The 60,948-nt window shown below is 43.2% G+C and overlaps 1 protein-coding gene across 2 annotated transcripts; it reads right to left on the reverse strand.

The window, feature by feature from the left end:
* Positions 1 to 34,141: 34,141 nt before the first annotated feature.
* Positions 34,142 to 49,652, reverse strand: thbs1a (thrombospondin 1a). Of its 2 annotated transcripts, none has more exons than XM_083792619.1 (23): positions 49,451 to 49,652; positions 49,216 to 49,299; positions 48,255 to 48,541; positions 46,930 to 47,205; positions 46,636 to 46,714; positions 46,270 to 46,359; positions 45,732 to 45,841; positions 45,001 to 45,126; positions 43,918 to 44,014; positions 43,525 to 43,698; positions 43,213 to 43,389; positions 42,628 to 42,801; positions 42,000 to 42,280; positions 41,412 to 41,630; positions 41,167 to 41,274; positions 40,112 to 40,271; positions 39,431 to 39,549; positions 38,416 to 38,650; positions 38,046 to 38,273; positions 37,505 to 37,776; positions 36,888 to 36,985; positions 36,340 to 36,479; positions 34,142 to 36,213 (listed from the first exon to the last, which is right to left on the reverse strand). In XM_083792619.1, exons 2-23 carry the CDS (start codon positions 49,280 to 49,282, stop codon positions 36,206 to 36,208), a joined length of 3,525 nt encoding a protein of 1,174 aa, XP_083648745.1. In that variant the 5' UTR covers positions 49,283 to 49,299; positions 49,451 to 49,652; the 3' UTR covers positions 34,142 to 36,205. The 2 variants fall into 2 exon arrangements, with proteins under 2 accessions (XP_083648745.1, XP_083648744.1); XM_083792618.1 differs by having other exon boundaries at positions 49,216 to 49,302.
* Between the last annotated feature and the right edge of the window lie 11,296 nt (positions 49,653 to 60,948).

The raw sequence follows: 60,948 nt of genomic DNA on the forward strand, positions 1-60,948 counted from the left end.
TCTAAAAAGATTAGTGTTTTATTGTTGCCTTTGTTGGTGAGAAGGGCAGCTGAAAAGTGCAAATTGTGTGTGTAAAGCAGCAACAATGCGCTAGATTGGCTGTCACTCTGGGGGGGGGGGGGGGGGGTAGGCGACCGGAAATAGGCCAATATAACGGCATAAAACCGCCCCAAAACGGCTCCAAAAAACAGCAAAAATGCTGCACGTGGGTGAAGGGGGGGGGGCCTTCGAGCTTCAGTGCCCAGGGGCCCTCAGAGGTGTTAATCCGGCCCTGCACATTTTGCATTGCATAATGGAACCCTTTCCCATTGTTATTGTTACAGACCCGAAAGGGTCCATTGGGTCCAATGTGACTGTCTTGTTACACTCTCAGAGTTAAATGAATGTGCGTTCACACTCTTAAAACAGGCCTGTGTTATGATGATCTCAAGTAGGCTACAGTGTCACAGATGGTACAGATAGCACCTTCACTTTAAAGTTTTACTTTGACTAATGATCTTTTCCCCAGATGTAGTGTGTCTTGGCCCAGAATTAAGAGCCTAGTGTAATTTTCAGTAGAACAATATGTTCTTGCTTTATTGCCAAGCTGATCGACGTGAACGATAAAAGGAAATGAAGCATTTTATTCTCAGCGTTAAGTGTCCCCAAATTAAATATAAGAAGCTGTATTAAAAACACACTATCCCATATCCAAAAAGAAACGTGGATATGTTTTAATCTTTGGAGTGAGCTGACAGAAATAGGGACTTCTATTAACGACCAATAGTGAGGACCAGTTATACTTGGTTGAGTATCCTACTTGGTCCATCCATCACTGTGTAGTCAGACATGACTTTTTTTGTGGTGTAGCAGTTGGTGAGCAGTGACATAATATTACTACTGGCTGTTTTCTGTGCTTGCTCTTTGGCGTACAAACAGACTCATTAATTTAATTGGCTGCAGCTGTCTTTGCGCTGCTTTGACACGTCAAGTCCATCAGGAGCTGTTTTCCACTTGAACAGGGGTAACCGTGGATCATTTTGCTATAACTAATGCAATTTGATATGCATTGTAGGGCCATGGAGCTAGGGTTTAAAAGACCACTTCACCACTTTTCAACCTATCTTCAACTAATGTTCATGATAAAATACCACAATCTTTTTCTATCTTTTTGTCTATGTCTCAGAGGAGGGCTGTAGGAAGTTCATAAACCCGTCCACCAGTGACATCATCATTTGGCAGATTTTTTTGAGTGGTGCTAGCCACTCCTATAGACAGCAATGTGTGTCCCTATGTGTACGTGTCCTTCCAAGCACGGAAAAAGCGTTTGTTGACCACCAAGTGCCACTGTTGTGCAGCCTAGCACGCACACACGCACGCGCGCACACACACAGAGGGCAGGGAGGAGAGCCAGTACAGTACCATGCACTCAGTACAGACGGGTCTGATTCTTTCTTTTTTTAAACAAGATTTAAAAAAATATATATATTTAGCTTTTTATTATGAGAACGATGGCTTCCATTATCACATTGCAACTTTTCAGGAATAGAAAGCCTGCAGTTTGTCACTGGTGGACGGGTTTCTGAATTTCCCACACAGCCATCCTATGAGACACAGACAGAGTAGACCATTGAGATTTAGCCTCTCAGACCCAAAATGTAGAAGATTTTGTCCACAATTTCATGCTGTATTGATGTTGGTACCATAGGAGAGATAACAGGCAAACCCGGACCACTGTTTGAGAACCACTGATTTAATCAATTATAAATAGATAGTCCTACTGTAGGCGCAGACCTAGATGGGGTGCGGGTGTGTTGGCTTCTGAAACTACTGAGCTCGCTCTCTCTTGCTCTCTCATGTCAAGGCTTGGCATCTCGCCTGGCTCCACGTGGCATAGCCAGAGCCCTTTACTACTACAACTCCTTCACACTTGGAGCGAGAAGCGTGTAATGCATATAATGCATTGCTGTATTGACCCCAGCCCCCCTAGAGAGAGACACACAGACACAGAGAGGAGAGACAGACAGACATAGAGGAGCATGCTGTTCCCATGCAACAACGGCAGTGACTCAGTGTTGGCTAGCTTCTCCTTTTCAGTGAGCTCAGATCCAGGCTCCACAGTGTACACCCACGGTTCTCATAACGTTTTCATATCAAGGACCCCCAAATTCATATGTATTTGGCAGCGGACCCCCGATCTGACAATATTTTGTGCCCGGTAGTCGGGAACCCCAGAAGAGATGATTAGATTTAATCGTTTTAAGTGGATAGCAGAGTTCACACCAACTCTAAAAGAATATAATAAATCTCTCCACTGTCAGCACCACTGGCCTAAACACAAAAGAGGAGGTGGTGCACCAGAGGCAAAAACCTACAATTTATTTTTTATTTTTAACCAAATGGGTTCCCAGAATATGCTTTAGCAAAATTGCTTGCCAATAAAGTATTAAATCTATCCATCTACTTTCTCACAGCACAATAAAAGAACATGGGCCTGCTCTACAGTATGAACTTATCGTCTCTGTTGGGTGGAAAACCCATATGTCCAAAACTGTTACTTTTCAGTATTCAAAAACGGCAAAAGTCGCAGATCCACAAGCCCAAAACGCGTCGCTTCGCACCGCGTTTCGAGCCTGTGGCTCTGCTACTCGAGGCTTTTGTGTGTACTAGCAAAAACATTCAAATGACATTTCCGTTCCACAGAGACCACAGGGAGCTCTGTGAACTGACATCTCTTTGTGCCGTGCGTCCAAGATCCATAGGAATAAACTGAAAATGAAGTGTTTGGCTTGAAAAACGTGCTACTATATTTCTCCTCTGTTGTTGTTGCTCTGGGTATAACGCTGATCAGCCACTGCAGCTGTTCCACATGCTGCGCGGCAGCCATTCAGTGACAGCATTCTAATGGAATGTAGCCTATTGATACTCGTGAAATGCTTGCTACGGCTACGGCACGCACGCGTTTTTGTTTTTAATCAGTCGGACATATGAGGCCTATGATTAATGTCTATGTATCAAGGACTCTGACCTCTAAAGGTCACTTTTAGGCTATAGTTATTGTACTGATTGCACTGTGAAGTCTGTCTGTCTATAACTCTTTGACAGGTCATTCAGCTGTATTTTGTTTTTTGAAGGATGGCGATAAAAATCTAGGTATGTTTTGGAGCTTTCCCCACATTCATCCCAAGCTGACTCCGCACGCAACTTTAGGTGCATATCGTTGCTGTTGGGGCAGAAACCTCTTATCTCCGTATTTTAACGTTTTAATGTTTTTCTTTCATACATTTACGCCCTACTTGATCATACTACAGCGTCACGTAAAAAACTTCAAAAGTAGCTTAAAAAACGCGTAACGCATTTTGAGCTTGTAGATCTGCTACTTTTGCAATTGTGTTAATTTGAATCCTGAAAAGGGACATATGAGGTTTCCGCCCGACACTATGGAATCCAGTGCAATTTGACTTTTATTGCATGCAGTTAATCATTATTGCCAGGCATAATGTCAACACCACAACCCAAGAAGGTATTCTTCCAGTGAAACGTTGCGACAGCAACTTCATATTCCATCCAAACATAATCTTTGCTGTCAGGCGGAAACCTTGTGTCTCCATATCTCAACTTTGTCATACTAGTTTACACAAGAGACACTTTCTCTTATTTCTCACGTCACGAATTAGGCCATTTAAATTAGGCCTTTTAATGGCCTAATTTGCGACGTGCATATCTGCGATTAGAAAAAATCTGTCTTTTTGTGGAGTTTATGAATATTGAACCAATAAAAGGTAAGAAGAGCTTGTAAACAGTGTCTTTTATTTTCCATTCTCTGAAAAGCAACTGTTTTGGACATGCAGTACAAGGTTTCCACGCGACATGCGATATATATGCACAGGCCGTAAAGCTGTAATGGCGTTTGACATGTTTTTCATAGCTAAAGCCAACAAAGAGCAGATGCTCCGTGGCCTCCTGAAGATCTGGTGACCCAGATAGGAGATGTGATCATTTGGTAGATCTTCAGCAGCCTAGTCTCAGTGGCGGCGCTCAGAAGTGAAGCCAATTATCCTTAACTGATGTAGCAGATAACACAGAGCCCTATTAGCTTCTCCCCAGTCACTCACTCTGAGCCTCAACCAGACCTGCTTTTAGAAATACTGAAGTCATCAACAGATACAAATTACAAAGTACACTTTCTCTTTTTCTATAGGCCTACTGTATGCACTATATACTACAACGAATCCATTGCATGTTCCAAGAGAATTAAAGTAAGTGATTTGATTTGGTTTGGTAAAGTAAGGGTTAAATATGTTATTGTGCTCAATGCTACTGGGTGTTTGTTCAGTAACCGGAGTCTCCATATCTCCAGCTCTTTATTGACCAGGAAATGCATTTTCAGGTCGGGACAGAGAACTCATACATGATACAGGATAAACAAGTGACATCGGAAGTGATTTCACAAAGCAATGAGCAAACTGAATTGAAACTGATAAATGGGTAGCCTATATCTCTCCTGAAAATGTATTTTCTGTTTATTAAAGAGCTGGGGAGACAGGGAGACCCCTGTTGCTGAACAAACACTCTATAGCAATTACAATATCACAATATAGAGCTTTAACTTAAAAACAAAAAATATCACTCACCCTATTAATGTCAGAGTACGCCTAAACGGACACGCTCAATGGTGCAAGATCAGTGGTGGCATTCTTTTCCTGGTTACAATACTATACCCTCACCCGAGACAGAGGTGTGACATGGGTATACCCTCACCCGAGACAGAGTGACATGGGTTTTAAGTGGTTACAAGGTTTCTACTGCTGGCACAAAGGAATGAATCACCACAATTTCATTTGACTGGCAGGAGATGAGTTCAAACAATGCCAGTTCCTATACGAAGGCAATGGCAAGTCTTCACTGTCTTCCTTTCCTATTTTATTTAATGTAGATCCAGTCACCTTTTAACCCACATCCCAAACCCAATAATTTACATCCTTGTTGCAGAGAAAAATTCCCAAAAGACTTGTAGTAAATCTCAAGTATTAAGCCTTTTTATTTGTATAACAGGGTATATCTTCATTGAGGTATTGATACTTACTTACTTTCACTACACTCCTCATTGGGGTGAATATTAACGACATATTGATGGCTGTCCAGGTTCAGCAGCTCCACAGCAGCGTCGAGTGGTGTTCCAAAACAAACAGAGAAACTGGGTCAGAAGGAAAGGGATGAGTCATGCCTGGACGCCCATTGCATGGACTGTAAAAAAATATATGGACGACAGGAACGGTGACATCAGCCATTGGTTTCTACAGACCAAGCCACGTTTTCAGTGAATTCAAATCTGCACATCTTGGAAATAACTTCCGGCCCTGAACATCAACCGAAAACCAATAATGTTATTGGCTGGAAGGGCAGCGAGGGTGGCAAGGGTGGGTCTTCACTAAGTTGGTAGACCAAGGGTGCGTTCGGAAACCGGGAGCGCTTGTAGATCGGCTATATGCATTGCACAGTGCGCTAAGTGCGCTATTTCCGAACGCGCCCCCAAGTGAAGACCCTACTTTATCTTCCATTTTAAAATGAATGGGACCACAATTTATTAAACGCATATGATAATTTAAAAACTAAAATAAATAAACAAACATTAAACTAGCGATTGAAAAGTATTTATGAAGTCCGGCCAAAACCGTAAAATGTAAATGCTTCTGCAGCCAGCAGGAGGAGAAATGGCAACATCTGCTGGGTAATCACGTCCAATCCTAGGCTTCAAATGCAGTTGCCATTCCTTGCCACAAGGGTCCATCCATTCAGCCATGGGGTGTACTTGTACATCATGTCCAGGGGGTTTACCTGTACATCATGTCCAGGGGGTGTACTTTCTAGATGGAGCTTAGAATAGAAATAGGGCGGTAGTTGCCAGGGTCTAATTTACTCCCTTTCTTGTGCAAGGGGGTTACTTTGGCCAGTGGGAGATGATTGGAGCTGTAGAGATGGCTGAGTCTCTGAGAAATTTGGAGGGAATATTGTCATGGCCAGTGGCCTTGTGGGGTTGGAGGGCACTCAATTTCTTAAATACCTCATCAGTTGTTACCATAACTAGTTTAAAATCGTCTTTACAAACACCTAGGTTTCTGTAGAAGGTTTTAATGCACTCTACACCAAAGAGCCCAGAGTGGGAGGGCAGTTTGTTAACCAGCGTTGTTGCTATGTTTGTAAAGAAGATATTCAAGTAGTTGGCCACATCACTGACCAGTGAATGACCTGTGGTTAAGTCAAAATTGTGACCTGTAAAAAACACTGAGCGGCTCTATAAAAGTGCAGCTAGGTCACGACAACATGGCTGGGACTGGGAGGTTGCTGCCAACCGCAGGCTTGTTTTTGAGCAGCCATCCTGTGCCATGTGGTTGAAGTCTCCATCTCTCTTGGTCAGCCTGCATGCCAGGCAGGCCTGCATGCTGTGTGATCTAATAACGTTGTAATTGATGGATATTTCATGAAATGCAGACAAGTCAATAGAGACTTTCTTTGCCGGGTATAAATGGTGGGTTTCTTTAGACAGTTGGATCCAGTGAAAATTATGAACTTAAACACCAAGTTAACAAAATCCACTCTGACACATTTATGGCTGGATGTAATCTTAGTTTAGCTTTCGGGGTGGGAGAGAAGCTAGTTAAATTGTCCAGCGTGGTCTATGGAAGATATACTTATCTCCCTTTGTCTTGTCTGTGTAAGCATTATATTAGGCTACATAATGAATCATAATTGTTCAAAAACCCGACCTCCCGTTCGTACAGATTTTTTCTCGTTTTTCCCTACTCCCTCCAAAGTGCGTGTGGCCTCACCTAGTAATGCCCCGGCTCTCTGGAGGGAAGCTAATGACAGCTTCTATCTGAAGCCTGTTTGAAGTGGGGGTTATTAGAGAGCCTCTCTCTTCAGACACACGCACAGTCGCACACACAGACTACAAAAGCCTGGACCACTAGCGGCATGAAACTATACTGTGATGATCCAGGGTGAGAGACTACAGCATACCGAGCAGGGAAAATACAACATTAAAGTCTAGTTTTACCCACCCGCCTCCTCACACCACTAAATGCACGTTTCTAAAAAAAAGTCTGAATCTTTGGGAAAGACGGTTTATTTCGTTTGGAAAAAACATTGGTGACTTCTACCCTACTTCATTTCTTTAGAGAATTACAGATGGTAAACTGTACAAAATTGAGCATGTTTTTCATGTATGCCGTTGACTCTTACACTTAAATAGTTCAAGCACTGATCGATATGTCATCGATGTTGCTATGACGCAACTGGATCTGTTCCAGGGACGATATTGCACGTGCCCCCCCCCCCCAAGAAAAAAATTGCCAAAACACTAACTAAAAACAACACATAAATACAGTGTGCACACGCGCACACACACACACACACACACACACACACACACACACACACACACACACACAGTGTGAGACTGGCACAGTGTGTGTGTGCTGTCCACGTATGGTTATTTTAAGACACAACATACTTGGTGATAACAAAGGGAGTACATGGTTGAATATTTAACACCTACATGTAGTGTATGGATAAATTGTTTTGTTTTGATGAAAATGTCCATTCATTCTCTGGTTTCATTTCATAGAGGGAGCTGTAGGGGGAAAGCAGCAGATAAAAGTAAAAGTTCCAGGAAGTGATCACTGCTATAAAAAAAATCACACCCGTGTGAAGTGAGGGGCGATAATATATTAAAGTCTAAATCATGTTGCTATGATTAGGTGATGTAATGGGGATGTAAAACAAACGTTTAATGTTTGTGTTAGGGACAAGATGACGTAAAGTTTCGCTTCATTGTCAATTGCGTTTTTAAAACGCAAAACAAACTAAAAACTAAAAACAAACATTAAACCTGTATATAGGAGGGGCTATAGCGCACCTCAAAACTAAGGAGCAGATAAAAGTTCCAGGAAGTGAGGCTATGGGGGTTCTGTGTGTGAACGAGTGTTTGCATGGTGTGGGTGTGGTTTGACAAAGAGACATTATTGATATAATGTTGGGTGAGAGGAATATAATTTATTTTTTAATTATAATTTGGACTGGAGCATTTACTTGATTTTTGGACAAATTTTCAGCTTTTGTTGGATATTACTGAATTACTTTGGAATAATTCTCATTGGAATCATTCAGGGAACTTTCAAAGAACATTACGTTAAGGGTCAAAAGTTCAGGGTTTGGCATGTTTTCTGTCTCCATGACGGCATAATGCATTAATGCAGGTGAAGGACCTGCATATACATGCATACTGTACATGCATACAGACAGACATTGAGGGTCCTTGGCACGAAAAAGTTTGAGAATGAGAACCACTGATACAAATAGGTATTTGTAGAATTGGCCTCAGGTCTTCATGGGTTAACACAAAGGAAGTGATTGTTCTCAGGTGGACCATGGGGTTGCTTCCAATATTACTGTTGCTGAGTGAAGCTGTTGACTGAATGCCCCCCGCACACACGCACGCACGCACGCACGCACACAAGCTTGTAGATCGGCTATTTTTGAATAGCCAAAAAATAGGGCTTCAATGGTAATTGCATGTTGTGTAGTAATCTAAATCTGCAAAGTAACTAAAGCTGTCAAATAATTGTAGAAGAGTAAAAAGTACAATATTTGCCTTCGACAGTAGAAGTATAAATGAATGAAAAATGGAAATACTACTAATACTAATATAAAGTAAAAGTACCTCAGAATTGTACGACCCTCCTTTACGTATGGTTCTCGAGTAAATGTACTTAGTTACTTTCTACCATTGCAGGAAAGAGACCTCCAGCCCATCCAATATCCAACATCCAACCACAGCTGGAGATGCTGGAGAAGCGCCAACACCCGATCGTGAGTTCAAAGCAGCTATGCACGCACGCACGCACTCACGCACATATGCGCGCGCACGCACACACACACACACACACACACACACACACACACACACACACACACACACACACACACACACGAATGCTCAATGTAGTCAAGAATGTAGACATTCATGCAGTAGGCACATGGTATGAACGAACACACACACACACAGATAATGGGTGATGACAATACATCGGGTGTGGAGCAGTTGGTGAAATGATAGATTCAGGGCAGTAGACTTGGACAGTTCATTGCAGTAAGGACACTTATCTTAGATGGTTATAGAGCGGCGCAGTCCCTCCCCCTTTCAGAACAACGAACGGCCCAGGAAATGAAATGCAATGCATTCTGACCATAGGATTTTCTTTAAGTATTTATTTAAAGACGGTTATGCCGCGGACAAAGCCAACTCGGATCGTGACAAATGACAATGAACACAATATTTTGGGCCAATCAAATCATTAGAAAGAAGAAAATATAGGCAGGAGACAACACTATTTGTTTTGTTTTTCTTCTTATAAATTATTTGATCGGCCCAAAACATTGTGTTCATTGTCATGATTTGTCACGATCCGAGTTGGCTTTGTCCGCGGCGTAACCGTCTTTAAATAAATACTTTAAGAAAATCCTATGGTCAGAATGCATTGCATTTCATTTCCTGGGCCGTTCGTTGTTCTGAAAGGGGGAGGGACTGCGCCGCTCTATACTGTGTTCTGCTCTCATGACTCCTTTTTAGTCCGGCACATTATGCAAGCAACACTGTTGAGGGTCATATACCTACGTGTTGTTGTTCATTGTTGACGGTGTGTGAGGTATTTTATCCTGCTGCATCTACATTGGTGTTTCTCAAACTTTCAAGTCATAGCTATAGACCCCCGAATTGACATATTATTTGGTCCGCAGACAATTACCCTATAGCTTTCAAAAATAGCATGATGTACAAGCTCATAGCTGTAACCCCCCCCCCCCCCCCCAAAGAGCCCCACTTTAAGAACCCCTGTTCTACTGTACTCGTCTTGCCCTGTAACTGTATCTTAACTTATCTTTTGGTTGAATATTCCCTCTCAGGACAGTGATGCTGGCGTGGGGTGGTGGTTAATGATTAGTTGTGACCAGTATAAGCCACTGTGTCAGTCGGTCAGTGTGTCAGGACGGTCCGTCTGTCGCCCCCAAAGTTTCAAGCGTAATTCAGCTCATCACGAATTACGCGCTTGTGTATTTATGAGCTCAACCCCCCCAGTGTTCTCAGTGAACGAGAGCTGTTGAACGCACCGCTTTACGTGGCCACTCATTAACCACTTTAACCCACATCATCTCTGTCAGGTGGAAACCTCATATGTCCAAAAGTGTTACTTTTCAGCATTAAAATATATTAAAAAAAAAGTAGCAGATCTACTAGCTAAAAGCGTGACGCTTTGCGCCACGTTTTGAGCTTGCAGATCTGCTACTTTTAATGCTTTGGTGTGACGCTGCTGTAGTAGTATGATCAAATAGGGTGTTAATTCATGAAAAAGAAAAGAATGGAGATAAGAGGTTTCTGCCTGATGGCGACAATATAACTTACATCATCTACAAGTGCACATGATTCTGTAGTGTTGTAGAGCAAGCTCACAAGAGCTTGCTGACAAATGTTTGCCCCAGAATAGGAACACTATAGGGTTCATGTGGGTTAACTGTAGAGGGCCTTTCCTCCATGTAGACTTTAATGACCTCCTTCCATTCTTGTCTTGGACTGATCAACCTCCAACAATATCCCCCTGGAGACTTTTGAGCATAGTCTTGGTAGGGACTCTCTTTTTTTCCACCTCAGAATTACAGCCAACAAAACTGCCACTCTTTTCCCCCAAAGCCCAATGCAGTAGCTAAGGGCACAACACAAGAATGTCTCCGGAACAAAGGCCCGCAGTCATGATTTCTCACGTCTCTTTGACATTCTGTGACTTAAATGTTTTCTGTGCAGCAGAGGAGAACTTAAGAGGTGGATCGGGGTGTGTTCAGTCATGTCATTGTTCAAGGGGGCAGCATGTCTTGACCTTCCACGCCAGGGTGCTTGTTTCATCTGGATTGTGTGTGTGTGTGTGTGTGTGTGTGTGTGTGTGTGTGTGTGTGTCAGGTCACAGTAGTGCTTGTGGTTCCACATGAACGCTAGCCTTGCTATTCTGGGCTGAGCGTTCGGTGAAAATAGCAGATCGTCTATTTTTGGCAAAAGAGATTTCCTGTTTCCCAAACAGTGGGTCGGGTCCATGTTTGGCTCACGGACTAATTTGTATGGGTCGTGGGTAAATATCCCCCTTTTTTTGTTTTGTTTACTACATTAATTTTTTATTTTATTTCAAATGATTTTTCAAAACAATTCCAACCAAAATAATCTAATAAATAAATACATCAAATAAATTCAAAATTTGCGGCAATGACGACTCAATGCACATAAGGATTCTGCACTTCTGGTCAGAAGGAGGAGCCAGGCACAGACACGCCCCACAGCCCCTGGAGCCTCTTAGTGTCACCAACATCTCATCAGCCATCTTGTGAAACATGCTACAGCCCCCACTGTCTCTTGCGAGACTGAGAGACAGTCTATTTACTGTGGAGAGAACACATTCAGTCTCGCAAGAGACAGTGGGGGCTGTAGCATGCCACATGGACACTGGTCTGAACTGCCTTGGTTGGGTTGCCTGGAGGAGGAGGGTGTATGTTGTAAGATCCAGAAACAGGTGCAGGTTTACAACACTGATGATGTGTCCAAGTTTGTGCATCAGTGGATGCTTAATTTACAGGGTCCCGGTCAAACGTCTAAGTTCTCTTTTGGGTCTTCTTGAGCTAGAATGTTTGAGAACCATGCACTGGTACACTGGCACACTTTTGTATGTACAGTATGTATTGCCATGCTTTTTGTTCTTGCTTAATGTAGGCCTAAATCACTCTGGATTAAGAGCGTCTGCTAAATGCATAAATTGTATTATAAATTGTACACTGTAGGAAAACTGCCAAACTGAGTTTATAGACACGACCTTACATTCTTACTACAGTTAATTAAACTAATCAAGTTAAATCGACTAAAACATATTAATAAAATAATTTATTTCAAATCGTTTGCTATTTTTGGCATGAAAAGGTGAAAAGTTTCAAAACTGTTATTTTTAATATTATTGATACTATTATATGCCACTGTTGTCAACATATTGTGTGTAATAATGTGATTAATAGATTTGTTGATACATATATCTTTTTAATATATTAGAAAAAATACCCTTCTTGGTTATTCGATTAATAGAAAAAGCAATAATAATAATGTATTTTATTTATAACGCACTTTACATTCGTTGGAATCTCAAAAGTGCTACAGCAAGTGAAATAAAAGCAGAAGAAACAACACACCATTAAAAAAAATCTAATAAAACAGAAACATTTAAAACATAAGGGCAAGGCTATAAAAATGCTTAGGTAAAAAGGAAAGTTTTTAGTCCTCTCTTAAAAGTGTCAACCGACTGTGGGGCTCTCAGGTGGGTGGGGAGAGCGTTCCACAGTTCGGGGGCGATCGAGCAGAAGGCCCGGTCACCCATGGTGCGTAGGTTAGTCTTTATGGGTTTGAGGAGGTTGGTGTTTGAGGATTATTCTAGCAATGGCTAGAATAAACACTAAGAAGAAAATAATCTAATGTACCCCTGGGGAACACATGTTTGGGTTTAAGTGATTTTTGAGGGGCACTAGCCCCTCCTATATACAGCTTTTCGTCCCGTCACGTGTCACATTTGCCATTGACAATGAAAGGAGAATTGTCTACATGTGTCTGAACAAATCGACACAAACACAAACATTAAATGCCATTGACAGTGAAAGGATAATTTACGTCGTATGTGGATGAGCAAATCGACATTTCTAAACACAATGCAACTGTTTTAATTCAGCTCAGGGCTTATATATATATATTTATGTATATATTTGTGTATAATTCTATATAATTATATTAACATTAAATACATTGAATATTTTCTTAAACATTGCATCATGGTTAAAAGATGACATAAGTTGACAAATAAATTCATGAGGAAGTATATTAATTTTTTATTGGATGATCTACGATGATAAGGGCGCCCCTCACTTCACACAGGTTTGATTTTATTCCTAATATCGATTCCTGCCATTGACCTGATTGAAGAGTTTATTTTAATTGATTCGCTAAATATCTACCGAGTAGTAGCTTACCAGTCACTAGGCAACGCTCACTTCCTCTGTGGTCCGTCAATTAAATGTTTCCCCGCCGTACACTTCCATTATAAGTGCAATCTTTAGCAGGTTGAGGTGATTGAACAGAACGTTGATGTTAGCGGCTCATTACTAAATCGTCGCTACTTCGTGGTTACGATATTAACGATTCTGATGACTTTTAAAGTTACAATGCTCACATTAGCTATACAGTGATTTTGCTTCCTGATTTTCTTTTTGGGGAAGTGAAAGTGAAGGTTTTCATAAAATACCCATGCATGGGCGTCGATAAACGGACTAGCGCCGAAGTCTTGGTGGTGTCTGAGAGGCTAAATCTAATCAAATGGTGGTCCGTGGCTCAAATACCGACAAAATGTGCCTTGATATGAAAAGGGTTGAAAACCACTGATAACTTGTGTTATTCTTTATTTTATTTTTATTTATTTATTTATTTATTTTTATTTATTTTTTTGCGGCTTACGCCTTTTATTGATTTTTGAAGGGACAGACAGTAGGCTGACAGGAAACGGGAGAGAGATGGGGGGATGACATGCAGTAAAGGCCGTGTCGGGTCCAGGAGTCGAACCCGCGGCACACTGCGCCTGGATTACCAGTCCGGTGCCCAGACCGTTACGCTACGGCCTGGGCCTTTATTTTTGTTTTAAGCGGTGCCTAATTGCTCCAATGGCTGGCTGCGTGTGTCTAACTGTCTGAGTACGAACAGCTGCAATACCGCTAGCCAGAGCAGCCCAGTTATCACACAGCTCAGTTCACACAGGTGTGATTTTATTTCCCCCCTCTTCTTTCCTTTTCTTTTGTGGAAACAATCAAATATAGCTACAAGCAGTTGTTATAAGACGGGGTGGGGTCAAGCCCAAAAAGAAACGAGAATATTGTTGCGAACGCAGTGAGCCACTTACTATGAGACCCTGCTGCTCATGTCTGTGTGTCTGTCCCGCTGTGACACCACCCGCCCGCCACCAGAGGGCGCAGCTGTAGCACACACACACACACACAGGGCGCTGCTGTAGCACACACAAACACACACACACACACACACACACACACACACACACACACACACACACACACACACACACACACACAACCACACACACACGAGCTGCGTTCGCTTCCCGCGTTTGCGCGTCTTACTTGTTATAGGAAGCCATAATTTGCCATAATTTCTAATGTCAAATGAAGAGATTATTTCAATGAAACTACAGAGAGGCATGTACAATAACGGAGTGGTAGTGATATCATATTGATGACGTCATTCTTGCCCAAATATGAAGAGACGGCAGCCTGCATGCGCACATCGGTGTAGTCTTGCATGCACGGCAACCGGTTAACTCTTAAGTGAGGTCAGATCAGAACTCTGCTCAGTATTATAATTATACAAAAAAAGATTTTTGAATCCACTTCATTCAACAGAGACCAGGTGTTTTAAGTGGCTTTACCCCTTTACTCAGTGTTGTGCGAGCAGGAGATAGAAAACATATTGGGAGTCAAAGAGAGGATAAATAAACTGTCCATAAGAAGAGAGGATAATAGAGAGACGGAGAGAGGAAGATTTGTACATTCTCCAACAGAACCTACAACGCCATCCAATTCAGGAAGGAGTCTCAATCTTCCCAGGCTAAGGTCCACCGTTCTGGTTCTACATACAAATCCAGCCACGACGACCTCTACTGCTAAATGCCCAGAAAGGGATCCTCAGAATCCTGTCAGCAAATCGCCAGCATTGTCACCAGCCAGGAACAAGGAGACAAAGACAAACCGAAATTGCACAGTCATCAATGGTTTACCAAGACGTTGACTCCACCAGGAGAAGTACAGATACGTCAGCTGACTTATACAGGAATGAAGACTCACATCTGTAAACAGTGTGACAAGAGCTTCAGTCAGTCAGGTAACCTGAGGATACACCAGCGTATCCACACAGGAGAGAAACCTTTCCATTGTAAACAATGTGACAAGAGTTTTACTGTGTTAAATAACCTGAGGATACACCAGCGTATCCACACTGGAGAGAAACCTTTCCATTGTAAACAATGTGACAAGAGTTTTACTGTGTTAAATAACCTGAGGATACACCAGCGTATCCACACTGGAGAGAAACCTTTTCACTGTAAACAGTGTGACAAGAGTTTTACTGTGTTAAATAACCTGAGGATACACCAGCGTATCCACACTGGAGAGAAACCTTTCCATTGTAAACAATGTGACAAGAGTTTTACTGTGTTAAATAGCCAAGACACACCAGCGTATCCACACAGGAGAGAAACCTTTCCATTGTAAACAATGTGACAAGAGTTTTACTGTGTTAAATGACCTGATGACACACCAGCGTATCCACACTGGAGAAAAACCTTTTCACTGTAAACAGTGTGACAAGAGTTTCAATCAGAAAGGTTACCTGAAGACACACCAGCGTATCCACACTGGAGAGAAACCTTTCCATTGTAAACAATGTGACAAGAGTTTTACTGTGTTAAATAACCTGATGACACACCAGCGTATCCACACTGGAGAAAAACCTTTTCACTGTAAAGAGTGTGGTGAGAGTTTCCGACAGTCTGGGGTCCTGAAGACGCACCAACGTCTCCACACGGGAGAAAAACCCTTCGACTGTAAGGAGTGTGGTGAGAGTTTCAGACAGTCTGGGGTCCTGAAGAAACACCAGCGTATCCACACTGGAGAAAAACCTTTTCACTGTAAAGAGTGTGGTGAGAGTTTCCGACAGTCTGGGGTCCTGAAGACGCACCAACGTCTCCACACGGGAGAAAAACCTTCCAACTGTTAAGAGTAATAAGAGTTTCAGTCAGATGGGTGACCTGAAGACACACCAACGTTAACATATGTATCCACACCGGAGAAAAACCTTTCCATTGTAAACTGTTTTAATGTGTTAATGACTGCCAATGCCGTGATTTTTCCTAATGTCAATTCCTGCCATTGACGTGATTGATGTGATTTTTTAAATTGATGCAGAATGGTCTCGCTAATATCTACAGAGTAGTAGATTACCAGTCGCTAGGCAACGCTCGCTTCCTCTGTGGTCCGTCAAATGATTCCCCGCCGTCCACTTCCATTATAAGTGCAGTCTTTTTCTGCGTTTTTCTCAGAATTGAGGCTCAGATTGAGGCGATTGAACTGAACGTCTTATTTTAGCGGCTCATTACTAAATCATCACTACGGTTAACGATTCTGATGACTTTTAAAGTTATGATGCTCACTTTAGCTATAAGGTGATTTTGAAGTGAAAGTGAAAGTGAGTAGTAGCTTACCAGTCGCTAGGCAACTAGCACTAGGCAACTAGCGCTGGAGTCTTTGGTGGTGTCTGAGAGGCTTAATCTAATCAAATGGTTCGTGGCTCAAATACAGACTAAATGTAATGCGAATTTATATGAAAAGGGTTCAAAACCACTGATATCTTGTGTCTGTTTTTTTTTTCTTGTTTAGTGGTGCCTAACTGCTCCAATGGCTGGCCGCGCATATGTCTATCTGTTTAGAGTACGAACAGCTGCAATACCGCTAGCCAGAGGTGTTGTTGAGCAGCCTGCACCGCTCAGTTAACACAGGTGTGATTTTTAAGATACAGATCACTGAGATCAGTATTCGTTCGTCACTTCACCAGCAGAGCTCTCCATGTTGAACTGAGGCACATTGCACTGTACAGTCTACTATGTCTAAATTAAACATGAAAAGATGCCCTTCATACAGTGAGGTGATAAAACCTACAGCTGGCAGTGACAGCCACTCCCTTTACTTCAAAGCAGGCCCTGTATGCCATGCAATCGGGAACTATAATTCTCTGCCTAATTACGAAAGGGAATGGAAATTCTTTACTAATTGAGCCGACCGTTTTATCGCTGAATCGCGAAACTTCAAAAGCACCCAGGCCTCTTAAAAGGTTGGTTTTGTCTGACATGTTGCTAGACATGTATAATGCGCAGCTAGACTATGTGTCACAGCGGTTTATTATGTCATTCCCGACTCGACACTGACTGAAATGTAATTGTCACACGCATTCTGCATAACTTCTTTTCTTTCAACACAGTCACTCAATATAACAGAGATTAAGTTCCATTCCTTTGTAGAGAGCAAATGGGTAGGTAGGTACAACTTAAAAAGAGTCCAAGGCATAGCCTACTATTCCATTGAAAACATTTAAAAGCCTTTATTACAGACAGTAACTATTAAGATAAAAAATAGCTACAGCTGACCTGGGCCGTGGCTCAGCGGGCCAGGCACCTTGGCTGGTAATCCAGTCTGGCAGTGTGCCGTGGGTTCGACTCCCGATCCCGACAGCCTTTACTACATGTCACCCACCCATATCTCTCCCCATTTCCTGTCAGCCTACTTACTGTCTATCCCTCCATAAAAAATATAAAATAAAGGCGAAAGCCACAAAAAAAAACATACAAAATAAATAAATAAATAGCTACAGCTGACAAACGCGTTTCGCCGACAGAGCCGTCGTCATCAGGGCCCATAATATAGTTGGCTTGCAGCAGTATAAACAATATTGCATGGCTTTATACAAACTTCCTAAAACTAAAATGAAACGTGCAATACTGAACAGATTATGTCCAAATGAACTGAAGCTTGAAATCAATGCAGAAAACGTGTGCATGCATAACGTCTGCTCACAAAGACTCATATTGTTTTGTAAGAGATGATATCACTCAGTTATTCAGTATTTAATATACCTCATCCAAAATGAATGATGATTATGCTTGAATAATCACCTGGAGTGCATTAGTTTTCTGGGTCCTGCTGTGTCATACCTTTTCAAGAAGTCATCTTTAGTTTACTTTACTGTTTACGCTTATCAATAACAGCTAAATGCCTGAGAATGATTTGTGGGTTCGCTCGGGAGTCAGACAATGATGTCAGAAGCCTTTGTGTTTTCAAGTTGAATTGACAATTGTTTTAGTCCTATTTTAGTCATCTGAAATTGTCTATTCTTAGACGACTAAATATCAAAACACTTTAGTCTTAGTCTAGTCTTAGTCTTTAGTCAAATAAGTGTTTGGTTTGACACACACAGATGTAATAGTAATGTAATGTCTCATTTACATTTTAGTATCAAATGACACGAATAAGTATAGATGTTGATGTTGACACCCAGTAGTTAATTTTGACAGCAAATTCTGATTTAGTCTTAGTCTTCTTAAGGCCTATTCAATTCATACTCCAGTTTTAGGTGATAAGGTGGTTGGGATTGTGAAAACTACAACATGATGTCACACACATCTAACTACTGTTTCAGTGGTCATCCTATCACCTGAAACTGGAGTATGAATAGGACTTTAGTATTTTGAATAACATAACCTTTTGTTTGAGTACTTATTTAGTCATCTGAAATGGTTTAAATTTCAAATAGTCTTTTAGTCTTGGGGCCCTATTTTCACCATGAACTATTCAATTTTAGTACTATTCAAATAGTAAAAAAGGCAAAGAAGTTTAGGTATACAGGGTTTAGCACTGATGGAAATAGGGCCATTAGTCTTAGTCAACAAAATGTCACATAGTGAAAATGTATTTAGTCTGGCTTGCTGGAGAGCATTGGAAAAATGGTGGAACATACTAAAAAGGTCAGTCTCTCAAAATTGTTTGACACAAAAGTCAAGGTTGGATGAGCAGAGATCCTTCCCCATGCTTGATCATTGATTCCATTGCAGCGTTGGAGCCAAATGTATGGCCAGAATTCGCAGACCTATATGAGCTCACTTGACTTTGTGAGCCTGTGGCGCGCAACACCGCCCTGCGATGAAGTGTAAATGAGGCATGAAGGTCGCACATTAGGGGCCAGCTATTGGTGGAGAGAGATCTGCGTGATTTACTTCTTCACAGAGATTTATGTATACAATAGACGTATTGGAAACAGATCTGAGACAGCAATGTGCGTCATCATCGCAGCTTCTCCTTGTTCCAAGACCTGACATGTCCACACACACACACACACACACACACACACACACACACACACACACACACACACACACACACACACACACACACACACACACACACACACACACACACACACACACACACACACACACACACACACACACACACCAGCTACCAGGGAAATTTGTCTCCTTGCCAAGGAATCCCCTCTCTCTCACCTCTGATTTCCAGCCGTTCTCTGTTGCTAATATGTTCCTGTGTGGGAGCTGAGCCACGTGGACACCATCCAAGTTATTCCGAGCCCTAGACACAACTATTTGCAATTTACGTTTTAGGTTTTTAGAGCAGACGCTCTTATCCAGAGTGACTTAGGCCTACAAGGTAAATAATTAATCACATGGAATGCAGAGAGAACAGTGTAGTGTATAAAATACTAGGACGCCAGGCAATAAACCAAGAACCAGCATCTGTTTAATCAATTAGTCAGGTTCACTATGTGTTTTTGTTCAAAATTTGTGGAGATTAGCAAAACAATACATTTTCTTAATGTTCAGAACATGGGGAATCCAAAAATTGATGTTTGCATTTGCACAGACACCTGCATGGCCGCCATATTGGACGTTCAAAATGGCCACCATAAAATATATAATTTATGCTATCTTGGCTTCTAGACAACATAGAAAGTGAATTAAATGTGCTAATCCTATGTTTTCTGGGTCAAGGACACCTAAAGGATTGTGCACAGGAATTTGCAGTAGCGCCCCCTAGAGGATGGCCAGAGAAATTCAGGTTTACTATGTTAAACAATATACTTTCGTTTACATTTTTAGATTAGCAAAAACTATACATTTTTGGTATCTTCAGAGCATGGGGAATCCAAAAATCCTCGTTTGCATTTGCACATACATGCATGGCCGCCATATTGGTTGTTTTATGAACACCATAAAATATATAGCCTAATTTGTGCTGTCTTGGATTCTAGACAACCTAGAACCTTAATTAGATAGCTTTTCCAGGTCAAGGAGATCAAAACAGACCTCAATTTATATCTCAGGGTTATAGAAAAGCAAGAAAGCAAATGTAAATTGAAAACATAGTCTTTATATTTCTACATTAGCAGCAGGCATGTACATGATATTACACATTAAAGTGCAAAGAGATTATCGACAAGTTATAAGATTAAACTATATACAATATCTACATCTATCATTCAGGAATATTATTTTACAGCTCTTCATCACTGTCCGGAGTGTCATTTTCCACATTGCAGTCTGTGTCGTTTTCGCATTCACCACACAAACAAAGTTCTGTGCAAGCCAAGTTGTGTCTCCTGCATGAACATCTCTGGGTTGTGCAATGGGTTTTGCACTGACATCTGACCAACTCTACAATGGCCTGTGGTGCAGGTGGAACCTTTGTAGTGGTAGGGAGTATCTCACCATGGTTATTTTGATAATAGCCATGTTTGAGTGGGTCAAAAAGACTCTGCCACATCACAGTGCATAGTGCATAGTTTCCAGTCAACAGGCTTGGAGTTGTTGTGATCAGGGCTTTCAGCCATCATGAGTTATGCCCTGAAAGTACAGAATAACATCCACCGTATATTATACATAGGACAGTGGTACCCACAGAAGGTCACTGAATATCTTGGGGTGGCACACCAAAAACCAAAAGCCATAATTTAATATCAATAATTCAGTTATGTATTATCAACACAGTGACTAATCATGTTAGCTAGACAGATGCTATGGCAAACTAAGTTCATAAAGTGATTTGAAAATTATTCTAGAAAGATACAATAACTAACAGTAGTTAGATAACTGTCAGAAGATTTATGAGTTCATCCCAAAGGCAAGAGGAAAATGTTAGAGTGCAAAAAACAAGTGTTTATTCTGCAGTACTTACTTTTTAAGATGAATACAATGGCAAAAAGGTCACACAAACAGATGATCCAAAAAACATTCAAGGAAACAGACAGGCTTATATACACTGGGAAACAAAGTAGACACAGGTGAACTCAATGACAATCAACACAGGGATAGGCTTCCAGGCTGGGGCAAAAAAGGACACAGGTGACACAAATTAACAATAATCACATGGTGGAGAAACAAGACAAGTAAAACATATGTAAATGAATAGTACCTAATATGACATATCTAGAAGCATGATTTGATTATTTCCCTGACAACCCCTTTGGGGGCTGCACTGCAAGATCCTGACCACTATTATTTGGTCTCTATTACATTGCTTGACCCAGACATATTTAATTAAGTTTCTGGGTTGTCTAGAAGCCAAGATAGTTCTCTAGACACCCTTTCAGGTATCTATGCAAATGCAAACATAGATTTTGGATTCCCCATGCTCTGAAGATTTCAAAAATGTATAGTTTTGCTAATCTACTAAAATGTTATATCAACGTGAACCTGAATTTCCCTGGCCATCCTCTAGGGGGCGCCACTGCAAGTTCCTGTGCACAATCCTTTAGGTCTTTATTGGATTCCTTGACCCAGAAAACATAGGATTAGCATATTTAATTAACTTTCTATGTTGTCTAGAAGCCAAGATAGCCCAAATTATATATTTTATGGTGGCCATTTTGAATGCCCAATATGGGGGCCACGCAGGCGTCTGTGCAAATGCAAACATCGATTTTTGGATTCCCCATGTTCTGAACATTAAAAACATGTATTGTCTTGCTAATCTCCACACATTTTGAACGAAATTATATTAGGTGACATAGTGAACTGTGAACCTGACTAAAATGCAAACATCGATTTTTGGATTCCCCATGTTCTGAACATTAAAAACATGTATTGTCTTGCTAATCTCCACAATTTTTGAACGAAATTATATTAGGTGACATAGTGAACCTGACTAAATATGCAATCTAAATAACATTCTGTACATTGAAAGGATAAATGGTAAATGGTGCATTTATATAGCGCCTTTATCCAAGGCGCTTTACAGAGATTGTGCATTACATTCACCCATTCACACACACATTCATACACCGATGGCAGCGGAAACCATGCAAGGCACCAACTAGCACATCGGGAGCAATTAGGGGTTCAGTGTCTTGCTCAAGGACACTTCCACAGTAACTCTGGGGGAGCCCGGGTTCGAACTGGCAACCTTACGGTTACCATACAGGCACTCTACCCCTGAGCCACTGCCGCCCTTATACCAGGTAAACAATGAAGCTAGCATATATCTTTAAATAACATTATCTATATTGCATTAAAACAAGCCTAAGAAAACGACGTGTGGATCGAACGTTGTTCCAGGTGGCTTTCCTGTGTGAGCTGATCTGAACCTTTGGTTGTTTGGTTGAACCTTTGGTTCAACCAAACAAATCTCTGACGTTGCCCTTCAAGGAAAACAAATTGGTTGCCTTGAAGGCCAACGTCAGAGATTTGTACTTGATGTGGGCAGCAACAGGGTGCAGACAAGGGGGGAGACATTTTTGCTGGTTGAAGAGAAGACCAGCCAATAGACCAGCATGCTGTGGCATTCTGCACATTTGGAGGGGCTTAAGTGAGCATGCTGGGAGGCCAGTGAATCTTTGTTGTGTTCAAATAGACCTCGTATCTTCATATTTCAACTTTTTCATGTTTTTCCCGTAAATGAATGCCCTACTTTTTTTCATACAACATAGTGGATCTGTGAGCTTGTAGGCCATTTTAATTACAAAATAACTAATAATAAAAAATTAAAATAAATTGAACAGGTTTGGACAGGTTTCCACTGACCGCGATGATATTGTGTGACGATCTGTCTCTTCCTAACATAAACACTAAGTGGGTGTTTTGCCGTGCTACTGCACCATGGACAGGACCAGCTGGATTAATGCACTCTGCAATAGATAGGCTACTGTAGCATCCTGCCAACCCATTGGCGGTGTTCCTAGATCAATTGATAGCATCCTGCCACCTCATTGGCTGTGTTCCTAGAACAACTGCAGTGCAGAGGAGGGACAATCGGAGTTTACAGTAAGTCAGGGTAACCCCCGTAAGACACTCCCCATGACATGTGTTCAGGCCAACATCATCAATCAAATACGGTAGGCTTGGATCTTGTGTGTAAATCCAGTAAATCAGTGGTTCTCAAACCATCGGAAAATGTTTTGTGCCAGGGACCGCCATGAATAGAAGATTTATGTTAGAAAGTTATTCAAATATTTTCAAACTTTCCGATACATCTATACTTATTTTAACAAATAACTTCATATAAATGGATAAAGTGGATACAATTATTATGATGCTATGTTAACTACTTTTGCTGGGGACCTCCTGGAACCTGACCAGACCTTACTTTGTACTGTTGTACCCTTACTGGCTCACCTGCCAGTGAGGAGCCCCCACTGGGAGGACATGGCATGTCCTCCGTCCTACTCCTCCCGTTCAACACTATCGACAGGTGTCACCAAAGCGCATATAGGAATCATTAGTACGGCCAATTGTGGTTGTGTAGACACTACTTGAGCGCATTATCCACTTTCTACACAATGCAAAGAAAACGTGGAATGCGGGGTCTTTCTCCCACAGTAACTTGACAAGGAGGCATTCCTGTCGGCATGCAGAAAATATCAAAAGCTAAAGTTCAATTCACTGTATAATCCATTTTAGTACTGATCTTGTCGCCAAGTGACACACGCCACGCCTCTGTACAACCAAATTAATCACAGGTTAAATTCTTGCTGCCTGAACCCGGGGGGACACATACGGTATACTGTAGGTATAGTCAATAGAATTCCCCTCTCTCTTTCTCGGCACAGCACCGGGCCCTCGGGTCTCTGCTGTGGCCGACACAAGCTGAGGTACGGTATGTGACTGAAGTGGATGACCCTGTAACATGAGCGGCCCACTCTTCTTGTGTAAACTGGCGCTGAACCCAGTGTGTCTACAGCAGCCCAGCCGTGAGCTCTGCAGAGGGGACATGTCCATAGCGGGGACACATTAGCCTGGCTAATAAGCCGGACCGAATCAGCCAAATTGCCTGCCGGCGGATAGTGTTGTGTGATATTAGTCTGGCTTATTAGCCAGGCTAGGGACACATATCCACTGGTGGACTAATAAGCGATCAACCCCAGCTATACTAGAGTCCCAAGTATAGATCACAAACATTTTAAGCATATTTTATATTTTGACTATTCAATGAATAGCAGATAATACAAGCTCACAGTGTGAAAAAAGGCAAAGTATAGTTTAGGGATAAGGGGTTTATATGGACGAAAATAGAGCCTGTGGTGTTTTCCTCTTTCCTATTATTGTCGCTGTCGGACAGAAACCTTGGATCTCCATATTTCAACTTTTTGAACCAATGACAAGCATTACCAATTAAGAGCTTTTGAATAATAAAGAACTCATGTTGCTATGATTAGGTGATGTAATGGTGATGTAAAACAAACATTGTTATCAAATCTGAACAACGAAACAAATGGAACACATGGAAAGTGGAAATTGTTTTTTTCAACGGTAATCAGATTTGAACCACAGATGTGGTTCTAACTTGTTCCGAGTGTCTCAGTCTGGTCACGCGAAAATAACAGATCTACAATTGAAGCTCACAATGTGTCACATTAAGCCTTGCCTACACCTAGAGTATATTGTACGGTTATAGGTCGGCGATGTCGGAAATCGGAATACACGAATCCAATCTAAAAACTTGCAAATAAGAATGATAACAGTCAGTCTTTCTTGAAAAACTAAGTTTACCTAAGGGCTGACTCTGGCACAAAATAGTTTTTGAGATATGGGTCCCCTCGACCAAATACATAATTTGGGGGGGCAGAAGTACTGAAGTACTTCAGTGTGAATACTTATAAGTAAATGTCCACCACTGCTGAGGATAACTGTGTAGAAAGAAGTCTTGTCATTATTCTGGTATTCACCACGTTTTGGCACACCGTTGCCTCTCGCGACTGCAGACAGTGATCCTATCTCGCTAAAACAACTCATTTCCAAAACGATCAGAAACAATTTCCCACAAAACGTCCTGAATTGTGCCGTTACAGATCCTTCCGTCCTTGAGTGGCTTCCAGTCATGTCGTCAACATCCCTGGAAAGCAGTGTTTCCACTGTCATTCTAATACAGCTGTGGTGCTTCGGGCAACAGTTTGTGTCATAGCTGGTCAGCAGGCAGTGGTGGAATAAGTATACTCACATTTGTTGCTTTAGTAAAAGTATCAATACTGCAATGTAGAAATACTCCGTTACAAGTAGAAGTCCGTAATTCAAAATCTACTCGAGCAAAAGTATAAAAGTATTTGCATGGAAATGTACTTAAAGTACTCATTATGCAGAATGTCCCATTTCAAATTATCAGATGTATAAAAATCTTTTGAAAATATCTACAAAAAAAGATCTACAAGCTGACAATGTGTCGCATTGTGAGCTTGTAGATCTGCAGTTTTCAGCGTGTGACGAGGTGCATCATGAATTAAGCATTAGATCGCAGTGTTCGATCGGCCTTGACTTCCATCAGTAACCGGAAGAGTGGGCGTCTAAACATTGTGGCAAATGAAATTTTAATCTAACTCGATGTTAAATTGATATGTCCACTGCTGTCCAGTCTGCTGCAGTCCTGGACCCGAGCCGAGCTGAAGCCCAATGCCCAAGTTTCAATACATGCTCCTTCCCAAGTTTTAATACATTTCTGGAGAGGGAGGGTGACATCCTATATTAAAATTGGGGACGACCGGCCCGGCTAGTGGGTGGGCGGACCACGCCGTCACACTGCATGTCACTCTATGACTCAGACATAACCACCAGTAAGACGCCCTGAGGGCGAGAAGCGGGTTGCGGGCACGCATCCACCTTGGTGATGGCAGACTGCTGGGCGAGCGCTGGCGCTTTGGCATGGGGGTGTCAGATCAACATATGGAATGAATTCTGTACTGGCCATATATGGAGCGTGTCTTGAGTGTACAGGGTTTGATGAGGTCAGATCAACACATGGAATGTCAGAACAGGAAGGACCGGTGGGGAGGATCAACATATGGAAAGTCAGAACAGGTCAGCTCCATACAGTATATGGAGATCTAAGGGTTTGAGATCAGATGTAGAGTTGCTGGGCGGCTCCATATATGCAGATCTAGATAATGATTCAGTCTCATGTATGGTTATCCAGGGTTAGATGAGGTCAGTGCCGTGATCTTCACCTTAAAGGCTCTCAACATGCGGGGACGGGGTGCTGATGGCCTAGTCCTAGTGGTTAAGGCGCATACTGTATAATCATGGCTCTAATGCAGCATGACAGTGAGTCGTGGGTCATTCCCTGTCTCTCTCTCTCTCTCTCTCTCTCTCTCTCTCTCTCCCCCCCTGTTTCCTGTCCTACTGTATGTCTTCACTCTACTATCCTTAAAGGTCATAAATAAGGAGGACTCAACAAGCACAGATGCTCTGCAGGCTCTTGACAGATCTTGGAAACTTTTGAAAAACATAATGCGCACTCTTCCTTTCACTACTCTACGTATATTTCACTTCAAGTGAAATTGTGAATGCAGGCCTTATTACACGTAACGGTATTTCTACTTTTACTTAAGTAAAACAAATTGAGTTCAACACTGGAGGAAAGGCATGCAGCGAGGAGGGGTGGGGGGGGGACACCCCCTGTCTCCTCAGCAGGGGGTCTCCTGAGGTCGTCCCCTTTAAAGAGCTGTAGCACTTTAGCATTGCTGTAAAACTTGCTGTTGTGCGTGTCAGTACCCCTCCTCTCAGTACCCCTCCTCTCTCCTGTTGTGCGTGTCAGTACCCCTCCTCTCAGTACCCCTCCTCTCTCCTGTCTCCTGTTGTGCGTGTCAGTACCCCTCCTCTCAGTACCCCTCCTCTCTCCTGTCTCCTGCATCCTTCCTGTTGTGCGTGTCAGTACCCCTCCTCTCAGTACCCCTCCTCTCTCCTGTCTCCTGCATCCTTCCCTTGTCCAATTCAAAGGGGCTTTAGTGGCACGAGAAAACACCCACATTTGCTTTGCCAAAGCAAAAGTCGAACAAAACGGTCTAAACAAAATGGTGCATGTACAATTAAACGGGAATAAAGCAATGCGTTATATCCCAACTTAATGAAAAACATAAGAATTGTACGTGCTTTTGCCATCAAATAGTTTAAATATTTAAATGTATTGCATTCACTTTGTATACATTAAAACCTGTGGGACCATTAGCACAAGTTTAAAATGGTTTAAAAAGTTTTTCAAATATCTGTCTGATGAGGAGAGGCTGTATAGTTTTGCATACAACAACATGCCTGGCATTGGTTAGGATGCATTCCCATTAGAAAGCCATGCAGGCCTGTGGGGTACTTTCTTTTTTGTTTTATTGCCCCATGCATTCAAGAAGGCTCCAGACGTGTGTCTCAACTGAACAGTGCATTTAAATGGCACATTCCTCAAGTTGCAGTCAATAGAGGCTCCTACATGTTTTATGCACTAGCACATGTACATGTACTGTATTTGTAATAAACATGTCATAAACATGCATGCTCTATACTCTCCAAATGTTATCCTCACGACAGCTTGGTCTGGGGGGGGGGGGGCTTCCAGGGGGTCCCCAGAAAAATATATTAATGTAGCATCACAATGATTTTAACCACCATGTGTTTTACTTTGGCTAAAACATTTTTTGACTTGATAACTACTGTGTTAAGCGCGGTCCAGTCTGCGTGGTGTGTGTGCAGTGCTCAGTTCACAGTCACACAGGATAGCAGTATATGCACACTGTGCACTTGAACCCTAAGTATCCCTATACTGTACTGTAATGTACTTAGTGTAGAGCGAATACAGCAGGGGGACCTTGTTTATATCGTTGCTGTCGGGAATCAACCTCTTATCTCCATGGTCTAACTGTTTATGTTTCTTTTTGTCAATTTAAGGCCTACTTGATCATACTACAGCGTCACACAAAAGCATCAAAAGTTGCAAAACTGCAAGCTCGAAACCGCCACGCATTTTGAGCTTTGTTGGATTCTGCTGCTTTTGACACTTTTGAATTTGAATAATGAAAAGTAACAGCGTTGGAGATATGAGGTTTCCACCCGACAGAGACGATATAGGGGTTATTAAACTCATACATACTGTGTTGGTGATCGAGATGTGAGGGTAAAGTCTGTAGGTTCATAGGTTATGTATTTCGAATGCCCCCGCCACACACACGCACGCACGTGCAGACACGCGCACACACACGCACGTGCGCTCAGACAAGCACACACACACACAGGCTGAGAAAAGAGAGAACATTCAAAACAGTCAATCGGTGTGAGTCGGTCGCAACAAGGGAGGCAGTAGAACTAAACAAACACAAGTATACAACTCACATAAAGCAACAATCGTAACAACAAGTGAACCCAGGAGTCCTCAGTAAATAGACGGGTCTTTTAGCATGCTTTTAAAAGTCCCTAAAAGGTGGTGGTGGTGGTGCTCAGATTATATAGCACTGGGTGATCGCAGGGGGGGTCATAAAGTAATTGTCTGGGGGTCTTCAACCTTTTTTCAGGTCCAAGGCCCCCTTGGCTGAGAGCTGACAGCATGTTATAATATGTAAATGGTGCATTTATATATCACCTTTATCCAAGGTGCTTTGCAGAGATTGTGCATTACTGTACATTCACCCACACATTCACACACCGATGCTGGAGATAACCATGCAAGGCACCAACCTGCACATCGGGAGCAATTAGGGGTTCAGAGTCTTGCTCAAGGACACTTTGACACTAACTCTGGGGAAGCCCGTCCCCCCGGTTACCATCTGGTCACTCTACCCCTGAACCACTATATGTTGTATGTATGGATTCATGTTCACGTTTCAGACATATAAATTACACCCCCCTTGTAGTAACACAGAGGACCCCCTAGGTGTGCTGCCGGACGCCCCCTGTTGAAGACCTCTGGCCTAACCCTCTGTGGTCTAAGGTATATTTCATTCTGGAGGCCTTTGAACATGGACACGCGAGGCAGTACATAGATATATGTATATGAACAACTGGCAAGACAAGCGAGGACTTTCAGCATTACAGATTGGTCGATAACGAGTATTCGTGGGGGTGTAAGACGAGACGGAGGAATGTGAATTTGTCTGGAGCAGCTCGACGGGATCCCTCCGTGGAACGAAGGCATCTGCATGGACATCATCTCCTGTCTCGTCTTGGAGGACGGAGGGCCAGAGATAGCTATCACTAATAGTGGAGAAACCACTGCAAAGCAGCAGAAAGGTCAGCAAAGGGCACACACATTCTGCTCAGGGTCAGGAGGAGAGGGTGAAGGATGGCTGTACATGCTGGGCTGAGACATAACCACTTAGGGAAAAAACATAAATAGGTGTGACTTTGCCCTTTTTTAAAAGGACAACTTCAACCATCTTCATATAGTTGGTCCTCACTAATAATAATGCTCATTATGAGACAAATGGTAAATGGTGCATTTATATAGTGCTTTTATCCAAAGCGCTGTACATATATTGTGCATTACATTCACCCATTTAATACACACACATTCATACACCGTCACCGATGGCGGATGAAACCATGCAAGGCACCACCCTGCACATTGGGAGCAATTAGGGGTTCAATGTCTTGCTCAAGGACACTTCGACACTAACTCTGGGGGAGCCCGGGATCAAAACAAATCGGCTGCTCTACCTCCTGAGCTACTACCGCCTCTGAGATGCCACCATTTCCATCTACCCGCTGCCCGTTAATTACACAAGGCAGCTGGCGCTATCCCCAAACGGTATCTTACGGCCGCGGTACCCACTATTCATTATACCGACTCCGTTATTTGCACCTGGAGGTGCGGCCATGGGCGTGTTGTTGCGCTATCCCTAAAATGACTATCTTGTCCACCTGCGTATATGGGGAAGCGCACAGCGGATTCTAAAAGCCACCCGCTATGCCAAATCTGTTTGGTAGAGCATTTCTGCAAGGGAAATGTCGGGCGCACAACATTCAGAGGTCTCTCTCACTCCTCATTCTCGAAAGAATCTCTGTGATTCTAATTTATTGGGCCCTTAATTCTTTCCATGCTGCTGTGCAGTGTGCATAGCATAGAGCACATTACATGAAGACAAGGTTGAAAATGGTGGAACTGCTCCTCTGAGCTCATTGTACGACGGGTCGCACAAAAATAGCCACAATGAAAGAAATAACCATCTACATGCTTGTTGATATTTTGGAAAACATTTCAGCAGTTTTGAAAAAAAGGAATTAGGTTGTGCGATGTCATTTTCACCTATACTAAAATTACATCCAAAATAGAGCTTCTAGACCAAATAAATGTGAGAGTTGAAATTGGTGCTACAGTATAACCAAATAGTACTCTCTGTGTCGGATTTCACTCAAAGTAAATATTGACGCCTGAAGTTGTTTTCAAGCCTCTCCTCTCTCTGCCATGGTTTACACAACAACATATTGAGTTTCAGAAGGCTGGCTCTCTTCCCTTGACTGTGCGTGGCTGGCTGTCAGGAGTCTGCACTTATCAGTAGAACAACAGCAGTCTAGTCTTGTGTGTGTGTGTGTGTGTGTGTGTGTGTGTGTGTGTGTGTGTGTGTGTGTGGGTGGGTGGGTGGGTGTGGGTGTGTGGGGGTGTGGGGGTATGGGGGTGCGTGTACTGTGTGTGTGATTTGTTTTCGGGAAATGCTGATGCCATTGTGCCAATTTTCCTGCACAACTTTCAATTAGTTGAGTAATATTTGACTAGGAGGATACTCGAGAGGTTGAGTACTTTGTCCTTCACTGCTGATAAAACTCTTACACCCCAAATGCATGCTGCATTCCAATCATTCCAGCCTCCACAGGTGATCTCCCTCAAGAATAGCATCAGATTAGTGTAGGTTTCTGAAACTAGACCCTGTGGGACACCTCCCACCCCCAATCCCAGACTCCACCCCGGTTTCATTATTTCGAGCACCAGGATTGTAACGCAACAAAAGGCTGCCAGCTCAGAGAATCAATGTTTTGGGTGAGTCTTTGGGTGGAGTTGTGTTGACACGGTCCCTGGACTTGCACACCACAAGCAGACCGTCTGCACCTGGATGACCTTTGGTCCAGAGGTCGTGCCTGGCTGCACTCCGCTCGGCTAAACGCTGGACACCTACGGGCCTGTAGCTCTCACTCTTCACGTCGGCGCACTGCATTCTGACCCCAGTGCTCTTAGCTCTGAGCTGCAGGAATGATCTGGCATTCCACTGGCACCCAAAACACACACTGACTGGTCATCAGGTGAACCTCCAAGGTCACATCTCAGCACCACGCTTATCCTGTTATCAGTAAAAACTGAATTCTGTCGACTAAAAGTATGGCGAAAAATGACTAAGGCTAAATATATTGACCATTTCGTCAATAAATAAAAACTAGACTAATGTTAGGGAGGGACTAGTAGAGAGGATTTCCAGTAGAACTAAAATAAGTCATTTTATAATTGGTTGTGCTCGGGTGTTGCGCTCTGAAAATAGCAGATCTACAAGCTCACAATACATTGCGCTGCAACGCGTTGTGGATTGGCTATTGTCAGCATGCAGAAATAAAACACGCCATTACGACATCAAGGCCCGTCAAAATGTTTGTAGACAAAATCAAATTTCTACAGATATTAGTCAACTAAAACTAGACAAAAATGTCAGATGAGTAAACTTATGAGTATGACTAAAACTATATACAGTATATATATTTTTGTTTCCACAGGAGTCCCTCAGGGATTATAACCACACCTGGGGGTCTATTAGAGTAATGTTAACTCCATAGACACATAGAAAACAGAAAAAGTACAAAAACTCACGGCACATGAAGAAATACCTTATACCTCAGCTTATTATAGGCTGCTCATTCGGTATGTGGACTTTTATGCTTGTATAATGCATGTCTTTTTCTTAAAATGGTGACTCATATGAACTATAGTTTAATGTAGATTATCGTTTTGTTTTTTATCAAATGTAAGTTGTATGTTGTATGTTGTTTAACCCCAGGAAGACTAGCTGTGCTTAAGGGCACTGCTTCTCAACCTGTAAATGTACAGTGTCCCACAGAAGCAGTAGCAGAGTCACAGCAGATCTACAAGCTCGAAACGCGTCTCGAAGCAGCGCGTTTTGAGCTTCTAGATCTGCTACTTTAGCTGCTTTTGAATTTGAATCCTGAAAAGAAACATTGTTGGACACTTTACCGACACATACGATGATATGCTGTAGTTCCTATTTGTGGTAAGGCAAAAACAGTGGGCTTGATATTTTGTTCTACTGACCTCCATTCCATATGGATGAGGTCAGCCTGACGTAAAGAGGCCTGAAGCCAACCGGAGATGCAGATGCTGTTGCACGTCTGGCTTTTCTGGCAGGACTGACCGCAGTGCTGGAAGACGTACTCTGAATTGTTTTCTTTACTTAGGTAAAAGTAGAAGTACCACAATATAGAAAATCGTTGCTGTCGGGAATGCTGTGCAGACAAAATGCTGTGAAACTGTAAAAAGCCTGTATTCCAAATTTGACTTCAGTACAAAAGCACAAGTACTACTTACAGTACAGTCAGTGCCAAAGTGAAAGTACTGAGACTTTGTGAACTTTTTCAAAAATAGCTGATCTATAAGCTCACAATGTTGTTGACTATCCGCATGTTTGAGCTTAAGTAGTGGACTAGTGGTTAATGCATGTTTTGTATTAATAATCTAAATCTGTAAAAGTATTCGTAACTGTCAAATAATTGTCTTGGAGTAAAGTAAATTTTTACTTAAATACAGTACTCTTTCCACCACAGACTATATGAGCATACACTGACTGCACTGCTACTTGGCTCCACTCAGAATATAAATCAGCACATTTAAATTGTGTTGTGCAGATGAGTGATAAACCAGTGCAACTTCTTTGTTTAGCACCCTGCTATAGAAGCCAAAAAGCACAATCTTGCCTTTGTGCAATGCCTCGTCCACTTGTGGTACTGTACTTAAGTATAATTTATGTGAAATTTGTACTATTTTTTTTTAAACCAGCTTAAGTTCATAAAGTCTTGTCGGATAGAAAACTCATATCTCCAAAACAGTTACTTTTCAGGATTAAAAGAGTCTCATTTGGAGCTTGCAGATCTGCTACTTATGATACTTTTGTGTGACGTTTTAATATGATCAAGTAGGGCGTTAATTTACAAACAAATACAAAAACAAATGTTAGAATATATGGATATGAGAGGTTTAATTCTGCCCGACAGCAACGGTAACTTAGTGTTGTATTGGTTTGAGTCCCAGGGAGACAATATTTATTGTTAGGTCTTGAGCTGGAACGTTTGGCAAGCCCTGCTGGTTTTTACAGGTGCTGGCCTGGTGGCCAGTGGGACTGACCTGGTGGCCAGTGGGACTGACCTGGTGGCCAGTGGGACTGACCTGGTGGCCAGTGGGACTGACCTGGTGGCCAGTGGGACTGACCTGGTGGACAGTGGGACTGACCTGGGCACACTTCTTAAAGCAGCCATCAGATGGCCAAAGTGTCCCACTGGTCCATGCAAACAGATGTTGTTAGTCATCATCATGCATGACAGAATGGTTTGGGTTGAGTGTGTGTGAGTGTGTGTTGTAAGACCACAGCTCTACTATACAGTAAGGTGGTACAGCCAGTGAAGTGAATTGATACAGTGAAGTGTTTTCTAGAGGCAGACACACAGACAGTCTTACTGTATTCTTCAACTAGGATACCTTTTGTAACCCAGTTTTGTACATTTATTGTCCATATTTGTTAGAATTTCACCATGACATAATAAATATATATTAGTAAACCTATTTTCGCCAGAAGAGTATGCCTACATATTTTATTTTGTATATAAAGTAAATGTGCTTCTGAATGTGTTGATTAATGCAAAAGGTTATCGATGGGATAATGGCTAATAACATATTTGATAGTTGCAGTGCAGGGCAGGTCGACTTCACATTGAGTTTTCCTACTGTTGGTTTCCTTCAAGGTATCCTCCCTTTCTCCAAGGCTTTGCTAGACTCAACAAAACTGCTCCTTCTGCTTTTCTAGGGAGTAGGTTTCAGTTAAAGCACGACATCACGGCCAAGAATCACTGAAAGATAAGCTTAGGTCCAAAACTATTTGGGCTAGCCGCTTAAATTAATTAGGATCCATTTGGCTCAAAGGAAAAAGCCACAGACAATGACAATTATGTCAAGACATTGATTCATTTCCTGAAGTGTTTATTGTTCAGTTGGCATTACAAAATAACTGGTTTGAGTATAAACATCACCTGGGTGGGTAAAAACTTTGGTACAAATGTTTATAGAAATGCTTCACTAATGATAAAAAAAGACAGAAATACAAAAAGAAACAAAAGAAACAAACAAAGACATCCTCATGTCAGTGTGCAAACAAGTTTATACAGACAAAAACCTTTCCACATAAATTATTTAAATAGCATGTATCTACACAAATGAAATAACCTCTTTACATAAGACAAACATAATAATTTATTAACAAAATGGACAGAACATACAAATAGCACAACATAAAAACATTTCTCATCCATTACGCTTCTCTTGGGACTTTTACCTCTACAAAAATATCTTATATACAGTATATAATTGATTGTACTAACGTTTTGCTCAAGAAGGATTTGCTTGGAAGCCAACCAAATGCATAGTTACTCATACGCTGGTGAAAAAAGACATCCTTGTTTTGTTGGCCCTCAATACAAATATGAATAATAGTCATGAGGTATTATTTGTACATCAAGGGTTTCCTCCTTGGACCTTCCCTTGTCAAAAATGTACACACATGCCCAGCCAAACAATCATGCATACTGTGCTGAAGAAGATTAAGGAGACGCACTTTGTCCTTTTTCTGAAAGACTTTGGTCGGATACGACACGACACCTCGCTGTGAAAGCTTTTACTGTATTCAAGAATCCAGTTATTTGGACATGTTGCTAAGGGTGCGGTCACACCGAACTGTGACTCTGCCTATAGGGGCAGATTCTGCCAATGCTTTTCAATTGTGTTGTGTTTTTTTTGTTTTGTTTTTTGCAGAAATCTACGAAATAATGCAGACAAACCGTATCGGCAGAATCCGCCCTCGTAGGCAGAAGCAAACCCCGGTGTGACTGCACCCTAAAGGTTGCCTTTTCTTTTGGCAGATAAGAAAACAAAAGAACATGTTTCACTGCCGATAACCTCTGGTGACTAAATAAATAAGAACGTATGCACTCCCCTTAATACCAATTGGCCCCTCATGGCAGGATAAAGACTGGCCCTTTCTGTTCATGTCCCTCGATGCTTTCAGTAAAGATCATATATTATATAACATATTGGATACTAAGAACTCCTCCCAAACAGTTTGTTGCCGCCTCTGGAGTCCTGTCCTGTGCTGTCCTGGATCGTGTGCTCTTATTGCACAAATGAATCATCAATCTCGTGTTCTTCCCTGTTCACGGAACTGCCCTGTGGCTTGGCTGATCTGGAGACCTTGTACAGGTCTGCAGGGATCGGTCGGCCGGGAGACTCGGTGGGGGGAGTGGGGTGGTCAAAAGAAATACAAAACAAAAACAATTGGCTTGGCTGTCAGCCGTACAATGCTCTTCACGGGAAAACACAATCTCTCTCTCACACACACACACACACACACACACGCACACACACACACGCACACGCACACAGGCAACACTCGCTCTTTGATAGTAACAGTCAGTCCGTACTGTCCATGGTCCCTCAATAGTTCCTTCAAGGGCCATTATGATCGGCCCGGTCGGTCTAAGCAACGCCGCCTACTACTTTCTTCATATCGAAATAAGTCTTCTCGAGTCCACAGCAGATCTGAATTAACGCTAGAAAATGATAAAGTCCCCCCCCCTCCCCCCCCAAAAAAAAACAAAAACAAAACAAACGAACAATGCTCTTCCATTTGGACCCCCTTCTGGAGAGGAATACCATCGACCAGCTGTGGTCGAGGGGTGCATAGCAACGTGTGTGTGGCCCTCCTTTCTTCCCGCGTCGGTCGGCGCAAGAGTGAGTGGAGGGGTCGGCGTCGCTATGCGGCGTCTGTGTGTGGTGCAGTGGTGCAGAGTCATCATAAAGTCCTGAGGTCCCTTTACCTCACATCAGCTCACTACTCGCTCTCCGTTCCACCAATGTGCACGTCTCAAAGGGAAGAGCTACAAAGATCATTGTCCCGGGTCTTAATTTGCATAGTCGTCGCGTTGTTGACACAGATGGATACATTCTTCCGGCAGGACGTCAGCAGCAGTCCCATTTATGCGTCTGAAACGGATACAAAAAAAAGAACGGTGTTACAATCGAAGTGCAAGATCGTTACGACCTGATGGATATTATTCGTGTTTTCAAAAAAGTAGGTAGGGCGGCGCCGACTGAGAGTGCAGGACTCACCTCTGCATTCGTATTTGAGGTCTGAGAAGTACACCATCTCCTGAGAGAACACGTAGAGCCCTAGCCGTCCACCCGCGTACGTCTTGTCGTAGATGTTTCCAGAATCGGCCATGATTCTCTTGCCTTCATACATCACCACTCTGAAGAGGAATTAACCACATTAATTCATCGGCACATCAAACGCTAGAAAGGTCAGACCTATAACCCGTGGTGGAAAGTAACTGTTTACTCCACGACAATTATTTGAAAACTTTAGTCACTTTTTAGATTTGGATTCTTAAGCCCAATTTTATGCTGAAATAGCAGATCTACAAGCTCACAGTGCGGCAAGATGCCAACCCCGCTGTGAGCTTGTAATTCTGCTGTTTTCAGTACCGGTTCTTTTTACTTTTAATACTGAAAGTATACCTTGACGCCAATACTTTCACTCAAGCAACATTTTGAATACAGGACCTTTTTTCCTCTCATTTACTTGAGTATTTCTATATTGTGGTATTGCTACTTTTACTGAATTAAAAAGAGAGAAAGATGGTGACCGTAGTAGTTACCTAATGAGTCCGGTCTTGGGTCTGTGGATCAGGTTCCATCTGTAAGCGGTGTAGTCCTTCCATCCGATGTTCTTAGGGTCGTGCCACAGGGTGCGCACCTGGATGAAAGGAATCGCAAACGGTTTAAAATGTGAGAATAAAAACAACCCGATCCAACCTTCCACCAATTTTTTTTTTAAGTCTTCTGAAATGTGAGCCATTTTGCTTCATATATATATTCAGTGGTTCTCAAAGTGGGGTCCCCGGCAAAAGTAGGTAATATTGCATTACAATCATTTGAACCACCACACTTTATCCAATAGATCCAGTAAAGTAAAAGTACCTCAAAATACTAAGTACAGTACTTAAGTAATTTACTACTAAGTAGTTACTTAGTTACTTTCCACTACTGCTAAGGAGTTTCTGTCAAAGCACAAGATCATGGCCAAGAATATATCTACAAGCTCACAGTGCGTCACTTTGTGCCATGCTGCAAGCTTGTACATCTGCTATTTCAGGAAAAAATAAACTTTACAGATGGGGGTTTTGCGGCCACATACATGTGGCCACATACATATCAATTTGGGTGACTTAGGCTTGAGAGCCACTGCTGTACATATCGTTGGCCATCAACCCACCTGTCCCGGAGTGTCTCCCGTGTGCCAGAGGGCGTTCCTCAGATGCTCGCCGGGCCCCGTGGTGGAGTTGACCACCTTGATGGACAGGCCGGCGTAGCCCTGGGCCCGCGTGGGCGTGTGGGACCAGTAGGTCTGCGTGATCTGCTTCCACATCACCGTGTAGAAGCGAGCGCTCGACTGGTAGCCAAACACGAACCCGGCGTAGTCGTCGTCGCGGTCCGTGTTGATGAAGAACGTTCCGCTGAAGTCCACAGAGTTGAACTCGTCGTAGCCTGCTCGATCAGAGCACAGGAGGAGGAGATGGTTTTTAGAGCATGATAGACCAAGATATAAAAACTAAATTCAATGAAATCAAAGATATTCCATGAATTAGAAAACAAATGTTTAAGAAGTATTGAAAATAGCCGATCTACAAGCTCGCAATGCGATGCGAAGCGATGTGTTGTGTGCTTGAAGATCTGCTATTTTCACTAGTTTGGGTCCCGGGCAAACGCCTAATCTGCTTGAGTTATTGTACAAGGATCATGACGTGTTTACGTACCAACAGCGATGCCGGGGTCACAGTTGACTGTCTGTACCAGCTCCTTGCCCTGGTGCCGGACCACCCAGTTGGGGTCGATCTGGGACGTGCCCTTGGGGTCCAGAGGAACCATCTGGAACCTGCGGAAGTCCGTCTCGCTGATCTCAAAGTTCTCCGGGCACACGTCGTCGATGTCCAGCACTTTGTCTCCGTCGAAGTCGTCCTTGCACACGTCACCGCGACCGTCACCTGAGAGGAAAAGATCAGTGGGGATTAATACAATGGAGCGACAGTGATGTCATTTAAAATAGCTTTGCGTCGTGTGGATTGGTCAGTTGAGGTCCAACATTGAGCAACCGGAAGGGGGGGTCCGGTGGGTAAAGTGACTCACCGTCAGAGTCCAGCTGGTCTGGGTTGTAGGACAGGCGACAGTTGTCCTTGTCATCGGGGACGCCGTCGTTGTCGTCATCGTGGTCGCACGCGTCGCCCTTGCCATCCTTGTCGTGGTCGGCTTGGTTGGCGTTGGGGATGTAGGGACAGTTGTCCAAGTTGTTCTGGTGACCGTCCTCGTCGATGTCCTGGTTGCTGTCGCACTTGTCTCCCACGCGGTCCGAGTCGGAGTCGATCTGTGTGGGAGAAGAAGAACGTCTGTTTATATTGTGAGGGAGTTCTGAAAGACTTTTCACACTATAGGACCTCTTGTCCTCCCCCCCACTTCAATACGCCGCGGTGTCATTTCAGCCCCGGCCTCGATATGAGCGTCTGTTCTCGTCATGTTTAAATGCACTCCCTTGTCTTCAGGCATGCTAGTAATGTCCTGCCCCGCAAAGAATCCAGTGTCCTCGTGGCTTTGGCAACGCTATACACGTGCATTCATGTCTGTTCAAATAGGTGGGTTAATTGACAAGCAGAGGGGATGAGAGGAGAGGAGGGGGGGCACCGTGCGGTGTTCTTCCCGAAAGCTCTCACATTCTTTCCTTTCATCATAAGAGCACAGGTGCATAGCATATAGACCTTGATCCTTGAGGATTCATGCATGCATATTTACATGAAGGCTCTCACTATCACCCCCATGGAGAGGTTTGCATTAGAAAGGTTCACATTCTAAAGGCGGGAGGTGACGTTACCTGGAGTTGTCAGTTATTACATAATCGTCTCTCATCACAATTATTTGAGATAATCGCAATTATTTGATCATGATCGTGTCCATGTCCATGTACATTTGTTCGTTTTCAGTTTCAGTTATTTGTCATATTTGCCCTGTGCCCTGTGCCTAATACATTTCTATTCATATTTTCCAGTGTTCAATGCCAAAAACACAATTCAAATGTTAAATCGCAATTATTTTGTGTGACAATTATTAATCGTCAACTTCAATGTCTGAGCGTGACGTCCCGTAACGTTACCTGGTCGGGGTTGTGCTCCAGGGGACAGTTGTCACAGTGGTCTCCGACCCCGTCCCCGTCCGAATCCCTCTGGTCTATGTTGTACACGTACGGGCAGTTGTCGCCTCCGTTCAGAATGCCTGTTGGGACGAAACGTAGAATTGTACTCAATCGTTTTACTTAAGTAAAAGTTTCAATACTGCAATATACAAGTAAAGGTCTGGAATTCAACATTTACTTGAGGAAAAGTACAAAGGTATTTGCTTCAAAATGTTCTTAAAGTACCAAAGATAAAAGTACTAATTGTGCAGAATGTCCCATTTAAAGTTTTCAAATTAATAATAATCTTTTGAAAATAGCAGATCTACAAGCTCACAATTCGTCTCATCGCTGTGAGCTTGTAGATCAGCTATTTTCAAATGGCCGAAATGTATGTAGGGCTGATATGGTTAATGTATGTTTTGTAATAATAATGAAACTCTACAAAGTAACTATAGTAACTAAAGATTTCAAATAAATGTAGTGGAGTAAAAGTACGACATTTGCCTCTGAGATGCAATGGAGTGGAAGTAAAAGCATTTGAAATTGGAAATGCTCGAGTACAGTACAGTACAGTACGAATACCTCAAAATCGTACTTAAGTACAGTACTTTCCACCACCGTTAAAATGGCTGCGGTGTGCTTCGAAGGAGAACGACTTACCGTCACCGTCGATGTCAATGGCACACGCGTCGCCCTCGCCGTTGTTGTCTGTGTCCGCCTGGTCGGTGTTGGCCTCGAACACGCAGTTATCGCAGCGGTCGCCGATGTCGTCTCTGTCTGCGTCGTACTGGGTGGGGTTGTACACCTTCGGGCAGTTGTCCTGAATATTCAAAGAAAGACATCCAGTTACTAAACACGGTTACAATGAGAAATGTTCCTGCTGAAATTATATTCATGGCACTGCGGCTGCTAACCTAATTTGGCCCATGACCATGTTAATGATCAATCAATCAAGTGTATTCCTGCTTGGATCAATGGAACTAACATAATTAGCAAAAGTTATACTTTTTTGTTATATTGTCATTACAATCTTTGTGTTTTGCCAATTATGTGAGGGCCCACTTGCAATATTCTCACGACCCAAAAGCGGGCCCCAGCCCACAGGTTGGAAAACTCTTGTGATGATATATGGAAGAGAATTCATGCCGGGAGTTGGAGATCGTCTCTGTGTGGTGGAAACCTCCTATGTCCAAAATGGTTTCAGGAGGATTCAAATTCAAAAGTAGCTAAAGTAGCAGATCTACTATGTTTCGAGCTTGTGAATCTGCTACTCTTGATGATTTTGTGTGATGCCGTAGTATGTTCAAGTAGGGCGTCGTTCAATTTACAAAAAAGCACAATAAGTCAAGAATATGGAGATAAGGGGTTTCTGCAAATTCTGCCCGACAGCAATGTTATGGCCTCTGAAACGTGATCTTCCACTGTTGTGATACCCTAACATTTCCTCACCACAGCGGTTTTCTTCCCTGACTCTCTCCATCCACACACTATGAATTACGGGCAACGAGCCATGTTGTCCTGAGCGCCTGGTGGCTTCACGCCACAAACGATATTATACTATTTATGTGCTACTGGCTTTCTGGTGGAAAATGGAGAGACACTGGGGAGTCGCTGTCGCTATACGAAGGGAAGAGGTCTGACTCCTGATTTCTGGGTCTGGCCGCTAAAGGAAACCATAAGATCTCGGGAAGTGGAACGGTTTTGTGATGACTCACCCTGTCATCAGGGATCCCATCGTTGTCATCATCCTGGTCACACTCGTCGCCGAAGCCATCTTTGTCGTGGTCTTCTTGGCCGGAGTTGGGCAGTGAAGGACAGTTATCCTAGTATAAAGAAACCAAAGTTTGGTTAGCCTAGGGGGGCAATAAACCGAACAATGGAGAGGAGATGAGTGATAATGGCCTTTTAGAACATCTGGCCACATCTGGCCACATCTTCACACCACTGGGGTCTGGCTAACCTTCTTGCAGTGGTAGGTGGCGTTCCCCATACAGAGCATGTCCTTGTTGGGCCATCCGTCCAGGTCTGAGTCCTCGCCGCAGATGTAGCCGTTTCCGGCATAGCCAGGCTTGCACTCGCAGCGGAACATGGCGTCGGAAAAGATGCCCAGGTAGATGCAGTTGGCGTTCTTGTTGCAGTCGTGGCTGCCGTCCAAACATGGGTTACGAGGCGTGCAGACCTAGAAGACACACACACAATACAGCACGATTAATTAAGAAGCGCTAGTGACTAGCTACACATTAGCATCAACCGCACGCATATGTACAGTATGCAAGTAAGCCTTGCCGAGCCATGAGGGCCCATAGGGTAAGAGCCTATCTCCTGTTTCTGTAGCGTGAGGCAGCTTGATGTACAAGTACACCCCCTGGACATGACGCTAGTATGTCACAGGGACTTAACCCCAATCCAACCCTTGATGCTGAGTGCCAAGCAGGAAGGTTTGACCCGGTCCGGGGATCGAACCCCGACCTCCCAGTCTCAGGGCGGACACTCAGGTCAGTGGCCTAATAACGACGATGAGCCAGTTTAAAAAGGAATGTCCCCGAACCTGTTTCTTGGCGGTGGCCTGTGCCACGCCTGTCCCGAATGGCTGAGGACCGGAATAGCGGATGGGACAGGGCAGGCAGTTGTAGCCCGGCTCCGTGTTCTCACAGCGGTGGACGCCGTTGACTGTGAAGCAGGCGTCGGGGACCTCCTTGCACTCGTCGATGTCCCTGCACGTGACGCCGTTCCCGCTGTAGCCTCCCGGGCACCGGCCGCACTTGAAGGTGCCGTCCTGGAAGCTGGTGCACCGCGCTCCGGGGAAGCAGGGGCTGGACAGACAGCCGTCTGTGGAGAGAGAGGAGGAGGAACAGGGGTTGTTTTTATAACCGCTTCTACAAAAATGTTTTCAGGATAAAAAAATAACTATAGTATTCAAAGATTTACACGATTTTTCAAAAATAGTAGATCTGCAGAACAAGCTCATATCGCGGTACGAAGGGATGCTCTATTGGCTTGCTATTCTATATAGCTATAGATCTTATAACTTGCTATATCTGCTACTTTTTTGCCAGAGTATAAAATAATGCTTTTTTAGCTCAAATCTAAAATCAGACAGATGCTTTCCCGCTAGTCTTAACACATTGACTGATGCCTGTATAATGTGTCCTTGACTCCTTGTGCTTTGTTCTTACCGACGGGGCACTCCTCCTTGTTGCACACTTGTTGCACACCGCTGCCGCCGAGGCACTCCTTTCCTCCATACTTGGGCGGGGGGTCGGTGCAGAGGCGCTTGCGGGTCTGGATCCCGCCGCCGCAGGTGACCGTGCAGGTGTTCCACAGTGACCAGGGTCCCCAGCCGCCGTTGACTGTGAAAGAAGACACCACAATGCATTTAGAATAAACATTTTAAGTTTGGTTGTCCAGTGTCCACAGATGTCTTATCAAATTAAACTGCGGGGGTCTCGCTACAACATGCTCTACACCACTGGTTCCAAAACACTGGGCCGGGACACATTGTTGTGGGTCCCCTTATTTTCTCTTTCCTAAAATAAAAAATATATAAAAAAATGTAAACATAAAAAATAAAAAGAATCCCCCAAAAGAATCTAAGAAATTCCAAAAGAAGTGGTGAAAATAGCCAGTCTACAAGCTTGTGGATCTACTATTTTCACTAGTTTTGGTCCCAATTACGGGTCTAATTTCTCTTCTGGGTCACGGGCTAAAACGTTTGGGAACCACTGCTCTAGAGTCTACAGTACTGCAGCCCTGCTACTCACTGGGACACGGCGTCTGGTGGCAGATCTCGGTTTGACGGCCCTGTCCCTGGCAGTCCATGCCACCCATCTGCGGCGTGGGGGAGTTGCAGAGGCGGATGCGCGTGATGACGCCCTCTCCGCACGTCACCGAGCACGATGACCAGGGTGACCAGTGGCTCCAACCGCCGTCCTGCTTGACTGAAGAAAAAAAAGCACATTCGGTACCGTTTATTCCGATGATTCTTATGTGATTCATTCATGATTTATGATGACGTGGTCATGACACTGAGAACTTATTATTAATATTACAATGGGACTTGCAGAGTGACTTACAGCGCTTGTCGCATTCCTTGGGGTAGCAGTCACGCGTCTGCACAGAGGTGCCCTCGCAGTTGCTGTTGATGCGGTCGCAGGAACGACCCCGCTGCTGGATGCCTCGGCCGCACGTCACGGAACAAGGCGTCCATTCAGACCACGGGGACCAGCCGTCTTCTGCGTAGTCACTCGCTGTTTGTGTGCGGAGACATGACATGTGTTATTATGTGGCCTAACCACATAAATCTGACATCCGTATTGTGCAGAAAACGGCAAGCTCACAGCGTGTCGTGCCATGCGAGTGATGTGACTAATCGATTAAATCGATTCCTGTGTGTAGATATTATATTACACGGCAGAAAACCACCAGTGTAATAACGTAATATGCCAAAAGCGATGTCGACAACTTACGGGTTCCGCAGCGCGGGCAGCACTCGCCGTCGGGCACTGTGGCGTTGGCGCAGGGGATCAGCGGGCAGGAGATTTTGCGACAAATGGTAGCAGAGTTCTGTGTGCAGAGGAGACGGTTGAATTAGTACAATAATGAATCGGACCCGGGCCGACCGCGACTGCCTGATTACACAACTGGAAAAAATGTAGCAGTGAAGTGTTGCTGAGGCCGTGCCAAGCCTAATTGCTCAGTTTCCTAACAATGAGGCGATCTGTATCAGTTGTAAGGGGGATCATGCTGTGCGCTGATGGAAAAATCTAACTCTCCTTTCAAAACACGAACGCCCTTAGTAGGTGTTTTTGATGGGTCAGATGGAAATAAAGAAAAGCCCCCACACTGCTTCGCTGACGGACTGGAAGGTCATTCCACAGACAGATGTCATGTGAGGGGAACGTAAATACCAGAGCCTATTATCACTTCATTAGGAAATGGAAACAGAACAATTGACAGCAATGCTTAAAGTTTACGCATTCTGACATGGAAAACAGGCAAATCCACAAGTGCCGTGACCTTGTGGATCGGGGCTATTTTCAGCGTGCGACGCCGCTTTACGGCAGATGTATAATTCCCTTACTGTTTCTCAACGTCAGGTCCGGGGACCACCGGGGGTCCAGGTGGACCCTTATTATACGGCTCTGTGACGAGCAGTATATGGAACCAAAATGGAACCAATGGACCCATTTGGTTGCATTTGTACACTCTCGGGAGATAAATGAACACTGGGGATTTTGCAGTGTAAGATCGGGGTCCCCGGGAGCACAAATGGTATCAAATGGGGGTCTGTGCTAATCGTCTCTGTCGGGTGGAAACCTCATGTGTCCAAAACTGTTACTTTTCAGGATTGAAGTGCAAAAGCATCAAAAGTAGATCTACAAAACCAGATCTACAAGCTTGAAACGCGACGCTTCGCGACGCATTTCGAGCTTGCAGCTCTGCTACTTTTGTGTGATCAAGTAGGGGCGTTAATTTAGTCTGTATAAAACAGGGAGAGGCTCCTTGACGTTCCAAAGGTGTGAGAAGAATGGCCGACATTTCACATTTACCTGACAGGTACACTCGGTGCATCCGTCCACCGTCCACTCGTCCTTGTCGTTGTGCACCATGCCGTTGTGAATGCACACGCCGGCGTGGATCTTCATCTGGTTCTTGATCAGCTCGCTGTCCTCAGACTGGGGGAGAGACAAAGGAGAGAGAGAGAGTTTTAGCGTCATTTTATGAGAGTCTTTCATGAGTCTTTCATGAGAGCATTTATGTGAATTTTTATGTTGCCTGGGAACTCCGCAATAACCAAAGACAAGTTTCTACCGCTGCGTGATGATGCACAATAAAAGTTTAAAGATTGGAATCTTGAATCTAGAGAGAGAGAGAGAGAGAGAGAGAGAGAAAGAGAGAGAGACAGAGACGGGGTGGACGGGGGGGGGCGCTCAGACACGAGGATGGAAAACATTCTCGTTGCCAAGGTTCCAATGCGTATGAATCACAGGCCGACACCGTAATTAAGACATTGCTCCGACTCCACCGAAGCAGTTACAGAAAAGCGCGGCGACAGCCAAACATATTTTGTGTATTCACATGGGTCTCATTAAGGAGGACTTGGCCATTCGACTGTCATTACGGCAGCAAGTGACCGGTTGTTTAGGCACGGGGAGGAGAGGGGAGCGGAGACATGGTGAAACTGGAGGCATGGTGGGAGGGGCGGCGATGGAAGAGAAGAGAGAGTGAGAAGATGACAGAATACAGACCCCAGATGGCCCCCCTCTGTGCTCTTACTTACCACTTTACGCAGCTCGCCGGACAGCTGCTTCACGACCACGCCGAGTCCTTTGAGCTCTTTGAACATGCCAGCGATATCCTCACAGGAGAAGCCACAGACCGACTGCAGATCTGAACACGAGAGAGAGAGAGAAGGCCCGGAAAGGTCAATTACCTCACCGCCTATCAAAGTGGTGGAAGAAGTACTCGGAAGTACTCAGATTTAAGTTTTTGGTATAAGTAGAAATACCACGATGTAGAAGCACTCTGATACAATTAAAATGTGTGTATTCAATATTTGACTTGAGTAAAAATATTACAGTACCAAAGTAAAAGTACTTAAAATGTTTGAAATTTGGTCAAACGTTTTCAAAAACATTGTCAAACTCGTGTTGTGAGCTTGTAGATCACTATTTTCAAATAGCTGCGGTATAGAATAGTGCCCAAGTGGTTAATGTAGGCTATGTTTGGTAATGATCTAAATCTACAAAGTAACTGGTAGTTAAAGTTAAAGTGAGGAGAGGAGGTGGGGAGAGGAGAGGAGAGGAGAGGTGGGTCACCTTTGGATTTGTGGCCGGTGTAATCAGTCCTAATTGCGGGTCTGGAGCCGTTGACAGGGTTGTCCAGGGTCATCACATCAGTCAGGGTGGCTGTAGGGCACAAGACACACATACTAATTCATTAGCGTCACTGTCAATCCATTGTCACAATTATGTTGTGGTCGTCAAACTTTTTTTTCAAGGACTTGCAAGGACCCCCCATAACTACGAGTGTAGGCTACACGTGGAACCAAATGGACCCTCTCTCAGAGTTACAGACCATTTGGAACCCCCCTCAAGGAACCCGGTATGTCTCAGGACCCCACTTTGAGAACCACTGCTGTACTGATGTACTTGTGTATGGCATTAACTTGCCATGAGACTCACCTCCACTTTGACATCCCTTATTTCTCAGAATGGTGTCCAGAGTCGTGCCAAAGACAAAGCGAACGTTCTGAAGCACTCCCTACAAATGGAACAATATTATGGTCAATTCAAAGCATTCAACTTTGATTAAGCACTCTCAAATCAAATCAAAACAAGATTTAAGTTAGCGTAACTCTTAAAAGTTGAAATAACAATGATAATAGCCAATCAACCATGATCACCACCATGAAATAACAATGAATTAAAGCAACTAAATAGGCCTAATACATCAACCGCAATCAGCATGAAACTCACCATGAATCGGTCCTTCAGAGCGCCCTTGCCGATCCTGAGGCGCGCGGTGCTCGTTATCTCCTGGGACAGCACCTTGTAGATGGGCAGGTCCAGCTCGGCCACGTTCACCTCCTCGCAGCCCACGAACAGCTGTGCGCGGTCGTCCTGCACGAACAGCGTGATGTTCTTCCAGTGGCCCGTGGCCAGGTCGGCGTCCTCGATGGACACCACATGCTGCTGCAGGGGACCGGCCGAGTACACCAGGTCCAGCGTGTTCGCCTTGCCGTTGGACACCACCTGTTTGATCCATTGAATACTTTGTTAAAACCCCATTCTGACCTGAGATCAGATTCATACGAGGTTTCCACTGGACACACACTGGTCTGATTAACCCATTCTGACCTGAGATCAGATTCATATGAGGTTTCCACTGGACACACACTGGTCTGATTAAAACCCCATTGAGACCAGATTATATACAACATGTCTTCTAAATGACAGTTTTCTGAAAAACCTCAGAGGTGCTCAAACCTTTTCATGGCAAAGACCCCAAAAATGTATTGTAATTGGCCGCCGACCCCCCCCCCCCATCTGAAAATATGTTGTTCCAGGGATCCCCAATGCAGAAGCAAAGTTAAAAATGTTTGTTGTGAAAGAATATATATTAAAAGTGTTCAGCTTGTAGATCTGCTATTTTTCAATATATAAAATAATGGCTAAAGTGGTGACACATGCACAGGTCTTAATGCGTTAACAGTGGACAAGCACAGGGACAAGCGCACATGTGGTGTGCTTGCTTGGGACAAGCACAGTATGAATGAAACAAGGTCTGCCAAAAGGATGAACCCAATTAAGAAAGCTTGTTTCCATTGGAGTATGTACAAATGTACAAATTCATGTGTAGGGTATCTGAGTCAGTAAATGACATCATTAATGTCATCACTAACACAATACGTAGTTCTGTCAGGTTCTCCTCCAGACTATGGAACCATTGGCGAACTTGTCTGTATGTTCGAAACTGAATATGATTGAACTATTTTTATTGTATATTTCTTTCTACTTTTTATTATTCTTTTTATCTATTGTGTTGTTGTACTGTACTGTGATATGGATTCCCCTGAGTCTGCAATAAAGAATCAATCAATCAATCAATCAATCATTGGGGTCCTCTTGTGCTCAATTCATTGAAAACATTAATGATAGACCAATATACCCAATACCCAATGCAACTTGAAATTGGTCCATTTATCTGGGGACCCCCTGGAACCCCCCTCAATGACCCCTAGGGGTCTCCGGACCGTCCACTTTGAGAACCATAAACGACAGTGTAGCAACTTGTAGCCTACCTCGAACACTGGCCCGGAGCCGTCGGTCCGCTCCACGGTGAGCAGCGCGCCGCGCGTCCTCTTGAACTGCTTGAAGTTGACCAGCAGCAGGAAGCCCCGCTCCGCCTGCACGGAGTCCACCAGGTCCCGGAAGGAGGCGTCGGGCACCGGGGGGATCAGGTCGGCGTTCAGCACCTTGTAGGCCGGGCTGTAGGGGTCGGCGCCCTTCACCAGCGACACGCCGTGGTCGCGCTTCTTCACGCCGGCCTGCTCGAAGAGGTCGAACACGCTGTTGTCGTCGCCGCCCTCTGCGTTAATTAAAAACAACAGGTTTGTTTTGTTTATTCGGCTTATTTTATTCAGCATGAGATGTTAAAAATGCAGGCAGGTGCCATTGCATTTGCTCAAGTCATTACGAACGATATAGCCTATATAAAACACGTGTAACTTCAAACCTAAATTGCAATTGAATTGCCTATAAAAAAAAACCCCACCGCTAAACATATGATATGGTCAATGAACACCACGCCAGGCCTATATAGTTCTCAAACTTTACATTTCAAGGACCCCCCCTTTTAACTCTGACAGTGTAGACAGCGGCTACAGATGGATTGAATGGAACCAGATGGACCCTGTGCGGTGTCCGGGTCAATTTGGTTCCATGTGTAGCCTATGCTGTCAATTTAGAGCGCCTAAAAGGAACCCAGACAGAGAGTCCCCACTTTGAGAACCACTGGCTAAACCTGTTAATTTAACATTTGGTTACATTTTGTACACACACTCTGAGTTATTACACTTAGGATGCTAGCCTAATATGATATAGAAACACACGTGCATGGCCGGGGAATTAAGGAAGAAAAAAAAGAACGCAACCACGACAGCCAGTCATGTGGCTTTGAAAGCATCATTTGTTGTTCCATATAGGCTACATCATATTAGATAATAGAATAGAATAGATTAGATATGATCTTATCTTGCTCACCTGCCAGTCTTGCGCCTTCACAATGCCAAAGCATCAACGGCACCAGAAAGATGCCGCACAGCATCATCTTGAAAGCCCGAATGTCTGCTATTTAAAAAACAATGAGACATTTTTCATTTAAAATGCGGGGAAGATACAGGCATTATCAACAGCAGCTAAAGTGAAAACGTCATTGTAGAGCTAAAGTGTGTCCATCAAAAAACAAAGAGCCGAATAAAGTAATTAACCTACAAACCTTATGAATAATAAACACCTCTTGCCCAAAAAAAATATATTTATAAGTGCTTGATCGTCTTGAAGAAAGTCCTCGCTTTATCCTTGATATTTTTGTCCAATTGTCTTCTTTCCAATTCAGAAATCCCTTGCGGTTGAATAATTTACTATAGTCACGTTTCTATGTTATTCGCGGAGAACTCTTGTTGTTCTTTATTCCGATGCTTGGGTTATTCTGCAAGCCTTCAGACATAGTGGGCTATTTAAATAGTTTTCATTGCATTCCTGGGAGCTCGTCTCAGCCAATCACAGCTTCTTGGAGGAGAAAAGGGGACGAACTTATCCTCTTACCTCACAGCCAGTCACTGTAATATCACAGGAAAAAAATGCATTCCAGAGCTGGCTTTCCATCACGGATAAATATTTCATAGACGCACATGAGCCAAAGGGTCGTTTCCTGTAAATTCGTTAAAATATTCTCCATTCTGTAAGAATATTTAGATATAAAAATAGTTGTATGTTTTATTGTGGGCAAAAATAGACTACGGTATGTTAGTCCCTAGGTCCAGAATAAAAACAAACACATGAGTCACCATAGTGACACACACACACACACACACACACACACACACACACACACACAATGTGTATGTGTATGTAATTACTAATTATGCTATTAAATGTAATAGGCTAGGCATTTTGAGGCACTTCTATTGAGAGCCTCTCATCTTGCTATTTTGAATGCAGCCACCAGGGGCGTCATTGAGCTTTGGCTCAAACCTCAAACCTGATCTCCCTCCCTACCAGTATGTTCACAATGAGTTGGACTGATCTGTTACTATTGCATTCCATTTGAGTCTACTGACAGTTAATATATGACAACATAGTACTCACACACTCGCACACATATGCACACACACAGATACATATCTGATATTGATATTACAGTATGTACTCTATAACTAATTAATAGAACATTTTGATTTTGTGTATAGGCACATAGAAACTTGTGGTGAATTTTCCACAATGTCGCAATGTAAAAAACATTTGATCAAGAATTAACTTGCTTAGATTCTTTCCTTGTAATGACTCCACCAAGCTGGTGAAAGTGGATGGACTGTCATTCAAGGTTTAAGCTATGAGTCACCCCCCCTGCCCATCACGCACGCACGCACGCACACACACACACACAAATCCCCCCTGCCCATCACGCACACACGTCACACGCACGCACACAAATCCCCCCCCCCTCTCTCATATTCACTGAATCTCCTATGTCTCTCACCCATTCCATCTGGTGTTCCTCTAACAATTAAAGCAAGCAGCCCTCCAGAAGAGCATGAGGGGCCGTGTCATGACGACATACGCTCTCTCCCATCATCTTTAACAAAGACTTTGCTCTGCGTTTCACCTTCTGGCCGGAGGTACAACCACTTGCCTCCTTTGTCATCCAAAATCACTGTTAGCTAATGCTTGGAATACAACCAGCAACCAGATGTGGGGATGTGGAGCAACTCTCTGGGAAAAGCGGGGAGCAAAACTTTTTTTGTCTGACAAATTCTGGGGGCGAGAGAAACACAAGAGCACAATACCGCCAACGCACACTGCGATGACTGTCTTACACCCTAAAATAGTTGACGGTGTCTAAAAATAGGTCAGATGTTACGGACCCGTGGTGATGATAAGACACAGCATGTGGACAGCTGTTTTTCACGACTGTGTACAGACCGCTGGAATGTGCATATGCGTCATAGTCTATAGGATTTACTGCATGTAGTTGGCCCACTCACCTTGGCGTTTTCCTGGAAGTCTAGATCGGTGCTCCTCAATTCGCGGTCAAGGGACCTTGGGGGGAGGGTTCCAAATGGATCCTCACACACAGACCCAGGGGGAGGGTTCCAAATGGACCCTCACACACAGACCCACAACTCTGAAGGGAAAAAAAGAACCGAACCGAACCGGTTCAACCCCGGTGGAAAAGGGGCCCGAGTTTTCTGTCAGTGGTTCTCAACCTTTTTCATGTCAAGGACACCCAGAATTATCTGTATTTGGCCGCGGTCACCATCTCAAAATATGTTTTCACTGTGAAAGAATATAATTATATTCAAAGATTTGCAGTTTTTCACTCATTTTCAAGATAAATTTGTTTTTGCAGATCTACAAGCTCGTAGCGCTGCACTTGGTGCCGCACTACGATCTTGTAGATCTGCTATTTTTCAACAGGTAAAGTTTAAAATCTGGTTAAAGTGGTTAAAAGCTTTGAGGCGACACCGATCCGGCCAGTCAGGTCTAAAATGGGTTAAAAATGTTGAGAGCCGCTGTTATGAATTGTAATTATATGATTATGGGACTGTATCTGCTTGACCCAGTACATACATGTGTTGAATCGCTCTCATCTGCATAAGCATATACTGATACAATTGATACCATGACAATCAACGACTTTATCAGATAGACTGACGTCTGTGCACAATGATACAAGATGCATATGCTCTATTGCTGTATTTGATTATATTCACACAGGGGCCATTTTGCTCTGAAGTCATATTTGCGGGTTAGTATGGTCGTAAGTATGACTTACGAGCAAAGTTGCCATGTGAATATGTTGAATTCCTCATTCTGTTCTTGTCTCATATCTTATCTTCCAATACTGCATGCTGGGCTAGATAAACTTTTAGATCATCCCAGGTCATATACAGTATATCTGTCACGGCCTGCTCCTCAGCTTTTGACTGTATTCTGTCACTGTAATTTATTTCATACTGTTTATGTGTTTTGGTGTTTAGTTATGGTTTACTGATTGTTTAGTTCTGTAGCTCTCTCTTCTATTCAGTTTGTTCAGTATTTAGTGTTATAGGTCTATATTTCTGTTACTCTGTTCTTTCGTGGCTGTAGTGTATCTTATTTTGTAGTAATGGTCTTGTGCTTTGCATTCTGCCCATGCATGTTGTTCCTCTCTTGTCTAACCACCCTGATTGTTGTTGATTCTAGTCACCTGTGCCCTGTTTGTGCCCCAGCCAATCCTTTTGTTGATTGTCCTTTTGAGTTCACCTGTGTGGCCATCCCTGTCTATATATACCCTTCTGTGTCCTTGAGTTCAGCTCAGTCTGTTAACTCTGTGTTAGTTGTAAGTACTTTAAGTGTCCTAAGCAGTTTTGTGCATTCATTGTTTGGCTTATTTAGGGACAAGTTTTGTGTGATCAAAGACGTTGAATTGTTCTGCCTCAGTCTTCTGTATGGGTCCTACTCAACATTCACCTTGGAATCACATGCAATCATGTTTTCTTCCTGTAACCCTTGCTCACATAGGCTTGCTCGAACCAAGAAACCTAAGCCAATAATTATCATGATATCCACTCGTCAATCAGTCTTAAGCTTTTAATCGTAATTGTATTTCATGACATGGCTACTTTTCACCGTTCAAATTAAATTCCTCACAACTTTATGTCCCACCTGCCGATCCTGTTGCACTCTTAGGTCACATTCTCACCTAATACTTCGGTAGACTCAGAACCGTATGGGCGGGGAAAGGGGATTCTTGCATATTTCATTGGCTGCGGTTTGCCTTCACACTGTCATTCGCAGCAATTGGAAACGCAGCAGGGGGGACCTTTATCAATGTGTTCCGTTCATAAACTATAGCCTAAACAGTGAAATCTATGGTGATAAAATTACACTCATAACGTGCATGTGTCGTGCCGCCTGGGACCCCCCCCCCCCCCCCTCTCTCTCTCTCTCTCTCTACGCACGCAGCCGCCACACACTGTTCTTTTGGGCATGGAGGCACAGCGCTGCATGAGCGCACTGATATAACTCCCCAGTCCCACACAGTGACAGCACTCCATGTTTACGGCACGCACAGACAGACAGACAGACAGAATATTATGTAGGCTATAATACACTGCAGTGTTTTTATGTGTTTTCTTAAGCAATTGATTAATGTAGCCTACACGTCCTCATTTCGATCAGGGCTTCAGTCTCCTTATTCGACCACGTCTATCCACAGTAACGGGACATCTTTGCGCTGCGTAAAATATGCCTTAACCGTCTCCAACTGTGTTCAGCTCCTCACCCGCCACATTATGTTTGCTTCATTTCCTTTATTTACTGCGGATTGCATTCACACCTGCACCGAATCGTAGTCAAGTGCGATTCGAAGCGAAGCGAAACCCACGTTTTTGGACGGAGTAAAATGCGGTTATTTGCTGCGCATTAGGATTCGAATGAGCCTTCACACCTGCCAAACGAAGCGCACTTTCTGACAATGCGCAGCAGGATTCGTTTTAATCGCAGCAAAGCTCTCTGGTATGAATGCGACCTTAAATACGTCATTATATGGAAGATGCCATTTCATTGGAAATGTATGAATTATTGAATTTTTAACTAAAATATAGTCACACTGCAATGCTTTGCGAGCTCTTTGATCTAATATTTTCTCTATTTTGTTTTACCGATATATATATATATATATATATATAAATGCCTAAAATACGGCTGCCGGGTTGAATGTGATGACGATGGGATTGCTATACGTATAGCCATGGAAAGTTGGCTAACCTATAGGAAGATGTGACCAGGCATGTCTCTGTACTCAGTGTACTGTATGTTTGCTTGTGACCTCACTGTGTGTGTGTGTGTGTGTGTGTGTGTGTGTGTGTGTGTGTGTGTGTGTGTGTGTGTGTGGTGTACGGTGTGCGCACGCCGGTTGATAGGTACATGAGGGAGTGGATGCCACAGAAGTGCGAGTGGGTTGGGCCGGGATATTATGGCAGAAACTCTGACGAACGCCCCCAAACGGAGCCAGGAACTGCAGCGGAAACGGCACATAGATAGTAAGTACACTCTGATGATGTGGGTGGGCTGGGCAGACAGGAGGCTTTCTGTGGTGGTCCGTCTCCCCTCGGGAGAGGGGTGTTAAACTCACTCAGAGGTCATCAGACAGTATGTCCGTACATGGACAAATGTGTCCGACTCCGTGGCAATACTTGACCTGTCCTTATCCTTTTTTTATAATTTCTTTTTTTAAGAGTTTAAGAGTTTTAAAGATTTTCGTCTTGCGGTATTTCTTGATTGCTGGGTTTAGTCTTTAGTTTTTGTTTGGTGGGGTGCAGTGAGGCTGTCCCGGTGCTTGTTCGGTACTCACCGCCGCTAGCTGTCAGGGAGTACAGGGCCGCGCCGCCTGCACCTACCTCCGCAGATACAGGCGGAACCGCCGCCCGCACCCCCAACATAACGTTATAGTGGTCTGATTTCAGTCTCCAGGTTTGGTGAGAGAATCTGTATGACACTATTATTATGACACTATATGGCACATTACACACTAGTGGTTCTCTAAGGTTTTATTTTCAAGGGAACCAAATGGACCCTTACGGGTCTATTTGGTTCCATTTGTACACTCAGTGACAGACCTGTAATGGTCATTTAGGGCTAGCTCTTTATGTTTACTCATTTTGTATGACCCCTGAACTCACTGTTTCTCAACTTTCCCACCCAGGGGTGCAAATGGATTAAAAATGCAAGCATTTAATCCCCCCCCCAAAAAAACCATTATATAAAATTATACTAGGAGAAAGATGTTTTGATCATACTATAGTGTCACACGAAAGCATCAAAAGTAGCTCGTGTGCAAATGGAACCAAGCGGAACGTATGAGTTAGATGAACATTTAACGGATTTTGCAGTCTGTTGTCGGGCCTGCAGTTTCAAAACAGAAAGCCCCCTTCCAATAGGCACATCCATCTATCTCACGAGTACATCTCAGCCATACCTAAACATGAAGCATGGCAGTATTTGAAGTCCATAATTCAAATACTGCCAAGAGGGCTGTACATCAAGACACCTTAAATAAACATTCCACGCAGTACCATATATTTTATATTTCAAAGTTTATGCATTATGCAGGTGGAGGCTATATCAGCAGTCGGCAGATTAGTTTTTAACCTATACCTTGACACAAGTGGGTCAAAACGTTCTCTTCCGCAGGGAGGATATCGTTCATTAGGAGCGAATGAATGGCTGCATGCTATAGTATATGCAGCGTGTGTGCCAGCGATGGAAAGTGACAAAGTACATTTACTTAAGTCCAGTTTTGAGGTATTTGTACAGTACTTTACTTCTACTCTCTACATCAAGATCAAAATATTGTACTTTTGCTCCACTACAATGATTTGAAAACTTTAATTTGATTTGATTATTATTACAAAACATACATTACCCACCTCAGCCCTATACATTTCATCCATTTATGAAATTCTGCATTATGAGTAGTTTTATTTGTACACTGCAGTATTTACTTAAGTAAGACATATGAGTACCTTTTCCACCACTGGTGTGTGCAGACATCTGTTATTAATATAAACATACAGTATACTAATGTATACAGCCAACAACTATAAAATGGATTATGCGCCATCATTTGTAGTTAGGATCATAGGCTGTATCGCTGCAATGTTATAGAAATAGTAGCCTACAGCTGATAGATTTCCTCTGCTAGAAAACGTGAGAAAGTTGACTTTCTAATAATACTTCACAGGTCCAAAAACAATCAGTCTGGACACTTTTTATGTCGCCCCTTGATTTCAGTTCCCTCTCTTCCGGAGCCATACAGTATATGACCCATTTCTAGACTTTTTACAGGTTTTGTTCTGGTAAGCTACGTCGCTCACATCATGACAGACCGGAGGCAGTAAACTGAACTGGAACTGTGGATGTAGGTTATAATTTATTGGCGCGATTAGGCGGTGCAGGCGAGCACTAACGCACTGGCAGCTAATGGTCTCACCCTTCACCCTGGAGCCATGGAATTTTTACTACGAACTCTACTCTGTGAGTAAGAGAAAGGGAACATTTTCACTCCCTATACTGACACAAGCCATGGATGGAATCGATCCCAAGTATGTCCCCTGCAGCTATCATAAACCTATCATAAACCATTTCTCCCGAATAGAGCCACGCCTTGAAGACCAGTCTACATGTGTTGCCCGATATTGCGAGAGAATTGAAATAAGCAACCAGGTCCCTGAAAACAAGCCCAAAGGAGGCAACTAAAACATGACCACTTTACATCTACCAACTCGATGAAGCCAATACGCAAAACCTTTGTCTGTGTCCCTTTTATGCCCATATATGGAGTTCTTGTAACGATGGAAGTTGGAGATCTATGCCCCGCCCGACTCGAGTTACGTGCATTACAGCCGTACACACATACGTACAGACAGACAGAGACTTGGTGCATTTATAGATAGATATATATTTTAACAAATCGTGTGCAGACATTCACTTATTCTTCACTTCAAACCTATATTCACCGGTTATTTCTAAATAGCTGATCTACAAGTTCACCTCACAACACTGTATAGCTTGAAGATCTGCTATTTTTAAACAACATTTAGAAAGCAAGCCCAAATTAGCAACTACACTTAAAAGCCGCAACCCGCAAAAAAATAATATATGTATATACCAATATTTACAATCAACTTCACAGAAAAAGTTGCTTATAATAAGCGGAGATGGCAACACTGCCAGTGTACGATAACAACTTTGTTTTGGCTCGGAGGCCGTCCTGTATCATCCTCCTCCACACATTATACTGTAAATCACTGCCTCAAAATGGCCTGAGGGATTGATCTCCTGCATGCTCGTCATCTCTTATGGGGGAAAAAAATTACAGGTGCTAATGAGTAAGAGGTCTTTACTGTACAGTATGTCTTCTAAGCGGAACAATGAGTAAGAGGTCCATACTATGTCAAAAGATCATGACCCAGTGACAAAGGAACAGGCCATTGTGAAACCGTCATGTGTAGTGGAACGCTGCGCGCATTCTAGAGTTTCTCAAACTTGATTTTTTTCAGTGTGGTATACAGTGACAAAGGAACAGGCCATTGTGAAACCGTCATGTGTAGTGGAACGCTGCGCGCATTCTAGAGTTTCTCAAACTTGTTTTTTTTCAGTGTGGTATACAGTATGTGATATGCCTTGGGTGTAATGGCAAGTGGGACCATCTGGTCATACATTGCCCTCTGGGCCCGGGGAAGATACCTGGAACTCGTGTACCTGTACGGGTAGTTCGAAGGCGTACTGGCCTTTTTCCAGGTTGGGACAAGGCAGAAACAAGAGACTATACTGTTTATGAATGGCCTGATTACACCTAAAAACTGGACTGGAAAAAGGAACGCAATGGTTTGGTTGGAGATTAAGTGAAATGTAAATGATGTTGTTTTTTGGTTTGTCTTTTTTCTGTTGTCCTGTATTAGAGAGAGAGAGAGAGAGAGAGAGAACACACATGGCGTGTGAAAATATCTTTTGAAATATCCCCATTTTCTTTAAAGGGATATTTACTTGTGAGTCGTGACCCATAAAAACAGTTGCATGGGTCATGACTCATGCAACCAAAGATGGTGATGATGGCCAAAGTACTTGTCCTTTCCCATATCAAATCCCAGTTGTCCAGATTGATTTGGATCAGAGTCAAAATAATCAGTCACTCTCTTTTCCTATCTGCCAGATTATAGCTTGTATGACCTGCCATAGTTTGGGAGTCATTCGTTTACAAGGGGACTTAAAGACTGGTTGTTTTGCCAGGCTTGGCCTAATAGTTTTTTTCTGTTCAGCTGTTGGTGTTTAATAACACGCCAGAACCCTGAAATGAATTTGAAGCACCGGCCATGGTAATCCCTGCTTGGTCCCCAGAGGCTAAATAGGGAAATATGGATGTTACCAGTGGCTTTAAGGCTGACATAGCTTCAGGTGGAAAGTAGCTAAGTACATTTACTTAAGTACTGTACTTTTTTAAGTAAAATTTTGAGGTACTGGAGTATTTCCAATTTTCAGTACTTCTTACTTCTACTCCACTACATCTCAGAGGCAAATATTGTACTTTTACGCCACTACAGTTATTAGGGAATTTATAGTTACTAGTTACTTTGTAGATTTGGATTATTATTACAAGACATACAGTAACCACCTATGCATTTCGGCCATTTGAAAATAGCCAAGCTCGCAATGCGTCGCGATTGTGAGCTTGTAATTCTGCTATTTTCAATATATTTTGATTTTGATAACTTGAAATGGAACATTTTGCATAATGAGTACTTTTACTTTTGGTACTTTAAGTACATTTTGATGCCAATATCTTTTGTACTTTTACTCCAGTACATTTAGAATTCCGGACTTTGACTTTATATTGCAGTATCGAGTACTTTTTTGACCACTGCTATGAAATAACATTATGAGAACCTGCAGTCAACTGTGATTCTTTTCACTTGTTTGTCAATCTGCACAATATCTACAGGTCCAGGATCTTCTTCTTTTTCACATTGTTCCGGCATGTTAAGACACATTTAAACGTTGTTGTGTTCATGCACACAGTAAAATCTTCACTTTTAGGGGTACATTTCTTTCAAAGGCAACGCTGATAAATAAATGACCACACAGCTCTATGTATGGGGTGATATTTTGCAAAAGATGTCCTCGGATGTACAATATGACGGGAAAGAAGATGATTAATACATTTCAGTGACTCTGCTCTCTGTTCCGGCAAGCGTGATGTCAGTCTGATTATGTTGGACGGACTTCGCTTCGCTCTGGCGGCTTGTCTTCGCTCAGTGTTTACGGACAGACTCCGCCTCATCCGTGGCGCTCCTTGCACGGCAACCATATTAGTACTCGACATGCACGGAAACCCTCACGTTCGGTGAGTGACGAGGATAATGGATGAAGGGCTTGTGTGCCACCGACTGTGCAGTGACTGGTAGTGCTCCAGCTAAATGCACACCTTTTGACTAATGAGCTGACAAACCACATGTCACTCTCAGCCCTCAGGGGGAAACTGTAGCCAGGAATGTTAAAGGTCTTTTGAAAGAGACATGCGAGAGAGATAGAGAGAGACAGTGTGGCTTCTGAATGCACTTCATGGGGCCATTACAAGATGTCAGCCAACAAGAGGTGTCATGGCAATAGAAGCTTGCAACGACCACACATGTGGATAATGACTTATGGATAGCGGACGTTGTTTTAAAAAGGACTTGTACATGACCATGGTGAAAGCATAATAATACCGCCAGTCGTAGAAGGTAAAAGTCTAGAATAAAAAATTAAGCCTACTTGAGTAAAATTACAAAAGTGTTGATACCAAAATGTACCAAAAGTAGAAAGTACTCATTATGCAGAAATTAACGGATGTAGATGTATATAGGGATGTATACAGGGCTGAAATTCTTAGTGTGTTTTGTAATAATTAAAATCTATCCATGCTGTCATCTGCACACTGCTCATTTAGAACAGTGGTTCTCAAAGGTTTTTTGACCCTCATAACTCTTGAGAATGTACAAATGGAACCAAATGGACCTTTTTAACCCATTAAGACCTGAGGTCGATTCTACAAAATTCCTTCAGTGGTTCTCAAACGTTTTCGTGCCAAGAACCCCCAAAATGATATGTATTTGGCCACGGGACTCCATGCATCTGGAAATGTTTTGTGCCAGGGACCCCCCCCATAAGCTTTGAAAACGTATGTTGCTATACAGTATGTATAATGTAGAAAGGAGGGACAGGGCTATATGTATAGGTAAAAGCATTTTACATGATATCGTTTTGTTGCTGTAATTGTAAACGGTAAGGGTTCGACCACAGAAGCAAGGGAGAGCTGTGTGCACAAGACTCGATAATATCTATCATGAATTATGACAGTTATCTGCTTGACCCAGTACATACATCCAGTGAATCACTGATTATTGATACCTGGCCTTGTGGCCTTGATACGATGACTATATCAACCACTTTATCATATAGACTGACTGACGCCTGTGCACAATGATACGAGATGCATGTGCTAACCCAAATCACAACAATCTAGAAGAGAAAGAAAACAGGAGCTTCTCTACACTGACAGTGAACAGGAGAGCTTCAGCACATCAGGACTTAATTATGCAGTTTGTAAGGTTTTCAGAGAATATGGTAGCCTGACACTTCACTTCACTTCATTATTCAGACTGAAAGCCCTCCCCACGGCAGCAGTTTCTGGGATGGGTGTTGTCAAAGCGGCAGTCCTCGGCGACCACTGAAAGAAACTGCAGTCACTCAATGTTAATAGTAATTGTAGTAGATAACAGTAGTACAATTTGAAATTTGCACCCTCTGGCCAGAAATATAATGTAGTGTGTTTGAGGGGGGGGAGGAAGGAAGTAAGACCAGTTAAATGTGATATTGGCAGGCCACAGGCCCAGGACCGCATACACTACAGTCTCATGTCGTTCAGGGTTTTGTGGATTTTCCTTTCGGAGGTGTCGATGATGTATGGTGGAGTGAATCACGCCCTGGAACGTCAGCTGTCGTCCACATGCTGCGTCTCACAATAAACATGACCATTTTTGGAGAATCGACCGAAAAAGTATTACCATCATCGTCATTTACTGTTGAACATGAATTATGATCGGGTCAAATGGAAATGTTCGGCAGCAAGTAGGACCTGTATCACGCTCGGCAAAGCACATAGTATGCGTAATTTGGCCACTGACGGGAACT

This window comes from Protomyctophum parallelum (genome assembly GCF_964188405.1).
Source record: "Protomyctophum parallelum genome assembly, chromosome: 20".
NCBI classification, from domain to species: Eukaryota; Metazoa; Chordata; class Actinopteri; order Myctophiformes; family Myctophidae; genus Protomyctophum; species Protomyctophum parallelum.

What these genes read in the sequence shown, in the direction of transcription:
- thbs1a (XM_083792619.1), bottom strand. Translation starts at nt 49,282, where the DNA reads ATGATGCTGTGCGGCATCTTTCTGGTGCCGTTGATGCTTTGGCATTGT. An exon ending in CCACCTACCACTGCAAGAAG is followed by an intron (nt 41,275 to 41,411) that starts GTTAGCCAGACC and finishes TCTTTATACTAG; the next exon opens with GATAACTGTCCTTCACTGCC. An exon ending in TGGAGCACAACCCCGACCAG is followed by an intron (nt 38,651 to 39,430) that starts GTAACGTTACGG and finishes TCTCCCACACAG; the next exon opens with ATCGACTCCGACTCGGACCG.